The sequence below is a fragment of the Psammomys obesus genome, unplaced genomic scaffold, assembly GCF_907164565.1.
Source record: "Psammomys obesus unplaced genomic scaffold, mPsaObe1.curated_primary_1811, whole genome shotgun sequence".
In the NCBI taxonomy this organism is placed as follows: domain Eukaryota; kingdom Metazoa; phylum Chordata; class Mammalia; order Rodentia; family Muridae; genus Psammomys; species Psammomys obesus.
The window spans coordinates 92321-163927 of NW_026589922.1; the positions used below are offsets into that span (position 1 = coordinate 92321).

Consider the following 71607-nt stretch of genomic DNA (forward strand, 5'->3'; position numbering starts at 1 on the left):
AAGACATAGCCCATGGCAGTTCAGTATCCAAGTGGATTCCATAGTAATGGGAAGAGGGACTGTCTCTGACATGAATTGATTGGCCTGCTCTTTGGTCACCTCCCCCTGAGGGGGGAACAGCCTTACCAGGATAAAGAGGAAGACAATGCAGCCACTCCTGATGAGAACTGATAGACTAGGATCAGAAGGAAGGGGAGGAAGACCTCCCCTATCAGTGGACTGGGGAAGGGGCAGGGTGGAAAGGGCAAGGAAAGGTGGGATTGGGAGGGGAGAGGGGAGGGAGCTACAGGGGGATACAAAATAAATAAATTGTAATAAAATTAAAAAGAAAAAAGAATAAAGGAAAGAACAAGTCAAAAAATAAACAAACACCACAAAAGACAAAAAAATTCTTTATTTTTTTATTAATTACAGTTTATTCATTTTGTATCCCAGCTCTGTAGTCCCCTCCATTGGCCCCTCCCAATCCCACCTTTCTTTTCTCTTGTCCTCCTATGCCCCTCCTCCAGTTTACTGTTAGAAGAGGTCCTCCTCCTTCCAAAGTTATTTTCAAGGCAGCGAGTAATTTTCCTGAAACCAGAAAGCCAGAGGCTTGTGTGGCCACCCTTAGATGGAAGAGGAAACAGAGACCCAGAAAACAGAAAGGGCCTGGACCAGGACACCAGGCTAGTTTGTGACTAAAGGAGACTCCTAACACACAGGGCCTTTTTCTCACTCCATATGATCAATAAGGCTTGGCTGGCCAGGCAATGGGGTAAACGCCTCTTGCATGCAACATCAGCTGTCTATTCCTGATCTACATCCCTAGCTCATGTACTATAAGTCTTAAAACAAGAGAACATGCACACAAAGACACCCACAATCAATTTGCACAACTCAGTGGCTCACACTTCTGGCTACTCTTGGGGGAGATTTCTGTAAAAAGAGAAAATTAAATTCAGAATGTAACTCCAGAGATGGTAATGTTCCTGTGTTGAGGGTGGGACCTGAGCACTTGTTGACTTGACACTTGCCATGTGATGCTAATACTGAGTCAGGGTCTTGAACCTGTGGTCTAGGCCTTTCTTCCTCTTCTGTAGGCTGCACCCTTGAGCTTGAAAACACGTGGAGGGTACATTGCCGGCCTTCACAGGTGACGGCTATTAGTTCACGTCTTCCCAACCCACCCCAAGGACTGTCGCTAGGAAAGTGAGAGGTAATAATCACTTCCAACATCCCCACACCAAGTAGCTGAGAGAAAGGTTGAGTAGGAGAGGGGACACAGTTCTCTTAGCTGCTTCTTGCTGGTTAGGGTCCTTGGATTCTTTGGAGCCATTCCAATCCTCCTGTAGGAGATCTCCAATTTCTTGTCTCACAACAGCAGCCAGGAGCTACGGGGGGGGGGGGGGAAACAGCATCAGCCTTGCTCTTTCTCAGAGCTACTCCATACTCTCTGGGCTCTGGCATTTAGTCCTCAGATTTAAATTAACTACAGGTGGCAAAGAGATCCTCTCAGAGGCAAATAGTTTGCTGCTGTGGACTCTCTGGATCGGTTCCTCATCCCACACATAGGATTAAAACAAAAACATGTTTATAGCCACAAACACATATCTATATGACAATGCATTCAAACCACATGAAAGATTTGTGAAAGCATGACCTTCCTGCCAATTCTTCCCACTCTCTAGCTCCCCTTCCTAGAGCCCAAACATTAAAAGATGTCCACACACTGTTGTTCCTTGGAAATGCTTGCACACACAATTGTGAACTTTGATTTTCTCTCTAGCATGTGATTGCCTGCAGTCTCTATGGGGCTGTGTGATTAGGCTCACTGCTTGCATCCTGGATATGTCAAATTTCTTACCTTACTCCCCATTGTTGGACATTCAGGTTGCTTCCACACATAAGCTATTACAAACAGCATCACTATGCCCATCCTTGGATCTCTGTACTCCTTTTCCAACTGAAAAGGTCCAGGCCTTTACTTACCTTAAATAGTAGCAGCAGCTGGACACAGTTTAAGGATGTGAAAAAGAAAGCACTTGGCAGGAAAAATCAAAGGCCAGCTCTGTGTAGGCACAGCTTCAGTGCTCCATTTAAAGTGCTGCTTCCTCTAATGCCTGTCTATCAAAAGCTCAGGAGGGAGATGGAGACAGGAGAATTGAAAAGTTGAAGCCAGACTGAGCTACATAACAGAGTGCGGGACATTCTAAGCAGTGAGACACTTTCTCCAGAAACAAACCAGTAGGGTGTGTTGGGTCACACCTGTAGTCCCAGGACTTGGAGGCTGAGGCAGGAGGACTACCGTGAGTTCCAGCCCAACCTGGACTGCATAGTGAATAGAGCCTGCTGAGATACAGAGCATCTCAGGGCTTGTAACTCAGTTGGTCGGAGGCTGAGTCTGTTGCATTGCCGTCAGTTTCCACACATCGGGGTCCTGATTCTTTAGGTACAGAACCTCTGCCTTGGGGGGAATTGTGCATCATTTCTGTGAACATGGAGTGACAGGCTGATGGAAGTTGGCAATCAGAAAATGGGCATTCCTACCCATGAAAATGGCACATCATTCTGAGAACTGAGCTAGTTGTCTGTTCCTTAGACAAGAGAGTGGTGACTGAACCGTCCCAATAAAGTAAATAAAAAAGCCTTGACACAAAAGAAGCTTGTACATTTCAAACTGCTCAGGAGTTGTTTTAATATTTAACATTACTTCCTTTCAATACATTTATATATACACATCTATACAGGACACCAATCAAGTGATAGAAAACATGTATGAAATCATGACTCCCTTTGCAAACTCTTCCCATTCCATGCTGCCCACTCTGAGCCCAGACACTAAAAATTTCTGCACACAATGCTATTCCCTGACATTGTATGCACACACAGAAGCCTCCTGTGTGACTGAATCTAAACCTTGATTTTTTTTTTTTTTTTTTTTTACTATCATTTTGACTTAGGCTGTCCTATACCAGGATGATGAATCAGGCTCATGGCTTGTAGCATGGATACAGCACATTTATTCACCTAGTTTCCTGCTGACAGACATTATCATGCTGCTGACATGTGCTGTTACAGACACCACTGCTATGACCATGCTGTGTCTCCCTCCTGCCATCTGTGACATACTTATGTCATTACTGCTCAGCTGTGCTCTGACCTTGCACATAAAACTCTTCAGTGAAAAAGTAAAATTACTGAGCCACTGTAGGAAGACTGTTTGCTGCTCATGTATTCTATAACAGATTTCTGCATCAGTACCTCTGCTGGGATGGAACAAGTCCCTCATGCTAAAGTGGACCATAGAACTTGTCCAACCTCTCTGGACTTGGTACCAGTTGAGCTGAAGGAGAAGGAAGGCTCTGGTGCTGACTGTGAGGGCCTTTAAGGCCTGTCTGCTCTAGGCCTCAGTGAAGTTCTCTGCAGTCTTCACTGTTCCTTCCAACAGTGACATCAACTACCCTCCTCAGGCTGAAACTTCCTGCTACACATGCAGCAGCCTCATCACCCTGGAATTTCAGGTGAAGACTTTGAAACCTGACATTTCACACTGTTCCCACTGATTCTTTCCATCAAGGTGTCACCAGGACACTCTGGGCAGGGCGTCCAGCCTGAAGCTAATTGCTTTACAGCAGCCTGGAGAGATACAGATCTTGTCTGATATTTGCGTTGTTGCTGTTGTTCAACTTTTTATCCTGAAATTATTTGGATCTGCAGCAAAATCACTTGTCCTTGTAATTCATCCAAGTTCCCCACAATCCCAGCAGAGTATACACCATGGAGCCTTGATGAAAACAAAGAAACTGGCATGGTATGGTTACCTGAGTCTTAGTCCTTAATGGGAATCCTGGGATTGGTTCCTCAAGTTTGAATGTTTAGTTGGGTGTGGTTGCACATGAGTGAAATTCTAGCACATGAGTGAAGTTTCTGTTTTCAGCAGGGATATTGCTAATATGCTCTCAGCCTGGTCTACATAGCAAGACACACTTGTGTATCCACACAGAAATGAAAATAATGAAAAGCCAAAACCTCCATTAAACATGTTAGTATATTAGCGACTCTTCTCAAACACTCAAATGATACGCAAATATGAGCTTCAAGACAAGAAAGATGGCTCTGTGGATAGGAGTATTTCCTGCCTTTGCAGAGGACCTATGCTAGTCTCTCAGCTCATAGCATGGATCTCCAGTTCCAGAAGGTCCAAGGCTCTCTTTTGGTGTCTGTGGGCTCATCTGTACACATGGTGCACATACATATACTCAGCCCTTTCCACTCATATTAAAAAAATAAATTTGAAAAACGTTAAAAAGAAAATTATTTTTTAATAATGAAGAGCTTTAAACAAAAAGTTCTTTTATTTTGTCCAGTTTCTCTACCAGAAAATTTCTTGACTTTGAAGAGTCTTGTGACTTGCCCCCCCAGACACATTTCCATTCTACAGACACATGTGTGTAAATACGGTGCCACTGAGATATGATGGTTTTGAAAAAAAAAAAAAAAAGGTTCCTGGAAACAAGTCATGTAATATTTTTCATTTACATTTCTTGAAAAAAAAATTTCTGGTCTTTTTGAGACAAGGTTTCTCTGTGTAGCCTTGGCTGTCCTGGACTTGCTTTGTAGACCAGACTGGCCTAGAACTGGCAGAGATCCGCCTGCCTCTGTCTCCCTGAGTGCTGGGATCACAGGGATACGCCACCACATGGCTCCTGAAAATATTTGAAGTCCCACAGTTATTCTTAATAAGTGCACACTGTTAACAAGCAGAGTGGATATTTGTGATTACCCATTCCCGGAGTGGTGATTTGCAAAATACACTATCCATTATGTACAGTTGCTCCTTACGTGGGCAGTTCACTGCCCAGGAACTCGAGGGCATCTTAATTTCTGTGTGGAAAGTTTTTGTAAGATGACCATCCCGGCTGGGGATGTGGCTCACTTTAGAGCACTTGCCAAGCATGCCTGAGTCCTGAGCTGGACCTTCAGTGCAGTGGAACCCACAGGTTCCACGGGCACTCACCCAGGAACCCGGCACAAATGTAGAGATGAGGATCAGAAGTTTAAGGGATGCTTGGCTACAAAAGAGTTGAAGGCCAGCCTGCATTACAGAGTGAGACCCTGTCTCAAAATAAAAGAGGAAACACAAACAAATGACAATAACAACATCCCCAGTCAAAACTGAGATCATTAGTCAGACTCTGTTGGGTGAAGCCTAATGTTAAATCTTCTAGACCCCTCTGACTTCCCCAAATGGGTGTCTAGTAAGCGTCTTCACATTCAGTGAGATGAACTTGGCTGTGGTGGCACATGCCTTTAAACCCAGCACCAGTTGGGGAGGGCTGGGGGCAGGAGGCAGGCAGATCTCTGAGTTCCAGATTGGCCTGGTCTACATAGAGACTTTCAGGACTGTCGGGGTTACACAGAGAAAGCCCTATCTCAAACAGAACAAAACAGATGCATTCAATGAGATGTTGATGATCCAGTAGGAGTCTTAGCTCAAAACTCTGCCCTTGGTATCTTTAGATACTATACCAAGTTGGTTGGATTTGGGGAATGAGAACATCCTCCAAACTCATATTTCATTCTGGAAACCCTCTTGTTTGAACAGCATAACACCCTGTAGATACCAAATGGCAAAGAGGTCACATAGTTCCCTGTCCTAAACAATCCCCACACTCTGGGAGCCTCTATGGACAACCTAGTAAAAGTGAAAGGTGCATCTGGTTCTGGAGAAGTGTGGCATCAGCTTTTTTTAAAGATCTCATATAACCGTGCAGCCTTGGCTGGCCTGAAACTCTCTCTGTAGACTAATGCTGCCATACAGTACAGAGATCTACTGGTTTCTGCTCCCTAGCACATACCACCTCAGGTTCTTCTAAACTTTTGGAAGCAGAGTTTGTGAGTTAGATATACTTTTTGCAACTCAGTCCAAGTATGGACTGCTGGTAAACATTTATTAAAAAGATATTAGTTGAAAGTATAATAAAAGCCAGGGGTCCCTTCTGCTCTTGTTCCAGGAACTCCTGGTTTCTACGTTCTTTTTGGAGTACAGTTTATTTTCTGGTAATTGAGAGGATGGGTCCAGGTGTCAAAGTCCCTTCACTCTCCAGCTATCTCAAAAGCAGGATGGTCCCCAGGCCTAGAGTCACACCTCAAGTGCAGATCTTTGCTGCAGCTTGGGAAACAGCCCAGGGGCACGTTAGCAATGCTCCCCCTTACTTAAGCTCTCCTGTAGTCTGTTTATATTGGTGTGTAGATGCTATCTAGTAGGTGGATTGCAGAACTGGAGAGACTCAATTTTCAAATAACACAAGTAAAGGTGTGGCCAGGAGATAAGGATGGAATTCTGCCAGAGACTGTCTTTATCCCCCAGCAGCTCTGGAGGAGTCCAGCAGCAGCAGAGGACCAGGAGAGAGACTAACAAGAAGCTGTGGCTCTTTGCTGCCTGGTAAGTACAGTCTTCTGCAGGCTCATGTTGGAGAGAAGCAATGAGGACAGTGCTCCTTGGAGTTTCTGTATGGTGTGGATTTGCATATGGAATGATATGGGATTCTATGTGGGACACTGAGACAAAAATGACTCTCTGGATATTAAAGCAACCATCATCTGATAGAATTCTATGGATTCTTGGAAGGTGGATCCTTGTTTAAATGGAATAATGAACTTTCATAGATGAGTTATTAAAGTCTTCTTAGGCAAACTTTTTTTTTTTTTCCAAGACAGGGTTTTTCTGTGCAGACGAGGCTGTTCTGGACTTGCTTTGTAGACCAGGCTGGCCTTGAACACACAGAGATATGCCTTCCTGTCTCCCCAGGTGCTGGGATTACAGGCACACTTTCTTAAGCAATCTTAACATGTGATATAAGAAGAACCTATAGAAAATTATCTAGTACTCTTAGATTCAGCCATGTTCTTTAGGTCTATTTCTGTAAATAATATGTAATATTGCATAAAATATAGAAATAGAACCAAGAAGGTGAAAGCACAGCAACGATTACAGCCCCAATCATTGACTTTTGTGGTTTGCAGATTAAGAAATATTTGTAAGAAATGATTTGTATGGAGTATAAACTTGAACCATAGAACAGCTATGGAATGGCTCAATGGCAGGGAGCCTGTTTCAAGAAGGCAGCAGCGAGGCAGTGACTGTTCATGTACCTGCCCTGTCCTCAGTAGAACCCAAAAGGAAAGAATGGCTTATGCTGTGTGTTACCAAGTAGTTTTTGTTGTTGTTTGGTTTGGTTTTTATTAGTTTGGGTTGTTTTGTTTTTCTCTTTTCTTTCTTTCTATATTTTTTTTTTCTCTGTGTTACAGAGCCTTGGTTGCCCTAGGCTTGCTTTATAGACCAGTTTGGCCTTGAACTCACAGAGATTTGCCTGCTTCTGCCTCCCCAGAGATGGGATTAAAAATCTATGCCACCATGCCCAATCTAGAACACCAAGTAGTTTTATCTGATAAAAGCCATAAGGCTGATACACACATAGCCTTTAGAGCTCTAAAATTTCCCAATTAATTAAGAAACAATTTTTAAACTTCCTCATGCAAAAAACATCTCAGCAGTTTGCAGCACTGGGGCACTGATCTCTTCCAAGTACAAAGGCTATTAGTGTGAGGTCCCAGGCCTGATGCTAAGCTCATCAGAAGTGTCTTCATGACAGCCATTCCTAGCCTCAAGAGACTAGAAAAGAGTGCACCCTTTCCTCTCTGAGAGAAAGTCATGGAACCCTTTGACCAGAAGTGGAGCTAATGAAATTGTATTTTTTAAAAAATAGTATTGTTATGATTTAGCAATTAAGAAGCAAAAGTTGAAACCTAGAAGTTGGAATCTGAAGACATGTGACATCCTCCATGAACAGGTTTAAAAGCTTAGGGGTTCTGTGAGGATTAGGTGCCTATAAGTAAATATCCCAGCTTCTCTTTTTACAATGTATGTTCAAAAACCTGAACAAACATTAGTACTATTTTACTGAGGAGAAAAATCTAGCCATGGAGGGCTCTGTGAATGGAAGGTTTAGATCTGTACCCAGCGTTTTTTATTCTAGGTGTAGCTGGACATCTCTCACGAGTATGTGGCCCCACTAATTGAGTGATGCTTCACATTGAGGAACTTGAGTGAGGCTTAGAGACGAACCACTGTGGCAGTGAGCAGAAACAGCTCTGTTTGCCATCAGAAACTTGGTCTACCAAGAAAACACACTCTAACCTCTGCCTTCAGTTTTCTGTTTATTGCTTTATTTGTGCCAAGACCAGGAGTGACATTGGTGGGTATATGTGGGGGAGGACTGGGAAAGAAAAGGCTGTTATGGAGAACAGCTTTCCCTGCCAAGGGCAAACAGCCCTCCACTACTGGGAACTCACAGAGCCCTGGATAAAACCTTTGAATGTGGGTTTTCTTGGCCCAGTAGAATAGGCCCATGGGATCCACGTCACTGGGGATAAAAGATAAGTTGCCTCTGGAGTATTAAGACATGACTAGATAGCACATGCTGAGTGCCACAGCCAATGAGAGTGTCTTCTTATTTTCCTCCAGGTCAATGCCAGGATGCATCGTCAAGTCTTTATTTCAGGACTCCTACTGCTTCTCCCAGGTGAGTGAGTAGGTGAGCTGGCAGTGTTGTGGAGGTTGCATGCAACACAGAAATAATGTACTTTTTAAGATTTGTTTACCATTTGTATAGACACATGAAGAAATTACTGGCGCTCTGAAGAAATTACTTACTTGTAGGTATTTAAAAGTTGATGGCCAAAAAGTTAAAATCACAAGAGTATGTGAGGGGTGAGTACATGTACATGCATGTGATAGAAAAGTAAGGATTGGGTGACTGTGTGTAAGTTTATGGGATAAAGTTATTTCTTATCACATGTTTCTATAATTTAATTATAATGCCACGCTTTATATTTATGACCCTGAAAAAATATAAGGTAAAAATCAAGTACTGTGTGTCTCAGTATGAAATATACATTCATAAAATGAGGACTCTGTTTTCTCAGGTCATGTGCAGACTCACAGCTTAGGTCTGAGTATAGGTGATTGGTTAGTGAAAATCACAGTACATTGTGTTGTGTTCCTTGTTTGTTGGTTGGATTGTTTATTTTCTACACTGGGAATCCGTCCCAGGGCTGGCACGAATGAGGCCACCACCGCAACATTGAGCTACTCTCTCAGCCCTCACAGTTCCTTTAAAGGCCAACTTAAAAGCAATTGACAACAGATTTGCTCAGGGAAGAGTTCACCAGTTGGTTATCTGATACCAAATGGTCAGATCTGAATATACATACAGATATACAGTAACATCACAGAGATGGAGCAGGTTGTATTTATCTGTTTCAGGATACATACATACACAAATATGTATGTAACAACAATTACTGAATAAAAGAGGCCATGAATTTGAAAGAGAGCAAAAAGGACTGCATGTGAGAGTTTCAGGGGAGGATAGAAAAGGGGGAAATGAAGCAATCATAATCTGATCTAAAAAAATAAACAACTTTTAAAAATTAAATTAAAGCTGGTCTCAGGGGTGTATACTTGTAATTGCATCTTTCAGACACCTGAGGCAGGAGGATAGTAAGTGTATCCTTACTTATAGAACAAGACCTTGAATGAAAAACAAACCAGCAGGTCAGGCATAGTGGTGCCTTTAGCCACAGCAATCAGGAGGTGGTTACAGGAGGATCTCTATGAGTTCCAGGCTAACCTATTTTATATGGTGGGTTCTAGGCCTTCCAAGGCAACATAGTGAGCTCTGTCTCAAAAAGGAAGAAAATCAAACAAAAACCAAGAGAGGGAGAGAGACAGACAGACAGAGAGAAAGAGAGAGGGGAAAGGAGGGAGATAGGGGGAGGGCGATAGGGGGAGGGACTGAGAGACAGAGACAGAGAGAGGGGAGAGGCAAGAAATGGAGTGAATATCATACAGAATAGTATGTTATTTAGAGTGAAATGTTAAGCTACCAAGACTCTACAAAGGAAAATAAAATGCACAGAAGGACTAGGGCTAGGACACAATGGTAGAACACATGCTTCCCATGCCTGATGCCCCAAGTTTAATCCTCAACTGACACAAAAAGGAAAAATGGAAAAGTAAAAATACAATCATCCTAAACTGTTGGGAGCTTACTCTCTATTTCCCCTTCTTCACCACAGCCGCCTTAGCATCGTTCACAGAAGTGCGTGGAGAGGCGGGTTACCCTGTCACACTGCCGTGTTCGTATCCAGCGACTCGTATACTCTCATTCGTGTGCTGGGGTCGAGGGGGATGTGCTTCTGATAAATGTGGGCAAATGCTTTTCTGGACTGATGGTCGCCGAATCAACTACCGGGCAAACAACCGCTACCAGCTGAAGAGTCAGCTTCTTCAAGGAAATGTGTCCCTGACAATAGAGAGTGTCGCTGAGAGTGACAGTGGTGTCTACTGCTGTCGAGTGGAAACAAAGGGATGGAATGGCGTGCAGAACCTGAACATCTCACTGCAAGTTCAACCAGGTGAGCCTGCCTTGCTTCTTTGCTTATGTCTCACAAGTGACCAAGTTCTCTGTTTGCTGGTAATTTGTTCTTCTCCTAGAACAAGGAAGTTCTTATAAACATGCTGTGATTAAACCCTTGCTTTTTATTCTTTTTAATGACATAATCTCATGTATTTCAGGCTGTCCTCTGATGGCCATGCCCTCCTGGTCCCCCTGCCTCTAGCTCTCTAGTGTTGAGAACACAAGTAAGTCTCATCACACCAAGGCTTAAGTGCCATTTGAAGCACAGGATACCTTCTCTGTGCTTGAGTGAAGCTAAAGTTACCCTTTGTGCAAGACCATGAGCTAAGTCAGTGTCCAATGTCCTAACTGTACTCGGGACAGACTTGTTGGCCCATGAAATTGTGTTCACCTTTCTGCCCTGAAACACAGTAGGGAGTGTTATTTAAGATGAAGTGACTTGAATTAAAATGTATCCTCTGACTCCGAGTTAATATCGTGTAACATTAAAATACCTCTTCTCAACACAGTGAAACTGTAACAGCTCTAACCTGAAAAGCAATGCAAGGTGATGCTGCTCAGATGAGCTGGCTTCAACAGTGGTCAGCTGACCCTCTGAGCACAGGCCACTTGCATAAATGGGAAGCCCTCCTCCCTCTTTGCCTGCCTTAGGTTTTTGAAATAGATCTCAGATCATCTAAGAAAATTATTATTTTATATACATAAGTGGCCACACAGAAAAGTTTCTCTCTCAACACTTGTTCAGTGGCTACTAGTGAGAAGTTCATGGAAGCCCAGTTCTGAGAATAAAAAGTTTCTTTTTTAATGTGGACATCCTGATTTTCTTTCAGCTTTTAATTAAAATATAATAATAATAATTTGAATTATGAGGCTAAACTGTCTTCATACGCTATTTCCTAAGCCCCTTTAGTTATGGCTTACACTGACAAGAGAAGCTTGTAATAGGCTGTCTATTATAGGCTGTAAATTCAGACTGTTATTTTGTAATTGCTCAGCCCTGTACTTTGCTATTTATTCATTCATTCGTTTGTTTGTTTGTTCATTATACAAGGCCACACAGTAGAGTATGGCTGGTCTGGGTGTCCATATGTAGATCAGGCTGGCCTCAAACACACAGATCCAATTGTCTCTGCTTTTTGGGTGAGGGGTTAAAAGCCTGTGTCACCATGTCTGGTTGCATAAAAATATTAACAGTAGCCTTTAATCAACAGTAGAAGTTCTTTCATGGGTCAGTGTTTAAAAGTCCTCAAGAGGCACTCTGCCTTATCCTTAACAACCAAGTCTACATTTTCTTGTGATTTAAACACAGTGTCCCAGGACCCTCATCAGCTCCTCTCTCTCTCTCTCTCTCTCTCTCTCTCTCTCTCTGTGTGTGTGTGTGTGTGTGTGTGTGACTCATTATCTTCAAAAGTTGCCTTTGTGAGGTACTCGTATCCCCACGAGGCTTGCCTTTTGCCAGCCATTTCTTTACATCAATCCATTTAAAACAGACATTGGGTGAAATCTACAAAGACAGATGGTATTAGATAATGGTGACCTTTGACTTTTGAAAGGAAGATCCTTAGTGTGAACTGTTTCCAGGCAGAAAGAAAAAATGAAAATATATAAAAATTCAAAGCATCTGCAGCAGCAGCAGTGACATGCTTCTTTTCTGGGATATAAGAAGAAAGAAGAGTGGGGGTTCCCTTGATAAAATGTTGACATGCAAACATTGTCAAGGGAGAGCGTACAGACCCAATCAGTCATTGGAGTTGCAGTGCAGGATTATCGAGACAGTTGGTGACTGGGCCTCATACCAGAAGAAATTGGGATAAGTCCTTACCGAACCCATGTCAGCCTTCAGTTAGTGAACATTTATAGAAACAAGAAATGTTAAGACAAGGAGGAATTTGATTTTTCACATGGTCTACCACCTGCCTATGATTGATGTACTTTCCAGGAGTCTTACATTCTGACTTATTTAATTCTTTAAAGGCTTTTTTTTTTTTTTTGGTTGTTGTCATCGCTAGACTGGGGAAATGATAATTATGAGACATACAGCTTGTAATTCAGCTATTAGATCCTAGCTTGTACACCCTTTGACAAGGTATTGAAAGCTTCTCACTGCATAAATGGTTTGATATTATCGGTGAAGTGAGTTGCACTTTATTCTGTCCATGACACAATAAAAATAATATTACCAAAGCTGATAGTCTCCAGCACGGTGTTGAACCCTATGCATGCATGTCTAAGCGTTTATGCACTAGACCTCGGCTGTAAAAGTAACTTTGCTAACAGACAGGGTCAGCTTTGAATTCCAATTTTTTCCTGGCTCACCATCACACTTCCTTACTGAATCACTTACTCTTATTTGTGGAAGGTCTTATTATTTCAGTTCCCAAGTCACAAACAGAGCTTAGACTATAGATATCACCTAAATGGAGTCATTGTCTTTGGCTCCTTGCGACTGCTCCCAGAATGAGTAAATTGTAAGTGGAGAATCATGAAAATTGAGGAAGACTCTGAGCCATCCAACGTTGTTCATTCTGAGCACCAGTAATTAAGGACTTCCACGGATCTATAGTGTCTCCATTCACTGGAATGGTGCAGTGAGTGTGGACTCCCTGAAGACATGCCCCTCATTTGTTAAAATTAGAAAGAAATAGGCAGGCATTTGTCATCTTTTTTTTTAAGGCAGTTAAGGAACTTGTCGTGATATAAAGTGCTAATATATTGCAGATACTTATCAGAAAGAGAAATCAATACCAGAGCCATAGCCAGACAGAAAGAATAGAAAATAATCTTTGTAATCTTTGTTACAAAATAAGTATTTCAGAAACACCCTGACATGTGAATGGAGGTCAATGACAACTCTGCCACAGGAAATCCTAGTTCTCACTTTGTATGAGACAAGTTGGCTTGTGGGTGATATGACAGGAATTTCTAAAGCAATTCTGACCCAAGTCGAGGTGTAGTGACGTAGTAGCTAAGAACACACTATCATAGGTGTCGTGGTAATTCCAGTCACTGAGTAGAGTCATCCTGACCTTTGGAGGTGCATGTAGCTTTTGTGAAATTGCCATCCTCAGCTCATGTGCAAGTGTAAGTCAGGTGATACCTTAAATTGTCTCTCAATTAACTTTTTTGGTCCCATAAGTGTATAGATAAACCTGGGCATATGCATGTATTTTTCACATATAAACAACAACAAAAATGAGAGTTCATTTCTATGAGACCAGGACATAAAGGGTAAGATGCAAAACTTCCTGAGGAAATTTAGTGAAATTTTAAGCAGTTAGCATGATGTTCTGAGCAAGCATAATATAGGACAATGTTGTTTAACTTTCAAGCCATTGTAGAGTATGTGTAAATACGTTTAGGGTCTGCAGTGAAAATCTGCAGGCAGATCTCTGTGAGTTTGAGGCCACCCTTCTACAAAGGCAATGTAGGACAGCCAGGGTTACACGAAAAAACCCTGTCTCAGGGTGGGGGAAGAAGGAAAGAAAGAAAGAAAGAAAGAAAGAAAGAAAGAAAGAAAGAAAGAAAGAAAGGAAGGAAGGAAGGAAGGAAGGAAGGAAGGAAAGGAAGGAAGGAAGGAAAGAAAGGAAGAAAGAAAGAAGGAAAGAAGGAAAGGATTGCATTCAATTGAATTCAAAACAAGGAGCAGCAATGTCTAGGCTCTGATGATGTCAAGCTGTCTGTTGAGTTTTAGGGGTTGTGTTTGCAGGTTTGTTTTTATTTTTGAGACAGGGTCTCCTGGAGAACAGGCTGTTTTTTTAACTTGGTATGCATTTTAGAAAGTTCTTGAACCCTAGACCCTCCTGCTTTCATTTCTCAAGAATTAGAATTACAGGTGTGCAATCCCTAAGCCTAGCAACAGCAGCATACTTCTTGAACCGGTAGCTCAACTTCCTGGACCTCGTCTCGTGAAAAGAATTGAAGAAAGTTGTATATGAAGATGATTGAAAAATGTTAGCCATTACTGTCATTCAAAAATCAGGAATATGGGCAAAGCTCTGCCTTACTACTAACACAAAGGGGGTGGAGAAGAGTATGAACAGATTTACAGTTAAGGTCTTCACATGTGTGTTACCATCATCTACTACTTAAAATTTTGCTTCTCCATGAATCTCACAATAAATATGCATTAGGTGAAAAAACAATCAGGAATATGTTATGAAGCAGATGTTCACATGGGCACGATCGCTGTGATCCAAGCACTCAGAAGGTGGAGGCAGGAGGATCAGAAGTTCAAGGTCATTGTCAACCAGTGAGTTCCAGACCAGCCTAGAAGACCTTGTCAGAATGACAAACAACTTTATTTTCTTCTATATGTCCTAGAGTGTTTGTCAAGAAGTGCCTGAGAGTACCTTACCTGAGCACCTACTGAACCTGCTGTCTGTAGCTGTAGAGACAGAGCTCACAGAGCTGAGCTAACCTGTCCATGGTCTCACTGACTGAGCAGAGGAGCTAGGCTTGTGATCCAGAGCTGAGGCTCAGACACGGGCAAAGACCTGACCTCATGCTCCACTTCCTGCAGTTAGAGCATCTCCGGGGCTCTGCTTAGGGTATTAGGCTAGTGCTGAGCTATGACAGGGCCTAAGCTGAGGCCCAGCCTGTCTCATGCTTAGTCCATCTGTGGTGATCCTGGTCACCCGTACCAGGGCACAAGGGTGGAATCTGCTTCTGTATGATCACAGGGTGTTCATCAGACAGCATCCGTGAGCAGCTTCTCCTGAGTGGTTCTATAAAGATGTAGATCTTGCCTGGTATGGAGCATCCGGCTTCAATCCCAGCCATCAGGGAACAGAAGCAGGTGCATCTCTGAGTTAGAGGCCAGCCTGACGTACAGGGGAGAGTTCCAGGGTAGCTGTGGCTACAAAGTGAGAAGTGAGGCACTGTTTCAAAAAAAAAAAAAAGTAGAATCTAGAATTGCCTTTTACGAGAAAATAGGGTCTATGATAAATGGTCAGACCCAGCAGCTGTGTATATTGGGGTAAGGTCAAAGCAAGTCAACTTTAGAGCAGACCCATTGTTTTTCTCGGTAGAGGCATAGCCTACCGACTTAATGCAAATATAATCACACAAATGACGTATTCCTTAGAATGTTGACAGAGGTATACATGCGTGTATTTACTCTGAGCAAAATAGGTCATATTTGCACTGTTCTCGAATACACTTTGAACTCACACTGTCTCAGAGTTTTACTGTGCACAACTACCTCTGATTTTGAGTCCTATTGCATTTTCTAGATGAGCCACAGGCCAATAAAGGTGAGGACTATGTTAAGGTCTAGAGTTTGTTTTTTGTTCCTCTCTCTTGGTGCTTCTTCAGTTTGCTGCTGTTTCCCTAGGAAGCAATCTACCTGTGACCAAGACAAAAGGTTTCTATGCTGGAGTCTCCATTGCCTTGCTGCTTCTACTTTTTGTGAGCACAGTGGTAATTGCAAGTAAGTAATTTTAAGGTGGTTCCCAACAGTAAAATAAGTCTGGGGTATCATTGATAAATGACCACAAACCCAGAGAATTTTTGTAAAGCAAAATGTTTTACTCCTGCAGAAGGGTGCAAAGCCACTTTATATCCACTGAGCAAGCCTGCCCAGTGGGGGGGGGGGGGCTTTAACTGTAAATGACAGAATCCTAAGACTCCCTCTGAGTGCTCATAGCATGGCTTCCCATTCTTATGAGACCAGACAATGGATACAGCGTGGTTTCTAGGGAGAATGGTATCAGGGCAAAGATACTGACTGTTGGAAAACGCTGAGCCCACAACTATTCTTGCTTAATGGTGTCTTTACACATTTCATTAATGGTGGCACTTCCACTATCTTATTTAGCCCTTTGATAGAAGTCAGGATTCATTTATATTTCCCAGACCAAGGAACTATGGCACGGATTCCCACCCACTCTGACTGCCTCCAAGCAACTCCACTCGCTAAGGGGTTTAAATTATACATGTTTCCTAGTCCAAGACATGTATTATATCCCTTTCTAAATTCCAGCCTACGTGTCAGGACCTACTAAGCACTGATGTGATTTCTAACATTTTAGAAATGCTCACTAACCTTAGTTGTGAGCCACTATGTGGGCGTTAAGTATCCAACCGGGGTTCTCTGCAAGAGCAACAAGTGCTCTTAACCACTGAGTCAAGCCTCTCTTCACAGCCATCTTAAAATGTTATTCTTTTACTTTTTTGAGATTGTAATTAGGTCATTTTCTTGCTCCCCTTTTCTACTCCAAACTCTCTTATATACCACTTCTTGGTCTTTTTAAAATTGATTCCTTCTTTTTACATTAACTGTTACATGCATACACATACATGTATATGGATATATATTCCTAAAATACAACCTCCTCAGTTTGTTTATTGTTCTCTGTATGTATGTTTTCTATTTTTCAAGACACCACAAATGAAGTCATTACTGACTTGTTTCATATGACTTGGCAGAAAATGAAGAATAAGTGTATGGGATAGTTCCCTTTAATATTTAGAACTTGGATATTGATGATGATTAGTTAAGCTGGCTCTGGCAGCAAGCACCTCAGGCTGCTGATTCAGAAAGGGTCACAGCTTGTGGGTAGCCTCCAAAGGATATAGAAATTGGATAAAATATTGCAAATATGTTCCCTTTCTTGGCCCAAAGTGGTTTATTTTCCCCTGGAAGGGGGGAAGGGGTTATTGGGGGTTTTAAAGGCCTTTGACTAGAAATGGAGGGTAAGGAGTATTTGGTGGCACATGTCTCCTGACCTGACATCGTGGAGGGATCCAAAGCCAGTAGAGCACCATCTTAGTGACATCTTTAAAAGATGTCACTTGATGGAAGACACCATTAGTAGGATATTGTGTCTTAGGTTGCTTGGAGAGTCCATGTTATCTTGGCTCTCCAGCAGTCAATTTACAAATCTAGACTTCTTCATTTCTCTTAGTAAAAGAGAGTTTACCAGTGCCTCTCTAACAAGCTAGGAATGCTATGTGAGTAAAGGCACCATGAGTGAAGAGAAGATACTTCCTGTGGGGTACAGGAAGGAACCTGGTTGCCAGGGAACGGTTTAATATGTAACAGAGGTACAGCTTGATCCTCACGTGGGACCTCTAACAGCTGGAGCAGGGGCTATCTCTGCCCTGTTGCCTGCCTTTGGATCATTTTCCCCTAACTGGACCTCCTTGTTTAGCCTCAATAGAAAATGTGCCTAGTCCTACTTGACATGACAAGGCGGGTTGATATCCATGGAAGATCTCCCCTTCTCTGAGAAGAAAGAGAGGGGATATAAGGGAAAGGGGAGGAGAGGTGAGAGGGAGGGACTGGAAGGGAAGGAGAGAGAGGAATTTCAGATTGGGATGTAAAGTAAATAAATTAATTAATTAATGAAAAAAACTGAAATATCCTTGATTAGAAGAAGAAAGCAACATGAATGGTTTTTTTTATGACATGTTCAATTTTCTTTTTGACTCTTCCTGCTTCCTCTCACCCAAATCTAGAGTACATCCTAATGAAAAAGAAGCCAGAATCTCCAAGGTAAGCTGGCATGGCTTATGTCAATAGATTTTGAGCTTGGGGTCTTGTAGATTTTTCTCGTTTCTTCCTCCCCCCCTCCATTTCTCTTGCTTCCCCTCCTCCATCCTCTTCTTTTCTTCTTCTCTTCTTCCTTCACCTTCATCTTCTATGCAAGAAGATCATGCCTGGCTCCTATTGCTCACTTTGGGTTCCAAAATGTAGTTTCCTGGGCCCGTCTCTTGTTAGCATGACTTCCAGTGTTGTGTCAGCATTCTGATTTCCCACCCATTCTGTCTGAAAGGGCACAGAAGGAGCCTCTCAGCACCAACAGCTTGTAGCAAGTGCTGAATGGTAGTTTTTTTTGTTTTTTGTTTTTTGTTTTTTTTGCTTCTTAAAGCTAAATTGAATGAGTCGCTTTGATTTTCTTTTTCAGTTTCACTTAATGTTTCCTTAACTGGGTTCCTATTGAATCACAAGTTTATCAAAAGGGTAGACGCCCGCTTCACTGCTTATGTTCTCACCCAAGCTTGTATGCTAGGACCCGTGTGATAGGGCTCACAACTGCCAGAACCCCCAGCTCCAGAGGAAGAGCAGATGTCTACAGGCACACGTACACACGTACACACGTTTACACACGACACACGTGACTATGTATACAGAGCTTCAAACAAATAGTTAAAAACAACCCGTGGGCACACATGTCGTACGCATATACAATTCAAGCAAGACATGCACACAAAATAAATACATTCCAAAAAACCCGATAGAAAACATCAGAAAGCATTTATCTCTTTAGGAGCTCTCTGGCCCGTGCCGTGGGAATGGCAGGGTGGTGTGGCGGGCTGTGTGAGTGAGCACCAAAGAGAGCTAGTCTGTTTTCTTCTGTGATTCGCTCCTCCACAAGCTCAGAAGCTCGGATATCAGTCCACCCTGGTTAGCACGGGCACAGAATGAGCTCTCCGAGTGAAGCACCTCCCACAGCTGATGACCCAGCCAGCACTCAGACACCAGCAGCTATCTCCCCCAAAGAGCTTCCTTGCCCCAAAGGCTAGGCATTTTAGTGCTTGTGGCACATTTAAGTGAGCGTTATACGGGTACTCATTGAAACTGTGTCATAGACTGGATCCTTGTGAAAACGTGCTGCTTTCTTACATGTTTTTCGCCTCCATGCTTAAAGTTGGAGGATGTAGACGCTGTGCAGATTTCAAAACCCTGTCTTCTTTTAAGTAGAAATGTATTTATTGTTGTGGCTGGTAGTGTGTGTGTGTGTGTGTGTGTGTGTGTGTGTGTGTACATGTGTGTGTGTGCATGCGTGTTCAGGTTCCATGGCACCTGGGGAGGATGGAGGACAACTTTGTGGTTCTTTTCTTCTACCTTTACATGGGCTCCAGGGATCTCACTTTCGTCACTGGAGTGAGACCACTCACTCCTAACCCTTTCTAAAACATGACAGTCCAAAGCTGTAAATACATGAATATTCTCATTCTTAGCCCAGTTCCAAAGTGTGTGTCTTGGTTAGGTAACTCATTTTGATGTTAGATAGCTGTCTTTTTCGATATCACATTTTTATGCTCTATTACGTGTGTATCCTGAAGGATCCTAATATTAACTGATATTTTAAAAATAATTCTTAGTGAGTCTGATGCTTTTTGTTTTGTGTGTTTTTGTTTTTGTTTTTCAAGACAGGGTATCTCTGTGTAACCTTGGCTGTCCTGGGCTTGCTCTGTAGACAAAGCTGGCCTGGAACTCAGAGATCCACCTCCCTCTGCCTCCCAGAGTGCTGGGCTTGAAGGTGTGCACCACCACGCCCAGCTAATCTGATGTTTATTAATTTTTTTTTTTACTTTTTTTTTTAATGACTTAATAACAGGACCCAGTGTGGTGCTGTTCACTGTCACAGCTTTTGTGAATGGGGCTCCTGGGATTCTGAGTATGCACCATAAATGAAAGCTCTGCTCAGAGATGAAAGGTGGCCTCATGCTGTTCTCTACAACATCTCTCTCTCTCTCTCTCTCTCTCTCTGCAGCTTGGTGGCCTTCTGCATTTCTAAGATGAGAACTTTAAGAAATACAAAAGTCTTGCGACCACGAGCCCAAGACAACGTCAACAATATTGAAGACAGTCCTCCTGTCAAAGGTTAGGTTGAATGGAAGGCTGCAATGACATATCACACACTGGACAGCCTTTAAGCTTTCAGGACGCTTCTGTGGGGGTTCATCTGGTGTTCCTGCTTTCCAGCAGTAACGAAGAGGATGGCCCGCTAGCTGTCTCTCCTTACACTCACTGTTAAAATGATGTCCAGTCTTTCCACACTGAAGAGCCATCTCTCAAACATGAACACTCTAATATTTTGGGTTTCCTTTAGATCCATAATCTTTTTGTCTGCGAAAAACAATCATTGGTAATGCAGATAATAGACTTCCGTCCTGGTTACGAAAACCATCCAGCAGAGAGGAATAAGATTTAAAAGTAAAAATAAAATAGAACAAAAACAGGGAGGGTGAGATTTGATTCAGATGCACTTCATGTTTTTGTCTTGTTTATTTATTATACCTCAAAATGTCACTTTCCTTATCTTCTCCAAAGGGCTTTAGTCATGGAAGTGGCAGCTTTTAATTTCCTTCTAGATGGACAGAAGAGAGTCTAATGTCCCCACTGAAGGCAGGAATACTTTCTCACAGATCATGAAATATGATGTTATTATATAGTTAATCTTAGTAGATACAGATGAGTGTTTCATTCCAGGAGAGGTTACCAGGGTGAATATGAACCAGGAAGAGATCAGGGAAGAAAATAATGGACCAAGGGATTGAGTTCATTAGTGCTATTTCCATCTCACTTCTGTCTTGATGCTCACTGTTCCTATACTCACCCACTGAGCTCTGATGTAGGTGCTAGAAGGAGGCAATGAAGAAATGAAAGGGGAATGAGAAAGCAGGACCTGGGCTCACAGCTGAGAGAAGTCCTATTCCAGGTGGGACAGAGTTTGGGACTATCACTGGTTTCCTTCAGAGTTGTAATTTCTAATTCTCTTCAGACTATGTTTACATTTAAGTTTATTTTAGAAAGACAAAGGAGCTTCCTCATTGTGAATCACTGTGTCCCAATCAATAAAATATTTGATCTTGCTAAGACTGAACAAGGGCTTTTGTTGTGTTGATTATCTTCATTGCAGTTTAGTTGTTAAGAAGAGCACGTTGGCAAGAGGGTGTTCATTTCTATTTCAACCTGAGTAATCCTTGACCCCAACTCAGGGACACTCAGTCCATAGTAGTCAAGGAGAACGGGGAGCTGGATAGTGGCCCACATTCCCAGTGCTGGTCTATGGTGTTCTAGGAAATGAATATGTGTCTGATTGTGTTTGTTTGCTTACTTGTTTTTGTAAAGTCAGATAGTGGAAAGTTGCATGCTGGATTTGCAAAATAGGCTTCCCTCATCTGCTCTAAAAATGTATTGTGTTTACTACAGTGGTTTCTTTCTTGTAAATTTGCAGCAACTATACATCAAGCAGGACTTTTGCCATGAAAGCCTGATTCGTAGCTTTTCTGGAATGATTTGTCAGGATCACCCTGAGTTCTAGAGTGGTGAGGCCACAGATGGGGCCATCCACTCCCACACTCTCCTTCTCATCCCTGCCTGGTAGCTGCAGGACTCTGAGCTTGTGATGGCTGCTCTGCAGTCTTTCTAGAGAACCATGATAGACATGAAGGGGTTTGGGAATCTGTCTGTCCCATTCCCCAAACTTTCTTGTGCTCAAGAACATGATACTAGTGCACTCTGTAAAACCAAATATATGGGACTTGGTGGAAAACAGGGCACAATTAAGAACAAGCCCTGAGCTAACATTTTAACGTTGAGTAGCAACGGTGGTCTAACTTGTTCTTGTTCCCATTTCTCTCCATAGAGTTGATGTTTTCCTTTCCACACTTACCTTGGTATATAGTGGTCATTGCAATGACTTACTATTCATGAGAGTCTTTGAGGAATTGTTGGGATGGCTCGTGAACAAGAGTATATGTTGCTTTTGTAGAGAACACGAGTTCGGTCCTTAGCACCCACCATAGGAGGCTCATAACTGCCTGTGACTCTAGCTCCAGGGGATGATCCACCTCCCTTCTGGCCCTGTGGGCACCTGCACATACTGGCACACAAATACAAGTACATCTTAAATGAAATAAAAAAATTAGTAATTCTATGAAAACGGAAAACCTACAGAGTGTGAACTTTCCCCCAGTAGATTTCATAATAAGAAGAGACCAGGAGTTAGTGTTCAAAAACTATCTTAACTCTTGTTAGACTCATAAATCTCTTGTAAGACATTTTTCTTTTTTTGTTTTTTTATTCCCATTAATTTATTTATTTATTCACTTTACATCCTTATTACATCCCTCCTTTTCTCCTCCTGGTCCTATCCTCACACCCCAACACACCCCTCCCTCTCTCCTCAGAGAAAGGGACCCGTCCAATAGGTACCAACCTTCCCTGGCATATCAGGTCGTAGCAGAACTAAGTGTATCCTCATCCTCTGAGGCCAGACAAGGCAGCACAGCTAGGGGAAAGGGATCCAAATGCAGGCAACAGAGTCAGGGACAGCCTCACCCCACCCTGCTCCAGTTGTTAGCAGACCCAGATGAAGACCAAGCTGCACATCTGCTATATATGGGTAGAGGAACTAGGTCTAGTCCATGCATGTTCTTTGGTTGGTGATTCATTCTCTCTCTGTGAGCTCTCTCCCATGGGATGGGTCTCAATTTTGACCAGTCATTGGCTGGCCATTCCTTCAATCTCTGCCTCATCTTTATCCCTGCATGTCTTGTAGGCAGGACAAATTTTGTGTCAAAGGTTTTATGGGAGGAGTGTATGCCTCCCTCCACTGGGAGTCCTGCCTGGGTACAGGAGGTGGTTGCTTTAGGCTCCGTATCTCCCAAAGTTAGGAGTCTCAGCTAGGGTCATCCCCATAGACTCCTGAAAGCCTCCCTAGTCCCAAGTCTCCAGCTGGTCCCAGAGATGCCCTACCCCCAATTTCTGTTCTCTCTTCCAGCCCCCTACCCCATTCTCCCAGCATCTGATTCCCACCTCTGTACCCCTCCCCACCCAGTTGCTTTTCTCCATCCACTTCTGATGTCTATTTTTGTCACTCAGAAAGGGAAATAAAATAGATGTTTCTTTTTCTTTAAAGTGCTGTTTTCCTTTGATACAGTTTATGTTTTGTAATTTTCTTACACCATGGAGAAAATTTTTTTAATTCAGACGGTCAATGAGATAGGAGAGGAATTTAGTTAATGTGAAAAAAATCTTCATATATATTGGTTTGGTTTTTTGCTTTGCCTTGTTTTGTTTTCTTGAGACAAGATCTTGCTATGTAGCCCCTGCTGGCCTGGAACTCCATCTGTAGATCCGTCTAACCTGTAATAATCCAGGGGCAAAGACAGAAGTCTGCCTGTAAGTTCAAGACCAGCCTGGTTTACTTAGCAATTTCCATGTAGCCAGGGCTACATAGAGAGACCTTCTCTCAATATATATGTGTGTGTGTGTGTGTGTGTGTGTTGGATGAGGTAATGGGCATATATGTTGGTACCCTGGGTGAAGACTGTGCATAAGCCATAAATTATCCAAGTCCTTTCATGTTTGTTAGTCTGTGTTTCTTCTTCTGTCCAAGAGGTGACCAAAGAGACCTCTAGACTTTGTGTCTCAGAAAGTGCCCTCCTGCCTCTATAAGAATCTTGAATATTCACAGATTTTGCAGAATAAAGAAAAATATCTACTGCTATCATAATTTTATTAAAAATAGTAATTTAGTGTATGTTTTGCATAACACTTTTACAAGTATTAAATTTCAATTATGCGTGTGTTTGTGTGTGTTTGTGTGTTTGTTTTTGTGTGTCTGTGTGACTGTGAGTACACTTGGCACTGAGGGAATATGAGATAAAAAGACAACTTGGAAGAGGTAGCATTTTCTTTCTATAATGTGAGTCCTAGGGATTAAACTCAGGTCTCAGGCAAGTGTCATTATATATAGAACCATTTTTTTTCTCGCCATTACTTAAATCTTAGCTTTAAAACCTCTAATAAGAAAGTACTCTAATGACTAAGATCAAAAACTCAAGTGGCCAAACATGATGACGTGATTGTTATGAAAGGGGAACACTCTTCTTTTGCTGATGGGAGTATAAACTTGTGCAACCACTTTGGAAATCAATCTGGTGCTTTCTCAGAAAACTGGGAATAGCTCTACCTCAAGACCCAGCTATACCACTTCTTGGCATATATCCGAAAGATGCTCAAATATACAACAAGGACATTGGCTCAGCCATGCTCATTGCAGCTTTATTTATTTAATAGCAAAAAGCTGGAAACAACCCAGCTGTCTCTCAACTGAAGAATGGATAAAGAAACTGTGGCACATTTACAGTTGGAATACTACTCAGCTATTAAAAACAAAGAATCATGAAATTTGCAGGTAAATGGATGGATCTGGAAAAGATCATCCTTAGTGGGGTAACCCAGACCCAGAAAGACATATTCACTTATAAGCAGATATTAGCCATATACTACAGGAAAACCATACTAGAATCCATACACCTAAAAGAAGGTAAGAAACAAGGAGGACCCTAGGGAGGATGGTTAGTTCTCATTCAAGGGCAAATAGAATAGACACAGGAAGCATTTAAAGAGCAGGAACAGGACTGGAGCCTACCATAGACATGCTTTGATAGATTCTAACCAGCAGCGGATCGAAGCAGATGCTAAGATTCATAGCCAAACTTTGAGCAGAGCACAGGGAGTCTTATGGAAGAGTGGGAGAATAGAAGGACCTGGAAGGGACTGGAGCTCCAGAAGAAGACCAGCAGAGCCAACAATTCTGGGCCCCCCCGGGGGAGGGTTTGGGGACTGTGAAAACTGATGCATCAACCGAGGACCACTGAGGGAATATGAGATAAAAAGACAGTGGGGAAGACCCCTGTTCAGATGTAGCTGATAAGTATCTCAGTCTCCATCTGGGTCACCTAGTAAGGGAACCTGGGGTTGCCTCTGACATGAACTCTGTTGCCTGCTCCTCAATCACTTCCTCCTGGCAGGTGGAATTACCAGGCAACAGAGGGAAAGAATGCAGGTAGTCCTGAAAGAGACTTGATAGTCTGGGGTCATTTGTTAAGGGAGGAGGGCTCCCCCTTTCTGAGGACTAGGGGAGGGGGATGGAAAGGAAGAGGGAGGAAAGGTGGGACCAGAAGGAGATGAGGGAGGAGGCTATGATCGGGATGTATAGTGAATAGATTAATTTAAAAAAAAAGATCAAAAAGACATTATTCTGTTTTAGTTAAATATTAAGTAAACTTAATCTAAAGGTAGGGATCACAGCATTCTCTATTTTAGTTTCTGATTTGTGCTGGACAGTGTTGTTTATATTTTTGGCTATTGGGTTGGTAGGCCCCTTAGCAGGATGCAGACCATCAGCTTCCTCAGATTTCAGCAGCATCAGGAGGAGCCACATTCCTCATAGGGCTCAAGGTTGCAAGCTGTCCCAGGAGACAAACAAGACAGGAGAAGCTGGTCTCCGGTCACATTGATCAGGGAGGTTAATCTCATCTTATTTTTGGGTGGAGTTCTGCTCTTAAACTCTAGGAAGCTCTTTTCATTTTTCTGCAACTGGAGAGAAAAATAGTTTTAAGGCCTATCTGATCAGCCATATATCTCACAAGCTACAGCTTATGGGATTTCAGTAATAAAATGAGTCCAGGCTGCTTACTCTGGTGTTTGGTCACAATGTGTTCTCAGTATGTGTTAGCTCCTGTCGCTAATACTGTAAGTAAGGCCAGAAGACAGAGGGAGAAAATGGTTCAGTGATGCAGCCAGAGTAAACTGGGCCCTAAGTCTAGTTTTTCCTCCTAATTCTGAACTCAGTAATGTTGCACATGCACACTAACTAATTGAAAAACTAAAACTACTCTTTAAGTTATAAATAAGCCCATGCTTATTAGGAAACCCACCAGCACAGCCTCTGTGAGCCTGAGTTTCTATGTTGCTTCCTCAAGCATCTCTCCTTAACCCTGAGCCACGCCTGGGACTCCAGAACTCCATCTTCTCCTCACAGAACTCAGCATGCACAGATATTTGTCTTTATCTGGACGAACAGCTTAGGGTCTGATGGTTAGCTCAGTTTGGTACCATGGCATTTGTAGCATCCGGGAAGCCCCCAGGGCCACCCACACCTGCAGCCTTCTCTGGGAGGTGGAGAAAGGATGATCAGAAGTCTGAGGTCATCCTCAGCTACACAGTGAGGTCAAGGCCAGGGCGGGCTGCAGAAGACCACCGTCCTAGAAGGAAAGTCTTTTCAGTTTGAAGACTGTACTTGGAGATCACCACCACACTCAAGATCAAAATGTTCCCATTAGCCCAAAGCCTCACATTCTTTCATAACTGTGGTATAGTCTCATTTCTCAGAGAGCGGGGCACTGGGATTGAATGCTTCACAGCAGCCTTTCTCAAAACCACAAACAAGCAGCACACTTGGGGAGGTGACCTTTGAGGTCTGTTCTGAAAGAAGAGAATGAGTCACCTATGTCAAGGCCCAGCAGAAACATGCAGGAACAGAGAACCCCAAGTAAAGATCTGTGAGGGTGACAAAACAAAAACCATAACTAGAACAATATTCTTTAACCACCCCCCCCACACACACACACAAAGTCTGAGAGGTAAGCTGAGGCTGGGTCCTAACTTCCTGCTGGCTGCCCTGCCCAGGGTGTTCTTGTCACTCCTTGGCTGGAAAGAAGCAGCTAGAATGGTGAGGAATGTCAGGTGTCATGACCTTACGGCACCTGACATTCCACGTGGATGAGGTTGATGCACCTGTAGCCAGAATGTTCTCTCTGAGCAGGGTGGTCAATGCTGCTGTTGGATGAAATGATGAAAAATGCAGAGAACTGCTGTCACTGAGGCCGGGAGCAGACAGGCCTGATGGCCCCTCACCCTCAGCGCTAGAGCTTTGCTAAACAACAGCTTAGTAGACTTTCCTAGCTACAGTCTTCCAGGTGGGACTGGAAGACCTGAATTAAAGGGCCTTACCTGTGAGTAAGGCTTTCATGGAATAAGAGTGAGTGACTCAGTTATGAATCATGATAAGAATTTCAACACTGATAAACATGGTGTCAAACACTTTTCATCAGTAGAGACAGAGGCAAGAAGGTCTCTATGACTTCAAGGCAAGCTTGGTCTACATAATGAGTTCCATGCCAGCCAAGGTGAGATCCTGTTTCAACAAAATAAAACTCAAGTAAAACTGAAGGACCACCTGGGAATGAGAAAAAACAAAACAAAACAACAACAACAAAAACACTGATTATTTGAATTGAAGCCAGGTGCAGATAGCTCTTGAAGGGTGGGGTGAACTGTTCTGAGAAACAATCAGCTGTAAATTATCTACAACCAACTGTAAACTATAGAGCAAAAATGATCTGATTTTCAGATATAAAAACCCTTTGCTTTGCATGTTTGGGGTCATCTCCTGTCTTTGGAGGGGCAACCCTATCGCGATAGCAATAAAACCTCTTGCTTTTGCATCGAGCTGTGGACTGTGAGAATTCCTGGGAAGGGCGTGATCCTGAGTAGTGAGACTCCAGGTCTTACAAAACTACCCCAGCAGGTCATATGAACAGATAATCTGTCACTTCTTTTCTAAATCTCTGATTCTGATGAAGTCAGTAACTTATCCATGTTCTCCAAACTCAGTTCATGAGCCCATCCCTGCAAAGCACCAGAAACTAAGTATTGAAAAGCTCTGTCAATCATGAGAAATCCTTACAGTTCTATAGTGTGTGCAGCTGCCTGCAAAAAAGTGGACTTTTTCACAATCCCTGTACTCTAAAATCCCAGTTATAACCTAGAGCCTTCTGCAAAGTTGGACTGTAGTCCAGTCATTCAGAGTCCTGCTGCTTGAATGTGCCTGCAGGCCAATGAGAGGCGAGGGAGATCAATACCTTCCACCAAATTACTCTAGAAATTTTTTTTAAAAAGCTGTGACCCTTTTGCTGCCCTCAGAATCCAGTTCTACCCCGGGGATGGTTGGGTTTTAGAAAGCTTTAAGTATCTTTCTAACAGCTACCTTTCCACTTCTGTATGTAGAAGATTTGTACCTAATCTTGTCTTTGGATGTCAAGCTTTCCCTCATCTCTAACAAATTATTAATTACTATTAAGTCTAAATTCACAGATGTGGGCATTTGAAGAACAAACGTTGGGGTGTCGGCCAAAGCATATGCATACAATGCATTTCTATATTAAATTGTGTATATATGCATATGTCATCTGTGTATGGGTTTCTGCATTTAATTGCAGATGCCCCTAAAGACCAGAGGCATCAGATCCCCTGGAAGTGGAACTACAGGCATTTAGGAGCTGTCATTGTGTGTGTCTGGAGCCAACTCAGGATCTCCTTGAGAACAACGTTTGCTTATAGCTATGAATCTATCTCTTTACCTGAACATGAACATTACAAATTCCTAAAGACTTTAAATCTAATATGTAAATCATCCGTTAAGGAAAAAAAAAACCCTTCTTTTACAATATCTTGCTATACAGATAGTAAAAGATTCTTGAAGCAAAACTTTAGAAAGCATCAATTGCCCTTAAAAACAGAGTCTTATTGGTTAGCTGCTTTAGGAGTATAGATTTTAGTATGTTTATCCTATATTATATGTCTTATAACCACTTATGAGTGGGTATATTCTATGTGTGCTTCTGCTTCTGGGTTACCTCACTCAGGAAGATTTTTTCTAGTTCCCACCATTTGCCAGCAAATTTCATGACTTCTTTGTTTTTAATTGCTGAGTAGTATTCCATTGTGTAAATCTATACTCCTAAAGAAGCTAAAAATGGAAGACTCTAGGAAAGATGCTCATGCCTTATTCAGAAGGATAAATGTGATAGACATTGGAAGCAGGAGAAGACAGAGAACAGGACAGGAGCCTTGCACAGAGGGCCTCTGAAAGACTCTACCCACCACGGTATCGAAGGAGATACTGAGACTCATAGCCAAACTTTGGGCAGAGTGCCAGAATCCTTATGGAAGAAGAGAGAGATAGAAAGACCTGGAGGGGACAGGAACTTCACAAGGAGATCAACAGAGCCAAAACACCTGGGCTCAGGGGGGGCCTGTAGAGACTGATACTCCAACTAAGTACCGTGCATGGAGAGGACCTAGACCCCCTGTTCAGTGGAAGCCCATTGGCTGTTGAATTTCCAAGTGGGTTCCCTAGTAAGGGGTACAGGGACTGTCTCTGACATGAACTCAGTGGCAGGGCTGTTTGATCACCTCCCCCTGGCAGGTGCAGCCTTGCCAGGCCACAGAGAAAGATGCTGTAGCCATCCTAGATGAGACCTGATAAGCTAGGGTCAGATAAAAGGGAAGGAGGATCTCCCCTATCAGGGTACTAGGGAAAAGGCATATGGGGAGAAGAAGGGGGAATGGGACTGGGAGGAGACAAGGGAGGGGGCTGCAGTGGGGATACAATAAATATATTTATTTATAAATAAATATATAAATAAAATTAAATTTTAAAATGCAAATTTGCTCACATTTCTCTCATATCCCTATAATTATACTTAAAATCTCAAAAAAAAAAAAAAAAAAGACAGAACATCTATCTCTTGTGACCCATTGACTAGCTAGAAAGAAGACTTTTTGAGACAGGGTTTCTCTGTATAATCCTAGGTGTCCTGGAACTCGCTCTGTAGACCAGACTGGCCTCAAACACATAGAGATCTGCCTTCCTTTGCTTCCTCAGTGCTGGGATTAAAGGTGAATCTCACCACTGACAGCAGACAGAAGACTTTTAAACACTGACCTGTGAGAGAATTTCTAAGCTTGATAACAGCTCACCATCAATAATTCCATGCAGCTAGGCATGATGACACAGGTTTTTGTTCCCATTAGTCAGAAGGCAGAGGTAGCTGGGTCTATGAGTTTGTGGACAGTCTGATCTACTTGTGGAGATCATGGCCATCCATGCTACACAGTGAGATTCAACCGTCAAAATAAATAGATAAATAAAAGACTAACAAACTGCAAAGACTGAACAATTACAAAATGATGTTCTGAATTAAAAAAAAAAATAGAGACAAGTTAGTATTGATTTCTATTGTTACTGTTAGCCCTTAGCAAATGAGATTAGGATATATCACCAGAAGAAAGTCCAGCCTCATTTTATTTTTATTTCATAAAAGTCCAGACTCCTTTTATGAAAAGGATGTCCGCATCCTCTCCATAAAGGAAAAAAGGAAACTGCAATGATTTAAGATCTGGAGCTTCCATGAACTTTTCACTAGTAACCACTCAATAGGTTTCAGATGAGAAACTCTTTCCCATGTGTCCATTTTGCATGTAAAAGAACAACTGTGGCATGATGTGAGGACTGTTTCCAAACCCCAAGGCAGGCAGGGAGTAGAACTCGCTACTTATACACTTGGCCTGTGCTCAGAGGGTCAGCTGACCACTTTGAAACCAGCTCATGTACACAGCAGCACCCTGCATTGCCTGCTTTTCAGGTTAGAGCTGTTACAGTTTTAGTGTTGAGAAAAGGTGGCGGAAGCAGGTGGATCTCTGATTTGAGGCCAGCCTGGTCTACAAAGGGAGTTCCAGGACAGCCAGGGCTATTCAGAGATACCACATCAAACAAACAAACAAACAATGGCTGTTTTATTGTTGCAAGACATTAACTTAAAGACGGAGTGTACCCTTAATTCACTTTAGCTTAAATAACACTCCCCACTGTTTCAGGGCATAAACATGAACACAGTTTCATGGGCCAACAAGTACAGTTAGGACATAGATGCTGACTTAGCTCATGGTCTTGCAGTAAGCGTGATTTTAGCTTCACTCAAGCACAGAGAAGGTATTCTGTGTCTCCAAAGGGCACTTAAGCCTGGGTGTGATGGGACTTACTTGTGTTCTCAGCACTAGAGAGCTAGAGGCAGGAGGACCAGGAGTGCATGGCCATCAGAGGACAGCCTGAGATACATGAGATTATGTCATTAAAAAGAATAAAAAGCAAGGGTTTAATCACAGCACGTTTATAAGAACTTCCTTCTTCTAGGAGAAGAACAAATTACCAGCAAACAGGACTCGGCTCACTTGTGAGACATAAGCAAAGAAGCAAGGCAGGCTCACCTGGTTGAACTTGCAGTGAGAAGTTCAGGCTCTGCACACCATCCTGTCCCTTCGTTTCCACTCCACAGCAGTAGACACCACTGTCACTCTCAACGACACTCTCTATTGTCAAGGACGCATTTCCTTGAAGAAGCTGACTCTTCAGCTGGTAGCAGTTGTTTGTCCGATAGTAGATTTTGTGTCCATCAGTCCGGATAAGTGTTTGTCCACACGTATCAGAAGCACATTCCCCTCGGCCCCAGCACATGGATGACATTCCATCAGACACTGGATATGTGCATGGCAGTGTGACAGGGTGACCCACCACTCCATGCACTTGTGGGAAAGAATCCACAGCAGCTGTGGGTACAAAGGTGGAATTTTTCCTTACTGGTTCTTCTGGGGATTAAACCTGATACATCATGCCTGGGAGACATGAGGTTTATCAACTCTTCTCATTGTTCTTTGTAGAGTTTTGATACATTAGCATTTTTACTATAAACAATTTTCTGTAAGTGTGTTCTTCTTCAATGTGAATATGTAATGGATATGTGTGTGGAGAAAACAATTTTCTGTAGTTTATTATGTTCACACTGTACCTTTATAATTTTTGTATTTATTATTTCCCTTTCTTTTTTTCTTCTTGAAACAAAGCTCACTATGTAGTTCTCACAGTCTAGCCACACTAGGCTAGCCAGATCTCATAGAGGTCCACCTAATTCTGACTGCTAGGATCAAAGGCATAAACCACTATGCACCATGTTCGTTTTTAGGCAGGACCTTGCTCTGTAGCACAGGCTGGCCTACACTTACTATCCTCCAGCTCAGACTCCTGAGAAATGGGAATACAATACAAGCATGTCCACTGACACTAGCTCAAATTTATAATTAAAAAAAAATAATTAAAATTGCTCTTTAAATGCTGTGCATGATAATGGGAACCTCAAAACTACAACTCTGAAGACGAAGGCAGGAAACTAGTGAACTAAAGACCAACCTGGGCTTGTGAGGCCCTGTCTCAACCCACTCCAACCCTCCCCTCAATGTTATAGAAAATGAAATCACTCTTTACTTAACTCTCCTATACCAAGAGCAGAACCCAAGTTTTTTGTTTGTTTTTGTTTGGTTTGGGTTTTGTTTGTTTGTTTTTATAGCTTTTTTGGTTTAAAGGCAGAGCATTACTAACTCCAACATCAATTTTCAGAGCAGCGTTTGTTTGTTTATATGGCTGTTGTTGTTTGACATAAGCTCTCACTGTGTAACCGTGGCTGGTTTCGGTGTTTAGAACTCTGTATGTAGAACAGGCTGCCTGAATTCATGGAGATCTGCCTGACTCTCCCTCCTACTGTTGGGATTAAACTGTGCACCACCAGGCCAAGCCCAGGATGGGTTTTATAAAACCATCAGGAAGGAGCTGAAGCTTTAGGGTCAGTTCTTTAAAAATTAAACAAAAGAAAACAAAAATAAAATTTGAATGATGACCCCTTCTTACATGTTGAAGCGAACAACACTAATTTACAAAGTCAAAATAGTAAATCAAGGATTAAAATATGCAACTTTTAAACCTAAAAAAAAAAAAATAACTTTCATGTGTATCTGGTGAGACAATGAGTTAAAATCCCTGTTACCAAGCTGGAGAATGGTTCAGTGGTTAAGAGCACTGTCTGCTCTTTCAGAGGTCCTGACTTCAATTCCTAGCAACCACCCGGTGGTTCACAGAGGGATCTGATGCCCTCTTCTGGCATGCAGGTGTACATGCAGATAAAGCACTCATATATGTAAAATAACTAACTAACTAACTAACTAACTAAATAAATAAATAAATAAATAAAATCCTTGCTACCAGCTTCTTCCAAGTAGTGGAATCTGAGGGCTGAAGATGCAGCCAAGCATACCATGCTCACCTAGGCCATGCCAGTGCCTGGCGGGATCCCAGCACAGGAACAAACAAATAAGCAAACAGCACAAGACGGTGAACTGTGAGAGTCACTGACTAGTCACCTACACTCAGGCCAAGGCTGCGTGTTTGGGACATGGTCTGAGAAAGCATGTTGCTTGTTCTATAAAATGAGTGTGTAATGGGTGTATGTTTCTCACTGCGACACTTATTACTTGATTTTTCCAAAATATGTTTTAGGTTCATAACTACCATACATATTGTCATAATAAAATTATAGAAGTGTATGATAAGAATTTATGATCTTCTACAATCCCGCTTCCTAGACATTAGGTTGTGAGATTTGGAATGCGCATGAGATGTAGGGGCTCACACCTGTAATGTTCGCCTTTGAGAGGTACTGAGGTTGTTTTCAGCTGTCTCTCAGGTGAGGAAGCAGCCAAAGCTATCTTGGACCCTGAATCAAAAAATTAATATGCAATTCACTATTTACTTCTATATCATAGAATGCTTTTGGTTAGTATTTTTAAATTAAATAATTAAAAATGAATTTATTTCATGGCATACAGGCCAAGCAAAGCTTAGGTTGCCCTTTCATGTCCTTTCTTCAGCCCTTATGAATTGACTATAACATGCATGCCCATGTGTTACTTGAATATTTTTACATGCATGTATATATATTCATTCACTCCTGATGGGACATTCTTGTGGGTCTTATATTTTAGCTATAAATTTTGAAATTCATGTAGACTGAGAAATTTCTTTGGGGCTCCAGTTTCATCCTGGTTCTTTGCTTACTAGGTAACCTGTAATTCAGACCCCAGGATATGTTTCTGAACTTACGTCCTCTGGGCATGCTGTAGTTCGTCTCTCACTTACCTGGGAGAAGGAGTATGAGGCCTGAAATGAGGACTTGAGAGGGCATCATGTTTGTTGACCTGAAGGACAATGAGGAGACACTCTGAAAGGCCGTGACACCCTCAACACTGTATCCGAGAACGTCTCTCACCCTGACTGTATCAAACACATAGGCCGTTCTGCTGGGGTTCCCTGTCCTGCTAAACACACTTCTATCCTGAATTCCCTGCATGTAACCGTTGATTTCACTCCTGGTCTTCGCACAAATAAGATGGTAAACAGAGGAAAATTGAAGACAGAGAGAAAAATGTGTTCCCTTAGAAGAATGCTAAGCAAGGGCCAGCCTTCTATTGGTGGAATACCTGCCCTCAACTTGACTCTTCTTTCTCAGTGGTTAGTCCCTTAGCCTCAGTCAAGTTCATTTTTGGCAAGATGGGCTGAGAAGAATGTGAAGGATTGTGCCTAGGCACCTTGTCCCATCCTTGTCAAAGACAAGGTTTTTTAAAGTTTTCATTTTAGTTCCACTGTTACCTCTAAGAGACCGAGGATGAGACAGTATGAACAAACACTACTCTCACTAGAACATTGAAGTTGGGCTGCTGCAAGGGCGCACTGGTTAAGAGTGCCTACTGCTCTAACGAAACCTGAGAGAGGTTCCCAGCACCCATGTTGGGAGGCTCACAACCTCTATCACAGGACATGCACAAGAACCAAACATTCCTCAGACTCCTGTGCTTACACACACATACACATCACCCCACACAGACACGCACAGATAGACACAGTTAAAAACTGTAAATATAAATCCTAACAATGATAATATGCTTATAAGTTTGATATCATAGATTTATAAAAAATGACAAGGTATCTAACTTACTACAGAAAATAGTAATATAATACTAAAATTTTACTCATTTCATATATTTGGTTACATTCATACATATGTATGAATCTAGCTGTCATCAATAGATCAAAAATGCAGCTTTTGAGACCGTAAGAAAATGTGGTTTGTTTATTGAATATTACATGCATGTACATATATAGAAAATTATATTTGTTTAAAAACAGAAAATATATAATTTAATTTAATTTAATTTCACCCTGCATGAAAGGACACATGAACAGAGCAGGAAAACAACAAAGAACGCATACAGCAAGCTAAGGAAGCTTTGGTGCCATGGCTGGAGGGGATGTGGGTACGGTTCTACTCAGGGCTATCAGTTTTAAATGGACTTTCTAATTCTATCACAGAGAAGGTGGTATTTGAGCAATGCTGAAGAAGGGTTAGCCAACCAGAAAGAAAAGAAAGGGGAGAAAAAAGAGGGAGGGAAAGATCCTGATGCAGGAGAGTGCCTATGGCCAGGGAGAGGGCAGGGCAGCTGGGACAGTGAGGGACAGCAATGCACAAGAAAAGGGGGGCCAGCAACATGGCACAGGAGCCACTCTTCTTTTCCTGAGGACACATAGAATCATTGCTTGGGTGTGGAGGTACCAGCACCTGGTACCCTCTGAGGCCTGCTGTGACTGCGAGGCTGACAAGCAAGGACACCTGAGCAGCTGTCCCAGGAATTCAGTGTGGAAGAGAAATCAGAAGGCAGTGTGATCAATGAAACCAAAACGCTCATGGCTGTGGCTCAGGAGGCAGAGCAAACTGAGCTTCCTGCAGGCTGGGTCCCTAGGAGGACAAGTAACTCAGGCCTGAGCCATGAATGAGGGGAGGAGCTATCAGCAGGGAAGGGAAGAGCTCCTCCCCACCACAGGGAATGGAGGAGGATATACTGTGTTTGAAACCTGTTAGTCTGAGACATCTTTGTGGCTCAAAGCTGGCCTTGAATCCCAGATCCTATGCCTCCATTTCCCAAGGCTTGTGACTGAAAATATTTGCTAGCATGTTAAGCTTTCTTTCTTTTTAAATGATACATCTACCAGTATGAGAGCTGGGAATATGAGCTGGTAGACAGCTTGCCTAGTGTGCAAAAACTTCTTTTCAATCATCCACATCAGATAAACCAGGAATGGTGGTGTCTGCCTGTAATTCAAGAACTCTGGTAGTGGAAGATCACAAGTTCAAGGTCATCTTTAGGTACTTACCAATATGGAGTCCAGCCAGAGATACAAGAAGACATATCAAAATAAAATGAAAATATAAAATGTTGTGATTTGTGCACATCATTTCAGCAATCAGGCTAAGAAAGGGACATTCCAGTAAGATCCAGGCCAGCCTGGGATACAAAGTAAGACTACAGCTCAAAAACTAAACAGAAATCTCGAAACAGTGTGTGTATGTGTGATCTGAAGATTATTGAAGCTAGGCACTGAATTCACCATCTTTGACTGAGATCTGCTCAAAATTGGCTGTTACTACAAAATTTGCTAGAGTGGAGACTTGCATTCTGGAATGTTCTTCACTGCTAAAAGATTTTTTTCACAAGTAACCTTTCATTGCAGTGACCCCTCTTTGCCAGTGATAACAGAAAATAAATTGGAAACAGACATTGACAAGTTACCCTGTTGTTACTACTGACATTATTGCCCATATATTTTTCCACTGGGTCCCACAAACATTGTTTCACAGAATGTCACTGGTCATCATGTTCTCAAGTTAAAAAATAAAACATTGGAAATTATAGATGGGGAAAACAGACAGATTCCCAGATCCCTTCATGTCTATCCAGGGTCTCTAGGAAGACTGCAGAACAGAGAGGGCAAAACAATCTCGAAGGCCTGCAGCCATCAGGCAGGGATGAGAAAGGAGGCAGGATGAGAGTGTGGAAGTGGATGGCCCCATCTAGTGGTCTCCCCACTCTACAACTCTGGTTTATTTTGACAATCATTGTAGAAAATCTACAAATCAGGTTGTCATGGATGTGTAATTGCTTCATATTTAAGAAAAAGAAAACTGTAGTAAAAACAACACATTTTTAGAGCATATGAGAGAAGCTCATTTGGTTGCTATGGGCTGAGTGTCCCTGAGCTGGGGTCAGGGATTACTCAGGTTGAAATAGAAATGAACATTGTCTTGCCAATCTGCTCTTCTCAACAACCAAACTGTACTGAAGACATCAACACAACAGCCTTTGTTAACTCTTAGCAAGACCAAATATTTCATTGAATGGGACAAACTGATTCATTGTCAGGAAGCTGCTTTGTCTTTCTGAAATAAATTTATATATAAACATGGTGTGAAGACAATTAGAAATTTAGAACTCTGAAGGAAACCAATGACAGTCCCAAACTCTGTCCCACCTGGAATAGGACTTCTCTCAGCTGAGAGCCCGCGTCCTGCTTTCTCATTCCCCTTTCATTTCTGCATTGCGTCCTTCTAGCACCTACTTCAGAGCTCAGTGGGTGAGTATAGGAACAGTGAGCATCAAGACAGATTACCTCCCTCTAAATCTCCTGCACTTTTGGGGCTCCCTCACACAGCCCACCACTAGAACCTGTCACCCCCATCTTACTTGCCTGAAAGGGCCTGTCAAATAGCTCATATGCTCTTTATCAGTTTTTGGTAGACTAGGTACTCAAAAGAAAGACAACACTGAATAAAACAAGAGTGTGTCAAAGCATCTGCCTATAAGAGATTAGAGTTCTGGGGGCTAGAGAGATGGCTCAGAGATTAAGAGCACTGGATGCTCTTCCAAGGGTCCTGAGTTCAATTCCCAGCAACCACACGTAATTCATAACCATCTGTAATGAGATCTGATGTTCAGATGTACATGCAGACAGAACAATATATATATATAATATATATAATATATATACCTATATAATATATATTATATATAATCAGTATATATATATTATATATATATATAATCAGTAAATAAATCTTTAGAAAAAAAGATTAAAGTTCTAGTTCTGATGTTAAGAGATCTTCTGTTCCTATCCCACGATAAACGTAGATGACTACAGAATGCAGAAAATATATCTGAGAAGTGAGGATATCAAGGAAGGGACTCATTAAACTACATTTTGAGATTCAAGGAGAAGAATGGGAGCTGAGCACTGTGAAACACAGCTGTAATCCCAGAACTAAAGAGCTGGCCTAGACTACATAGAAAGTTCCAGGCCAGTCTGAGCCACATATTGAGACCCTGTCTCAAATCATCCAAAAAAAATCATTAAATCAATCAGGAAAGAATGATTTACTCGCAAAGGAGAAAACAGAGTGAAAATCTCAAGACAGTGCAAAAAGGCACAATCCATAGCAGCTTACCCTAGAGACTCCGACTTCTTTGTCATAATCACATACTCTAAATTTGGGATGTGAGGCGGTGAGAGAAATTGAAAGGAAAATTGAACATGTCATCAAAAACACTCATGATATTTTCTTCTAATCAAGGATATTGTTTCTGTTTTTAATTGAACAACCCCCTGGTAGCTTTGGGTAATGTCTTCTTGCACCACAGGGAGGATCTTCTTGATCATTGTTTGGTACATTCACCCACCTAGCCTAATTCACTAGAGTGACACCGGCAGACTATTGTTCAGAGAAAGAAACAAACAAGTCTAGATTTCTCTCATGGGCTGCCAGAGAACAAGTCCTTGAGGGGAGAATAAACCACATTGATATTTACTCAAGTTCTAAGTACTTCTCCCTATTAGACACAATCTGATAGGTATCCCAGGATGCTACAGACTTGTAGGATGCTGAGATTATAGGTACATGTCACTAGAGCCACCTTAAATAGTCATTCATTTGGATGAACATGTAATTAATTAATTAAATAATTAGAGGAAAACATCTTGAAATCTGACAGGCCTATTCTTGTTTTCCATTTTCTGCCTTGTTCTGTGAATCAGGTCAATACAGAGCTCAAGGGCAGTGACTTGAAGTGTCAGTGGCTGAAGTTCCTACACAGGGAATGAGCTACACAGCCAGGAGAACCTCCTGCAATTGCACAAACCCTCCTGGAGAGGGCTGTGCAGGCCTGAGTGCCACCTTCAAATAGTCTGTCCCAGCGTTACTTAGGTGACTTTCCTACCAACTTTAGACTTCCTCTTCTACTAAATGTGTTCCAAAAATTTTGACAGTATCATCATGGAAAACAAACTAGATCCCAAAGGTAGGAGAGAAGAGAACTCATCATAAGGTCTACAGAAGTCGTAAAGTCTCAAAGTCTCAAGCCTCTACAAAATCTCTTCTGTCATTGTATTTAATTTCTTTTAAAGAGGATGTTAATAATGTTTCCCTTTTGATGGCATTTACTGAAAGACAAAGGATGAGCTTAAGAAACAACAGTGTTGTCTAGTACTCATCTTGTTCTTGGGTGCCCAACCAACACTTGCAAGTCATCCTCAGCTAACTCGCAGGTTCAGTGCCAGCCTGGACTACATGAGATCAAGTTGCATTAAAACAAAAAGCAAAACAAAACAAAAGCACTAAAAAAAATTATGGGATTATCTAAAAAACTTGACTAGTATATAAACTCTCTGGTTTACAGAACAACTTCTTTGGAGATATAGTAACAATGGTTTAAGATCACGGAGCTCTCACCAGTAGCAGAAGTTGCCTGCGGTGCTTTGTAGGTTCTAACACAACCCTTGGGGCATGGATATGAAAATCATGTGAACTTGCTTAAAGGCAGTTGGGGGGGACTGAGAACCCTGGCTCTCCTTCCTTGGAGACAGTCAGGAAATTACTTACTGGTGATAACCATGGTGCTCAGAAGCAGCAGCAGCACCAGGGCAGCAATGGAGATGCCAACATAGAAGCCCTTAGTCATGTTCCTTCTAAACTTTTGTGCAGAGATCGCTTCCTAAAGAAATAGTAAATAAAACAACAGTAGTAATAAACAGATGTAAAACAAAGGGACACCATTTCGAGTAACAGAAAACACATGCTGGACTTTAAACCTAGACCTTCCCCGTATTGGCTTGTGGATGATCTGGAATATGAAGTAAGACACAAGAAGATGAGGTGAAAATCACGGTGGAACTCGAAACATATAAATTAAAAGTGTCTTTGATGTTTATGGAAAGGTCTTCTATGTTGCTCAAGGCGATTACATGTGTGTACACCTCAAAATTCTAACCACATGCTTAATGTGGGTTTATACATCATGTTTGCAATGACTGCTTTCATAGCCAGTAAGATATTACCTAAATGCATCATTTTATGAAATTAAAAGAGATTCTAGGTTACTTTAATCAGGATGATGTTTTCTAGTTTTATCCATTTGCCTGCAAAATTTCATGATTTCCTTGTTTCTAATAGCTGGGTAGAATTCCATTGTGTAAATGTGCCACAATTTCTGTATCCATTCCTCAATTGAGGGACATCTATGTTGTTTACAGGTTCTGGCTGTTATTAATAAAGCTGCTATGAACATACTTGAGCTTATGTCCTCCTGAGTGAGGTAACTCAGAACCAGAAGACGTGTATGATATGTACTAACTTAGAATTGGATATTAGCTATATAAGATAGGATAACCATATTAAAATCCATAGACCTAAAGAAGATAAATAACAAGGAGGAAAGTATGGAGGATGTTTAATTCTCATTCAAAAGGGCAAAAGTATAGACACAAGAAGTGGTTGAAGAGAGAGAACAGGATGGGAGCCTACCATAGATGTCCTCTGAAAGACTCCACCCAGCAGGGGATCAAAGCAGATGCTGAGACCCACAGCCAAACTTTGGGCAGAGCACTAGGAGTCTTATGAAAGAGTGGGGAGACAGAAGGACCCAGAGGGGACAAGAGCTCCACAAGGAGACCAACAGAGCCTAAAACTCTGCACCCAGGAGGGCCTGCAGAGAGTGATGCACCAAATAAGGACCATGCATGGAGAGGACCTAGATCCCTGCTCAGATATAGTCAATAGGCAGCTCAGTCTTCATGTGGGTTCCTTAATAAGGGGAGCAGGGGTTATCACTGACATGGAGTCTGTTACTCGATCTTTGATCACTTCCTCCTGGTGAGCCAGGGCACATCAGAAGAGGATCCAGGCAGTCCTGATGAAACATGATAGGCTAGGGTCAAATGGTAGGGGAGGAGGACTCCCCCTTTTTGTGGTCTAGAGGAGGGTGATGGGGGGAAGAGGGAAGGAGAGTGGGACCAGGAGGAGATGAGGGAGAGGTCTACAACTGGGATATAAAATAAATAAATCATAAAAAAAATTACAATGTAGAAAAACAGAAAAATGTAGCTCATCTCTAATTTAACTCGCTCTCTGTGTGTGATCTGGTTTTTTACCACAGAGCCTACTTGTCTTGTGACTGCAATTCAAGATTCCACATCTTTATAAAAATCCAATGTCCAATGGTCATCACTGAGAAAATGCTCACACAAGTAACATCATACAGGCTGGGCAGGTTATATTTATGATTTTAGGAAAACACACATATAACAATTAAAGAAATGCAGAGCATAAATAAGAAAGAAAATGAGGGAGATATATGGAAGGGTTTGGAGCAGGAGGAGAAAATGGGAAATTATGGAATTATATTTAGTAACCTACTAAAAAAATACCAAACAGTCTGTTCATGCATGTAGCCTGATTAACACCCCGTGATCACACAGAAGCAGACTCCACCCTAGTGTCCTGGTGCAGGTGACCAGGGGTCACCACAGTTGGACTAAGCATGAGACAGGCTAGACATCAGCTTAGGCCCTGTCATAGCTCAGCACTAGCCTATTACCATAAGCAGAGCCCAGGAGATGCTCTAACTGCAGGAAGTGGAGCATGAGGTCAGATCTTTGCCCGTGTCTGAGCCTCAGCTCTGGATCACAAGCCCAGCTCCTCTGCGCTGCTCAGTCAATGAGACCATGGACAGGTTAGCTCAGCTCTGTGAGCTCTGTCTCTACAGCTACAGACAGCAGGTTCAGTAGGTAAGGTACTCTCAGGTACTTCTTGACGAACACTGTGAAAATATAGAGGAAAATACATAATTATTTGGTATTCTGACAGCGTCTTCTCTATCCTAGGCTGACCTGGAACTCACTAGTTGACAATGATGTTGAACCTCTGCTCCACCTGCCTCCACCTCCTGAGTGCTTGGATCACAGGGCTGTCCACCATGCCCATGTGAACATCTACTTCACAACATTTTCCTGATTATGGATGGCAGCAATGCCCATCCTTTCTCATTCATCTTCCCAAATTCTGTTGTCTTTTTACGAGGTAGATTTCAGGAAGTTGATCTACTGATTCAAGACATGTGCCGCTGTTGTTAGGCATGGGGTGCACACCTTAATTTCAGAACCTGAGCGGTAAAAGCAGGAGGGCTGGGAGTTCAAGACTCTTCCCAGGTACATTTCAAAGCCAGATGAGCTACATGGGATTCTGTCTCAAATGCGTAAATAAACAAATATCTGAAATCAATACTGTGTGTTGCTGTGCATTGTTCTTAATTCATCTACGGACAGTTTGACAACTTTAGAGGTCAAAATCCACTACTGATTTTGAATGTAACTCTCCTCCTTGCTGTGAACCATGACTATTTTACGGGTGACTGAGGGCAAGAACAATCTTGGTATGCAGTACTGGTTTGTACTATACCCAACCAGAAGCCCGGTGCATAATGGTTTCTAATATTTAACTAGTATACACAGAGTCTTCCCATATCTTCCGGACCACTGGCTGCTAGTATCAAATAAGTCATTACTTTTCTTAGTATCAGACTGGGCAAGGTGACACAGGCCTGTAACCCCAGTCCTCAGTAGGCTGAGACAGTGAGATTGGAAGTTCTAGGACAGCCTGAACTATGAAATAAGTTGATGTCTCCAAGGAAGAGGTAGATCTGGTGGGATCCACACCTATAATTTCAGTACTTGGAAAGCAGAGGCAGCAGGATCAGGAGTTCAGGGTTATCCTCAGCTATGCAGGAAGTTCATGGTCAGTTGGACTACATGAGACCCTGTCTCAAAAAACAAACAAAAGAAACTTACTATCACAGTTTATGTCTTATGTTCTGGCTGTCAATAGGTAAGGTATAAGGCCATTTACCCCTATATAGATATCTCCACTTTGTTTTGAATGTTTTCTTTTGTTGTTGTCGGTGGTGGGTTGTTTTTGGCAGTTTAAACCCAAGGCCTTGCATGTACCAGTAAGGGCTCTGCTACTATCAATTATCAAATAATTCTCACAATTCCATAGATGAGCTTTTACATACCTCAACCCCTATTTCTCCTGTACTATAACACATACTTAAAAAAATCCTTGTTTCTTCCTAGAGCCAAGAGGGAAAAAAAAAAAAACTATTGATAAATTTATTTCCACTTTTTGTAGAGAGAGAACTCTGGCAAGAATCCTGCAAGTGAGGATAAACATACTAAAATCTGTACACCTAAAGAAGCAGAGCAAGAAGAAGGACCCTGGGTAAGAAGATCAGTCCTCATCCAGAAAGGCAGAGAGGACAGACATCTGAAGAGGGAGAAGACAGGCAAGAGGACAGGAGTCTACCACAGAGGGCCATTGAAAGCAAGTTACTAAAGCAGATGCTGAGACTCATAGCCAAACTTTGGGCAGAGTGCAGGGAATCTTATGAAAGAAGGGGGAGATAGGAAGGCCTGAAGGGGACAGGAGCTCCACAAGGAGAGCTACAGATAAAAAAAAAAAATCTGGGCATAGGAGTTTTTTTCTGAGACTTGATACTCCAAACAAGGACCATGCATGGAGATAATCTAGAACCCCTGCACAGATGTAGCTCATGGCAGCTCAGTCTCCAAGTGGGTTCCCTAGTAATTTGGACAGGGACTGTCTCTGGAATGAACTCAGTGGCTGGCTCTTTGATCACCTCCCCCTGAGTAGAAAGCAGCCTTATCAGACCACAGAGGATGACAATGCATCCAGTCTGATGAGATCTGATAAGCTAGGGTCAGATAGAAGGGGAGGAGTACCTTCCCTATCAGTGGATTTGGAGAGGGGCATGGGAGGAGAGGAGGAAGGGAGGATGGGATAGGGAGTGGATGAGGGAGGGACTATAGCTGGAATACAAAGTGAATAAACTGTAATTTATAAAAAATAATAATAAATTTAAAAAAGAATCTTGCAAGTGGACTGCCTTAGATTTTTCTAAAGCATGGTATACAGAAAGTCTAGGGAAAGTCATACAAAGTTCAGAATGTCTAAGACCATAACACCTCATGTGTAGGTTTGTTCATGGAAAAAAACAATCACCAGTGTGCTCTACAGAGAGAGGTCAGTGGTAGAAAAATAAATAGTAGGGGTTCCTAAAGGAGCTTGAATTCAAACATTCTTTGTAAACATCAAGCTATTTGTTTTAATTTCTTTATTTTTATATATTTATGAATTTATTTATCTACAGTTTTTGAGATAGAATCTTACTATGGTGCCCAAGTTGCCTAGTGGTCCAGGCTGGCCTCCAAGTTCTTGTCTTGTCTTAACTCCTGAGTTCTATGAATAAGGAATCTTTACCACTATATCTCTTTCTTTTCTTCTTCTTTTTTTTTTTTTGACACAAATGCCTGTGAACTAAATTGTACAGAAAAAATCTTTAAGCACTGATTGTTTCCTGAAAGATATACAAGTGAACATGGCTAATAATTTAGGGAAGGATATACTTACACTGTTATAATCCCAAGAGTCTTCTGAGGATGTCACAGTGTTATTCCAATCTGCTCAACCAGAAGAAAATTTAATTATAAATACAAGAATTTAGTTTTTCTTTTTTAAACTACATTTGTAAATATCATCCAAAAGACCAGGGTGTCTTATACCTTGTGAGGGTTAGGACTTAATGGCAGAGAGTCACTGAGCAGTAAGTTTGGAACACCTAGATATTCAAAGTATTTTTGAAATATCTATTTTGTAACAAGAAATATATTGTTTTCATTATTTCTGTGTGTCTATGAATGAAACACAGAATCCTCTTTCTGGTGAGTATCTGGCATTCACTTAACTGCATTTACAAATGAAGAAGCAGACATCCAATAAATTCACATTTCTAATTTTAGCAAATTACAGATGTCTCTGGAGGCAAAAGGCACACACAGTGCCCAGACAATGAGTGGAAATATTGCAGGTCTACTGAAGTCCCCAACAGCTTCCAAAGCTGGCATTTCCCAGCATAAATACAGTTGGACAACTTGACACTCCTCAGTTACTGTGTTTACGTTTTACCCAGCGTGAGAGCCCTTCCAAGGAGCCAAAGGCAATGACTAGGTTTAGGCTCTATGTAGAGGAATTTTTATTTAGAACATGACTACTCTGGCAAGAGATCATATCCAAAGACCTTCTAGGTTTGTGTAATACAGCTGGAATACAAACATGCCTTTAATCCAGAAGACAGAGGCTAGTACATTTGATTTCAAGGCTAGCCTGGTTTAGAGCAAATTTCAGATAAAGAGAAGCTTAGGTCCAGGTGTGGTGGTACAAACAATGAAGGTAAAGATAGTTTGTAAAGGAAAGCACTTATGTTTGAAATTGATATCTAATTGAGTGGTAGGAAAAGTGGTCAATCAGAGAAAGGTTTGACAGAATAACCCAATTCTCACGAGAAAAGAGACAAAATGGAAGTTTTTTAAGGTGCAATGCAGATAGATAAAGGAGGTAGTTTTATTGGGGGAGTTTCATAGATAGAGGTTGAAGGCAGAATGAGCCAGAGGATGAGAAGGAGCCAGAAGATTAGAACAGATTACTGGAGTTATTTTGAGGCCAAGAGCAGCAATTCTGGGGCCAAGAGAAAAGCCAGATTGAATGAGTTAGCTGGGACAGGAGTTTGAGCCAGAATAACTGAGTTGAACAAGAAAGATTGAGCTTATCAATCAGTAAGGTTCACAGGTTGAAAACATTCTAGGCCTAGATTAGATTGTGTAGAGGCTAGACACTTCCGGGACTAGCCTAGGTTAGCAGACAGAGGCAGTGAGCCTCTGAGACGACTGAAACAGGCAAATAAAAGTTCCTTTTACAACTGTGTTTGTGAATTAGGACTTTGAGTAAAACCTTCCAGGAATAAGAGTAAGTGATCCAGTAAGGAGAAGCTGAATCCAACAAAATATGAATTCAATGCTGATGTTCATTAACCAAGTAACCTTCAAACTCACTGTCCTGCACATAAGCACTTAGGAATGCATGCTTGAGCACTGAACACTGTGTTCTGAACACTGAACACTGGTGATGTTACTATTGTGATGTGATAAAGGAGCAGTGAGGAGGAGGGTGAATACTGTGGAATTCACTTTAGGAATACAATACCTTAGATGGCTGAGAGATTAAGAGCACTGTCTGTTCTTCCAGAAATCCTGGGTTCAATTCCCAGAAATCACATGGTGGCTCACAGCCATCTATAATGTGATCTGACGCCCTCTTCTGGGCATGCAGGTGTACATGCAGATAGAGCATCCATATACATAAAAACAAACAAATAAATATTAAAAAAGAAAAAGAAATATCAAACCCTAATGACAGAAATTCAACAAGTGTCAAAATAAATGAGCCTAGTATTGGTGGATAAATTGAAAGATGTTTGTCTCCAAAGAATTATAGCGTTTCCCCAATCTAGCAGTGATATAAGTTGCCATGAAATAATGCAGTGAGATGATTTGTAAGATTCTTGCAGGCACAGCTGTCAAAATCATGTGGAGGGGACCATGTGATTATCCAAGTCCCTTTCAGTCCTAATACTTCTTACTTTTGCAAAATGTTCACCAGTGGAGAGCTGACATGGGCATAGTAGGGAATTAGCCTGGGAGCCTCAAGCTGCAAACCAAAATGTCAACCCTCTCAACACCACCAGTGTGACATATCTGCTCAGTGTCCACTCCACTCTGAAAACTGCTTCTCTGAACAGTTAGGCGACAGGACATTACGGAGATTAATTCCACTCCCCACGCCCATCTTCCTCTCACCAGGGAAGACAGCTGTTCCTGCTGCTGCTGCTGCCGCTGCTGCTGTGTGTTTAAACTGTTATTTTTGTTTTTCTGCCAGAAAACAGTTCACACTAAGGATTTCCCTTTCAAAATCCAATGTCACCATTGTTTACTCCTCTGAACTATGTGAGATCTCTGCACGTGACTTTAAATTAACCTAAGTCCAGGAATGCCTGGGAAAAGGTAGGCCACATGGGATGAGGAGACCACAGTTAAGCAGCAACTGAGAATATTGTGTCACACAGGCACATGCAGAGTCCTTCAAAGCCTGAGCTTGTTTGGATATAACTCAAGCATACACTAGCCAGCTCTGAACCACAAAGGTCACCATGTGCCATTCTCAAAACTTAACACTCTTACTGCCTTAGAGCTAGCTGGGAAAGATGGCAGAGTTCAGCCTCATCTTAGTCCATCAAGTGAAGACATGTCACCATTATAGCTTAAAGACAGGAGGTAGAATAGGACCTACCCAGAGTGTGGACAGTGAGGCCTTCTGTTAGTGAGTGAAAATTAGGGTGTCATAGTTGAAAGTGGGTGGGTGCCTCTGTTGGTATACTCAACCCACCCTAGTCCATTCTGGTTGCTATAACAAGATAGCACAGAGTGAATAAACTATAAACAAATGAAATGCATTGGTCACAGTTTTAAAAGCTGGGAGTCCCAGATCTAGGCACAAAATGACTGGATAGCTACTGAATGCTCCTTTGTTTATATATAGAACTGTCTGTGTGTCCCCAAATAAAGGAACATGCAATTCAGCCTAATTAGCCCTCTTTTAAGAGTTCTAGCATGGACCTCTTACTCTTATAACCCAATGGCCTTCCATATGCCTCCAGCTCTTAATCTTCTGGATTGAGAATTAAGTATTAAGAAAGGAAATTATGAAGACAGAAACATTGAGATCGGAGTGCAACCTCAGCTGGCCCATATGAACACTTGATTGACAAGGCAAAAGAGGAGACTCTTGGCTATACTGAAAGAAATAAGAGTAACAACCAAGTTAGTATAGACAACAGAGGGCTGGCTTCGCTGTTTTAAGGCCCAAAGTGTCAAGCAGAGTGATGACCTCCTGATTTGGTTTGTAAAAAAGACACATGAACATAGTTTTTCCTAAGTCATAGCAGCTGGCTGTTCCAGTTCTCCAGAGCCCAGGCACTGGGAGTAATAGTGGTGGCATAACTGCCATCATATCTATCAATCAAACCTTTTGCAAACATGACCAATGCACTTTATCCCATTTCATAGCCATAGCATTACATAAAATTTATTATAATAAAATAACATTACACTTGAAAAAGAACAGTGGCATAATGTTCATTGACCAAATAATGGAACAGATTCAAGAGAGTGACATTCCTGTAAGTCACTTAGCCAAGATAGTGATGGAAGAGGATAGAAAGACAGGAATAATCAGTGGGCTACAGACAGGTAGTGTAAAACATGGTGAATAAAAGTGTTCCATTGTCCCAGGATGGATGGAGGGTGGCAGTATTACTTATTCTGTCAACAGAGTTGAGAAATTTCAACAAACACTGATAGAAGGCAGAATTTCCTACTGAGGCAATCTGTGTTATTCACAAACATCTCAAACCAAGTTGACATAGGCAATAAACAAATCACACTTGTTGAAAGAAGAATGTATAACTTCCTATTTCCAGCACTTTTTTTCCTTCCAGGTAGACAGGAAAGTAGGAAGGAGATGATGAGGGTCCTTGGACAGCTGAAGAGGAAGATCAGTGTGTTTCAACCATGAGAAAATGTAGACTTGGTTGTTAAAGAACAAAACAGACACCGAGTCACTGATTGGTCAAACTGTGGCTTTGTAAGCACTGACCTGTTAGCAAATTTCTAAGCTTTGTAAAAGTTTAAACTAATTATATGAAATTAATAATTTTTATGCTATGATGCCATTCCTATCCACCTTCTGTCTGGCGCTTGCAGTTTAACTCCAAAAAGTGCCTTCCCAAGGTACAACCTCAGCCTCTAATTTGTTACTATTGCTGGTTTGGAGTTCTGCGGACAGAACCTAAGGCTTCAAGCATGCTAGACAAATTTCTATGCATTCTTTTTGGCATTCTTTTTAAAGATTTCTCTCTCTCTCTCTCTCTCTCTCTCTCTCTCTCTCGTGTGTGTGTGTGTGTGTGTCTGTGTGTGTGTGTGTGTGTGTTGTGTGTGTGTGCTGTGTATTTTCATGAATGTGGGTTTATTCTCATGTTGGTAGATACCCATGGAGGACCAAGTCATTCAACTTCAACCAGGTAGAAAATATAATTTCAGAACTGTGAAACGGCATTCAGAACCTTATTGTCTCTTCTCCCAATGCTGCCTTTAACATCATTCTTTGCACACTCTATGACCAGCTTCTTCTGGCTTCTCTATGTTCCCTTCCAGGAATAATTTTGCAAGTCAGCTATTTGCTCCATCAGAATGGATTTCACCATAACAAGGTGTGGTGGCTCATTCCTATAATCCTAATGCTGGGAAGCTAAGGCATGGGCAAGAAATCCCAGGTCATTCTGATTTACAAAGCAAGGCCCAGTCTCAAAAAAGAAAAAAAATCAGTCAGTGAATAAGCAGGGAGCCAGAAAAAAATGGTTCAATAGGTGGAAGCATTTGACTTGCAAGCCTGACCACCACTTAGTACCCTAGAATTCACATAAAAGTATAAAGAGAAACCAACTCACATTTGCCCTCTGACAAACCCATCAAGGTATGGTATGCCATACAGACATCATTCATACATATCCACAATAAAAAATCAATCAATCAAATTTAACATAAGAATAAATGAATAGGGCTAGAGAGATGGCTCAGAGGTTAGGAGAACTATCTGTTCTTCAAAAGGTTCTGAGTTCAATTCCCAGCACCCACATGGTGTCTCATAACCATCTATAATAAGATCTGGTATCCTCTTCTAGCCTAATAAAGGCAGAATATTGTATAAAATAATAAATAAAATAAATCTTTTAAAAAATGAATAGATGAATGAATAAAGAACTCTGGAAGCCGAGAGCCTACAGAATAATGATTTAATTTAAAAAATAGAAACAGTTTACTATTAATTTCTGTTGTCAAAATAAGTAAGGCCTTAGTAAATAGAGATTAAGGAGCAAAAGCCAGGAACTCCTCATGAACCTATTCTTTTAGTCATACAAGAAAATAAGAATATCTACAATCACGAGCAAAACAAGAAAAAAAGTAAAACGTGTTGGTGGTGGCTCACACCTTTAAGACAGAGGCAGGCAGATCTATGTGAGTTGGAGGGCAGCCTGGTCTACAAAGACAAATTCCAGGACAAACATGGCTTCACAGAAAAACCTTACCTTAATAAAATAAAGTTGTTGGGAGTTGGTCTGGTGCTATGTATTCTGATGCTAATTACTGGCCCTCAAGATCTAGTTGCTGCCCAGACAAGCATATTCTTATGTACACCTGTTCTTGTCAAAGAAATTATTTCTGTTTGACCAATGAAAGACTTACTTGGGCAGGGCAAAAGGAAGGTAGGCATGGCTAAGGTCTAAGGGCTTTGGGGACAGAAGGATCACAAGGGAAAGGTGGAATGAGGAAGGAAGGAGAAGGCCTCGATGGGCTAGTGTAGAGAGAAGCACATGGCTGGATCAGTGTAAATGGAGGAAATTGATCCGGATGAAGAACACTAGCAAGTATTTTGAGATTATGGATGGGAGGTATATCAGATAGAAAAAAAGAAAGAAAGAAAATGTAATGAGTCATGAGTCCAGATTTGCGGTTTTCATGAGCTTCTTACTGTTAGAACATGGGTTTGCACCTTTAGGTTAGATCCAACAGATCAAGCCCCACCTCCTTACTCCTCCCTGAGACACAGTAAAGATCTCTGTTATGTGCCCTAACAGCAGCCCCTGATTTATGGACCTAAACAACTTCTGACTGCTCCACGCTCTGTCGTTTATGCTATGGTGAACTAAATCACATGGTAGCAAACTCTCATCTATAAAAGATTATGAAAATCAGACTTTCCCTTTGCTCTGGCAATCGGTCTCAGACTCCTCAGGAGGACTGCTGAGAAGATCATTTTAAAGGCTCCTCTCTGAAGAAATTCTCTCTGTCTGCCCTGTTGTTCCAGTCATAGCAGCTATCGCTCTCTATTCCTCCCTATCTCACTCTTTCACATTCCTGCTTCTAATGAAGCTCCTCTCCAGGTTTTACGAAGAAGCTTCCCCTTTCCTGTAAGCCTCTTCATATCCCCATCAAGATATGAACATCATATATTGTGTTGTTTCTGTCTAATATTCTCCCTCCCAACTTGAGCTCTGATCATGGCCTTGAAGCGTCTTCATTCTAACAAAGCTCACTAGAGGGAAGTGTGTATCAGGGTCTCTTACAGACTCACCACTGCTGCCCATCTGTCATTACACTAAGGAATGACCAGTGAACAGGCATTGGAGGGAACCTCTTTCCTATCAGGACATTTCCAGTTTCTAAACAACTGTTTTTGTAATATGATTTGAGACCTATTTCAAAAATCTCAGGCAAGGCAGGGCAGAGGGTAGAGCTCCCCACCTATATACGTGGCCTGTGCACAGAGGGTCAGCTGACCATTGTTGGAGCCGCTCACGTGTGCAGCAGCAACTTCGTTGCTTTCAGGTCAGAGCTGCTACAGTTTTACAATATTGAGAATGGCCCTAAGATATAATGTCCTAAGATAGAATCACAGAAAAGAGGCACTTCTTAAAGTCAAATACATTCATCTTAAATAAAGCTCCCCACTGTGTTTCAGGATGGAAGGTGCATGCAGTTTCATGAACAAACAAGACTGTCCCAAGTACAGTTGGAACATGGATGCTGACTTAGCTCATGGTTTTGAATTAATGTCAATTTTGGGACCTCATCCAAGCAAATAAGGTTGTTCTGCTACTCAAAAGAGAATATTTAAGGATGGGTTTGATAGCATATGTCTGTATTCTCAGGACATGAGATTAAGTCTTTTTTAACCATTTAAAAGAAAGCGTTTAATGACAATCATGTTCGTAAGGACCTTCTGATTCATTATTACAAGAAAAGACCAAACTATTAGCAAACCCAGGACTCCATTTTCTTGCAAGAGATAAATAAAGAAAATGAAGAAAGCTTACCTGGTTTAACTTCCAACGATACAGTCACTTTCGTATTGGTGAACAATCCTAATATCTCCACTCGACAACAGTACAGGCCACTGTCACTCTGAGCAGCGTCCTCCATCGCCAAGGACGTGTTGTCTCTCCAATAATGCCCCTTTAGCTGATACTGACTGCTCCTCTCATAGGTGACACTGTGTCTATTAGTCTTGATAAGTGTGTTTGCACAATGAAAAAATGGGCATTCCCCTCTGCCCCAGCATGTGGTTGTGAGTCCATGAACTGTCGAGTAAGTACATGGAAGTATGACAGGGTGGCCCACCATCCTCTTCACTACTACATAAGTTTCCACAGCGCCTGTGATGTTAAAAAGGAAGAGAGGAAGAGATGGAGAATTAATATCTTACATTGTCCTAAAATTTTGTTTGTTTTTTTTTTTTTTTTCTTTTCAGAAAATTAAAGGGGCATAGGACTCAAGTGGAACTGAACTTAGGGTATTATGAGAGACTAGCCCTTCCTCATCATTGGTGTTTTGGTGTGTGTGCGGTGTGTGTGTGTGTGTGTGTGTGTGTGTACACACGCAGGCGCACTGGTGTGGGGGTATAAGCACATGCAGGGAATGACAACTTAAACTTTGTTGTTATTATTTTGTTTTGTGAGCCAGGGTCTCACCTTGTAGCCTTTGCTGTCCTGCAATTTTCTGCATAAGCCAGGCTGACTTCAAACTCCCACAGTTCTGCTGCCTCTACCTCCCAAATCCTGTGAGTAAAGGCCCAGCTTTAAAGCTTGAATTTGAAGACTGTAGACACTTTCTCCTAGCGTATTCTTCCTTAGTGTGATTATTTAATGGATACATTTGTGAGCAAAACAACTCACTCTGTGGCATGATATTCACACTGCTTCTTTTCTTTTTTTTCTCTCTTTTTTTTTCTTCTTCTTCACTGTGTGTGTTTCTTTTGGACACAGGGTCTTGCTATATACCTCATCTGGCTTAAAATTATGATCTTCACACTCCTGAGTCCTGAGTGCTGGGTGGTAAACATGGGCGACTGAGAGCAGCTCAAATATTATTTTTGTACATTTAAAACATTTATCTGGAGAGAGGGCTCAGTGCTTAATAGCACTGACTTCTCTTCCAGAGGACCTGAGTTCAATTCCCAGCACCCACATGGGAGTTCACAACTGTCTGTCACTCTAAGATCTGACACCCAAAGACATACACATAGGCAAAACACTAATGCACATAAAATTAAATTAATTATGAAAAAATCTATTTATTTCAGAAACTGGGCACATGGGCAACATTTTTATACTCAGAACTCCCTTGTATTCTCAAAACCTAGGAGGTAGAGGAAGGAAAATGAAAAATCCAAGGCCAGATTCAGCTAACTAATGAGTTCAGGGGAGGCCTAAGCTTTGGTGACCCTGTCTCAAACCATCCCTTCTGCCCCACAGTGCTGTAGACTACTAAAGCACTAACTTTTACCATGTCTCCTAATCAACGAGCAGAAGCCAAGACATTACTTATGACATTGTTGGCTTCAAGGCAAAACTTGAGTACCTTCAAAGTGAATTGTCATAAATGATTTTAGAACATCATTGGGAGGGGCTAAGGCTTACTCTTGACTTTTTGATTAGCTTCTTACAAAACAAAACAAGGCTAGGCAGTGGTGGCACAGGTCTTTAATCCCAGCACTGGGGAGGCAGAGGCAGACAGACCTTTGTGAGTTCAAGGACAGCCTGGTCTATAAAGAGAGTCCAGGACAGCCAGGGCTACATGAGAAATCCTGTCTCAAAAAAAAACCAAAGGTGGCAGCAATAGGGGATGGGGGTGATTAACTTAAAACCAAACCAAAACAAAACAAAAAAACGATAGGCAGTAATCTCTTCTTATAAGTTCATGGCATTTCAGAAGTTGAACAAGACCCCCTTGTAAAGAAAGACAACACAGTCAGAGAATCTGCAACCAATAACTTGATGCAATTTTAAAAACTGAAGTAATTTCATAAGATTCCCTGCACTCTGCCCAAAGTTTGGCTATGAGTCTCAGTCTCTGCTTTGATACCCTGTTGGGTAGAGTCTTTCAGAGCCCTCTGTGGTAAGGTCCTGTCCTGTTCCCTGTTTTCTCCCTCTTCCGATGTGATAGAAAGACACGGAGGGGGCAGGAGCTCCACAAGGAGAGCAACAGAACCAAAAAATATAGGCACAGGGGTCTTTTCTGAGACTGATACTCCAAACAAGGACCATGCACGGAGATAACCTAGAACCCCTGCACAGATGTAGCCTATGGCAGGCAGCTCAGTGTCCAAGAGGGTTCCCTAGTAATGGGAACAGGGACTGTCTCTGACATGAACTCAGGGGCTAGCTCTTTGATCACCTCCCTCCAAGAGGGAGCAGCCTTACCAGGCTACAGAGGAAGACAATGCAGCCAATCCTGATGAGACCTGATAGGCTAGGGTCAGATGGAAGGAGAGGAGTACCTCCCCTATCAGTGGACTGGGGGAGGGGCACAGGAGAAGAAGAGGGAGGAAGGGTGGGATTGGGAGGGAACAAAGGAGGGGCTATAGCTGCGATACAAAGTGAATAAACTGTAAATTAATATAAAAATAAATAATTTTTAAAAACTGAAGTAATTAAACATAATTCTTATGGAAATGATGGAATAAATTTCCTAATACAAATAGCTCAATGATACAGTGCTAGCTAGCCTATGCCAGGCCCTGTGTTAGATCCATAGCACAGGAAACAAACAAATAATCAAGAAAAGCACAAAACAACAAACTGTGAAATTCACTAATAAATCACCCATACGCAGGCCTAGGCTGTGATTTGAGAATTCTTGTTCCTTATATAAAAGAAGTATATTTCTTACTGTGACACTCATTACTTGATTTTGACAAATTCCTTTCTCAAATAAAATACATGCCATTTTAATTAAGTCATAGAAATATATTTTATTTCTCACCAATGATCTCAGATCCTGGGAGATAGAGGCAGAAGGATCAAAAGATTGATGTGATCCTCAGCTACCTATAGAGTCTGAGGCCAGCCTGGATTAACTTAGCACCTGTCTCAAATACAATTGTTTTATTCCTCCATTCTCCCCTTGTATAGAATGTCCTGAATTAGAATATTTTTAAGTTATGTAATTAAAAATAGTTTAAATAAGCAAAAAGGCACAAAAAGTGGGATGGGGTCTGACTAGCCATCATGCATGAAAAGCACTATTTCTGATTTTTTTAAAATTAAGCTTTGACTATCACATACATGCATGTATTCTCACCCATACTTGTCCAACACATGCAGGCATGTGTACTCATCCTTGCTCGTCCATCGCATGTATGCACATGTTTCACTTTCTGCCTCACATGTTCCTGTGGGTCATGTTTATTTAGCTATCTGTTTTGAAGTTCATACAGGTCACACAAGTTTCTTTGGAGCTACAATCTATCATGGTTCTCTGCTCACTACATAGCCCATAATCAAAAAAGCTCAAGGATTGTCATCTCTTCTGCCTCCGCAGCATGCCCCAGCTCATCTACTCACTTACCTAAAAGAAGGAGCATGAGGCCTAAAATGAAGACTTGAGGATGCATCATGACGCTGACCTGAAGGTCAGTAATAAGACACTTGGGTTAGCTGTGGCTCTCAGCACCTCATAACTGAGCAGGTCTAGAAAAGCATTGAGTAAGGGTGCAAACCTCCCATTCACAGAATGCGTCCATGCATAGATATCCCCTGAGGTAAAACAGCACTAATGTTTGCTCAGCTTTATGGAGAATGTGCTGTGAAGGAAGAGCTAGCTAGGCTATTTAATCACAGGCACCAAATCCTCATGGAAACTATATGGCAGCTTCTTTTAAGCTCACTTATGAAGGATGTTACATGTCTTGTGACTCTAACTTCTAGATTTCAGCTTTTGCTTCTTAATTGCTAAACCATAAAACTATGAGTAGGCCTGTCTACTACTTCATTAACTCCCCTTCTGGCCAGAAGATTCTCTGACTTTCTCTCAGAAAGGAATGTAACCTGTTACCAGTCTTAAAGATGGCAATAGCTTTCCTGAAGCCTCCCTGAGCTCAGCATTCATGCCTGGGGACCCACGCTATTTGCACCAACAGTATCTGCATTTAGAAGAGATCAGAGAACTAATGTTACAAACTGGTGGCCAAACACTGAGAATTTTAATGGACATTAGCCAACTGTAGAACATATAAAACCCACATGAGACACCACTATTTTGCTTTTTCACTAATAAAAATAGTTGGCAGAACATGACACCAACCTTTCTGTCCCTTTAGAGTTCTACTGAGGAAGGTTCGTGTATTCCCTGCCTCACACAGTTGGCTACCTTGCACAGCTCACTGTCACTGAGCCATCTCAGAGGGTGTCCTTTGGCCTACTCGCTTATAAAATGGAGGGAACAGACAGTGATGGCTAATAGTCTTCCATTTTCCCAAAGGTAACCTCCAAATTCTGGGAATTCAACTAAGTAACTAGTGAGATCTACCAAGGAGTAAACACCTTATTGGATGCTAGAAATCCTTTTATTCTTCTCTTTCCATGGAAACCTCCATAGGGTGTGAAACACGGATCCTTGACTTTAATTTCTGGGACTGTCAAAGTTCATATTCAAACTGGAAGAACAGGTCTCGAATCCCAGCTTCTCAGGAAGGCAAGGCTGGAGGATCATGAGCTTAAGAGTTAGAGGTCAGTGGCAGAGAGATGCTGGTTTTCATTTCTTGTAAGCACAAAGATGAGTTTGTGCTTACAAGTTTATTATTTATGAACAAATAAACAAACAAACAAATAAATAGATAAGAGCCAAGAATGGTGGCACATGCCTTCAGTCTTAGTACCAGGAGGCAGAATCATGCAAGATCTCTGTCTGTATATTCCAGGTAAGCTGGGTCTTCCAGGCCAGTCAGAACCACATAGTAAGAACATGTCTCAGTAAAAATAAATAATAATAATAATAATAAATAAGTTGTAAAAGAAAAGGAATTTCACATAAATTTTTCTATTGTGGAATGTCATTCAGGGAGAATTGATATTCCAAAGCCATGGTCACTCAAATTTCTATTATAATAAACTATTTTATTACCATCTTAAAGATAAATTCATATTTTTATATATCCAGAGTTTGATAAAACACACGTGTGCACACACACACACACAGAAAGAGGCAGGTAGGGTTGGATAATAAAGAGGTTTGGGTTTTTAATTTTTATCAAACTCTCAAGCAAAGGGGCAAGCCTCTAATTTACCCTTTAGCAAAGGTGGGCTTGAGTCATCCTACCGTCTCTGTCTCTTGGGGAACTGGAATTTCAAGAGTTAGAATTGCATGTGTTTGCCAACATGCTGGGTTTTGTTTTCTTAAAGATAAAATGAGCAGTACAGAAGCCGAGGGGTGTACTTCAGCTGGCAGACAGATTGCCTAGAGAGCAGGAAGCAGAGGCAGGCGGATCACTGTGAGTTCAGTTTGAGGCAAGCCTAGACTATAAAGTGAGTTCAGGACAGCCAAGGCTACCTAGAGGAACCCTGACTGGTAAAACCAGGGAAAAAAGTGCTAAACAACCTATTTTATAGAAATGCACTTTTGCAAAAACGTGAGACAACATGAGACAACGGCACTGTATACATGCATTTGTCTAGAGGGGAACTGTTATGAGCAAAAGCCAACAGAGTGTTCATAGTATTCTGTCCAGTACAGAAGCAGGCTGAAACAAGAGAGCATTAGATTGAAGTTACATATATTTTATCTTTTTATTATCATTTGAGTGTTTTCAAAGACTCACTAATATATGTATTATATACATACATACATGTAAAGGACTCTTTTGTTTGCTTTTAAATTTGTTTAAGACTTTCTCTCTCTCTTTGTGTGTGTGTATGTGGGTGTGTACATGTATGTATACCACATGTATGCATTTCCATGGAGGCCAGAAGAGGGCATTGAATCCCCTGGAGCTAAAGTTACAAGCCATTGCAACCCCACTGTATAGATGCTGGGAATTTCAGGTCCAATGGAAGAGCAACAAGCACTGCAAAAACATCTCTTCATCTACAAAGTTAAATGTTTTAAATATAAATTGGGGGGGGGGGGGCAGCACGAACCCACAGCCTAGAACCATGAACTGAATAAGAGGACGAAACCAGCCGAGCACCAGCGTTATCACTGTCTGCTTCCTGACTGTGCATGCCAAACAAGCAGCTGTCTCACACTGCTGCCTCCACTGTCCCCGGCATGATGGGTTGTATCCTCTACTGTGGCCAAAATAACCCTTCCTTCCTTAGAAGAGTTAACAGAAAATACGCTTTTTTTAAAATAGAAAAAAAAAAAAAAAAGCAAGTCTCCAAATTATGTATTGTTACAAAGATGAAAGTACTTTTATTAAAGTGGCTTTGTTTTTCTTAGCTTAATAACAGCACCATTTCATTTTCCTTTCTGTCTTGCCTTGTTTTTTTTTTCTTCTTTCTTTCCTTCCTTCTTTTAGTAAGGCAGACTGTTCTAGAGGGTCATCACCAAGCATGTGGAAGGATAGGAGAACAAGAATGCAAATGCTGCACTAAGAAACATTTTTTCCTCTACTGGGTAATACATTAGGTCACCATGGGTCTGGGTCACATGTGCCAGTTTGTGAAATCGCCAGTCCTGCTTATGGGACACCTCTTCCACTGCGCCATCCTTACGTAGCAAGAGTCACATAAATGTCGTAGATCTAAGTTAAGCAAACATAATGCTAGAGATTTCTATTTCCAGAGCAGGAGAAAAACAAATGACAGGGTCAAGAACTCCTCCCCAGCTTCCTTCAGAACACACAGCAGCGGGTCTGCTCTGTGCTCACTGTGTCTTGCTGCAATCCTTTACTCGGCTGGTGAGCTTGCCTCTTGCGTCCTGACTTCCTTCAAAGAAAATCCTTGAATCTTTTTCCTTCTTTAAACTGTTTTATATTTTATTTCTTTTCATGTGAATGGAGACTTTGCACGCCTATAAATGCCTGTGCACCACATGCATGTCTAGTGCTTGAGGAGGCCAGAACAGGAGTCAGTCAGATGCACAGGAAATGGAGCCCCAGGCACTTGTGAGCCACCGTGTGGGCACTAGGACTTGAACCCAGGTCCTCTGGCAGAGCAGCCAGCACTCCTAACCATTGAAACATCTCTCCAGCTCCTCCTTCATGGGATTGCAATAGAGCAGACATTTGTTCCTTCTTCTAGTCACAGCGTACATACTGATTTTGACCAGCTCTGGGTCAAGCAGTATGTAGGCTCCTAAGGTACAGAATATTAGAGTTTACTCTCTAGGTAAGAATTTGATTGGGGGGCTAAAAAGATGGCTCAGCAGATAAGAGCACTGTCAGCTCCTCCAGACATCCTGAGTTCAATTCCCAGCAATCATATGGTAGCTTGCAACCATCTATACTGGAATCCAATACCCTCTTCAGATAGAACACTCATACATTAAATAAATATATAAATCTCTAAAAAAAGGTGTTTGATTGGGATGAACTATCCAAGAAATTAAGTGAATGGGGATTAGACAGTTGTTTCTAGACAACAAATTTAAGCTGGAGACTGAAAAGTATGTGGCTCGCCATCAGAGAGAAGTGTCCTAAGAAAGGGAACAGCCATGGAATATGTGCAGGGACCAGGAGAAGTCAGGCTATCCTAGAGCAGACAGAAAACCAGTATGGCTGAAAGAGAGAGAACAAGGAGGGGCTGGCAAAGGCAGGAGAGAGGTGTCTCTCCAGTTAGTGGCTGAAGGACTCAACAGCAGAGCAGGTGACAACTGATAATCATGGAAAGCCAGAACACTTAAGCTACCACCTGAGGAGAATGGACAGTTAGGAGAGCAAGAGTGGAGTAGAGGCCCCCACTGATTCCTAGAAGGGGAAGGGAGGAGAGAGGAGAGGTGAATGAGCATAAAAATCACTGAGATTCCAGCAGGAAACTCATTAGAATGGTTTGGCCTGTAGGGCTTGCTTAACCTGGTTGGTCTTTGCTTTGTTTGTTTGGTCTCCAGGTCTGCTCCTCATGCTCCAGCCTCCTGACTGCTTGACTGAGGGTGTGCACCTCATACCAGCTGAACAGGATTCCTCAGGCAAAGTTAAAAAGTGAAACTGTTGAAATAAAAATATAATTTCCTAGGATCTGAATATGTGACTCAGTAGAGGGTTTGCCTAGCATGGACCAAGGCTGGGGTCCCACACCCAGCGTGGTGGAGCTCACCTGCAAGGCCAGCACTCGAAGCTGGAGGTGAAAGAACAAGTTCAAGGGTAAGCACTGCCTTTGTAGAGAGTTTGAGGCCAGCCTGAGGTGAGAACCTGGGGAAAAAAAAAAAGTTTTAGTTTGGTTGGTTTTTTTTTTTTGTTGTTGTTGTTGTTTTTAAATTATTGCCTTGAAACAGAGAATGTACATCTGGCTCTTATCTCAGTTTGCTTTCTGTTGCTGTGGTAACCACAGTGGTTTGGGGTGAATGGGTTTACTTGTTTTCCTGAACATCCTGATCACAGCCTGTCACTGAGGGGAACTGGGCAGCAGCTCTTCAGGGGCAGAAGGAGGAAAGACATGGAGGGAGGCAGCTTACTGGCTTGCTCAGCCTGCTTGTTTAGACAACAGAACACCTGACCAGCCTGGCTCCCTCCTATGTGGACTGGGCCCTTCCATATCAATCATGAGTCAAGGAAACGCCCAGAACCACGCCCACAGGCCAATCCTCAGTGACCTGGGAAGAGGCTAATTTGTGCTATTGACTAAAACTAACCAGCACTGGCATACATTTACTGATAATATATTTTTAAGTATGTAATTGTTTTGTAGTCTTAGTACCCCAAATCAGATCATACTCTGGCACGCCAACCTTACACTTAGAACTCTACATTTTCACAGACTATAAATGCCCACTTTTCTTAAAGGAATATTCCTTGCGGCCATATTTGAAATATAATTTTAAAAGTACGCATACATTTGTTTCACCTAACACTACATATTTTTCTGTGATAAATGAATGAACAAATAGTGTAATAAATAAGTAAATAAAGTGTAAATAAAGTATGTTAACCAAGGGGAGAAAGGAAGTTACAACATGCAATCATTTAGGGGTAGGTAGAGAAACAATACCTGATGGGAGCTGTCCTGTGGGTACAAGAGTTTCATTGCAACATATTCACTGGGAAGAAGCAGCTGGACACCGTGACATTTCAGATTTCATAGTCTTTATCTAAAATTCCATAAGGCTGTTCCATGCGTAGCAGGTAGTTTTAGCCTGAGGAGGGTGGTTGATGCCACTGTTTGTAGGAACAGTGAAAACTGCAGAGAACTTCACTGAGGCCTGGAGCAGACAGGCTTTAAAGTCCCTCACAGTCAACACCGGAGCCTTCCTTCTCCTTCAGCTCAGCCAGCACCAGGTCCAGAGAGGTTGGACAAGAACTAATGGTCAACTTTGGCCTTGAGGGAAGTCTGGAGGAGGCAGATGTTTGTGAGTTTGAAGCTAGCCTTGTCTAAATAAAAAATAAGTTAACCTAGTGTACCTAGACAGAGAGCTTGACATAGAAAGACCCTAGCAGAGAGAGAGAGAGAAGGGAGAGGTGGGAGGGTATGTTGATCAAAGAGGCCAGCCTGCTCTAGGTAAGTTTCAGACCAACCATGTTGATAGTGAGGCCCTGAAATGAATAAAACAAGCAAACAAACAAAAATTTTAAAAGAGCAAACAGGTTCAAATAACAAAATGTAGAAATTACAATTTATCAATTTGCAGCAGATTGTAAGAATGAGGTATAAAGCTATAATGAAGTCGTTAAAGCTGTCACAACCTCAATGATCTTATTAAAACAACGCTTCAGCCTACAGAGTGCTGGAGGGATTAAAGGTGTCCACCATCATGCATGACTCCTTGCTTGTTTGGTTTTTTTTTAATTATAATTTACTGGCTCACATTTAGAAACATAGCTTATTAAAACTCACTGATTAGTCAGGATTTTCTAAAGGGACAAAACTTACAGAATATACACACATATTTGCATACATATTTTTATATATGTGTTATGTGAGTTTATTAGAATGGCTTACAGGCTGTGATCTAGCTAGTCCAACAATGTCTATCTACCAATGGAGGGCCCAAGAATCAAGTAGTTGTGTAGTTGAAGATGCTGGATGCCTAAGCTGGTCTTCATTATATGTTGGAATCTCGAAGAAGTAGGCTTCATTGCCAGTGAAGGAATGAACTTGCTAGGGAGACTTACTTGGTTTTGATGCAAAGGTTTGCTCTATATCCTAGGCTGGCTTGTAATTTGCTATGTAGACCTGGTTGCCCTCAAATTTTTACTCCTTGTTCCTCTGCCTTCAAAGGTCAGGCATTTCAGGCATGTACCACCACACCCGATTCCATTTGTTTTCCACCTTTGCCACTGAAGATTCCCATCCTCTCCACAAGCCAACCGTGGTATTGCTTTGTGCTTCTAGACCAGCGCTGTCCAGTACAAATACAATGGGTGCAATATCAGTGCTTTTGAATTTTTTACCATCCACTGTTTTTTGTTTTGTTTTGTTTGAGACAGGGTCTCACTATGTAGCTCTGGCTGGCCTCAAAAATCACTTTGTAGAGCAGGCTGACCTAGAACTCTCAGAGATCTACCTGCCTCTAATCTGCAAATGCTACACCAGCAATTTACTCTCAGATGTTTGGTTACTTTCTTGGGATCAGCTCTGACACAGTCAAACCCTCCACAGCTCAGTCAGTGCAGCTCAGCTGTGCACTGAACGTGCTCTTACAGCAATTCAGCATCGGGCAGGTGTGGGGGGGAGATGTGGGTCAAGTACAAGGAAACTGTTTCCTACATGCTTGTTCTAATGATGGATTTCTGCATCAGTTTTTTTTTTTTTGTTGTTGTTGTTGTTGTTTTTAAATGTGGGTGGTGATGGAAATGGAGGGAATGTGACTAGAGAATCTCGACCTCTGGTTCTTCCTGCCTTTCGTGTTCATATATGTGAACCACCATGCAGGGCTGGAACTATTTCTAACCCTTTCCTTCCTTCCTTCCTCCCTTCCTTCCATCTTTCCTTCATTTATTTTTAGATAGGGTCTTACTATGTCAAACTCTCTAGGTATACAAGGTTGTCTATATAGATTAGGCTAGTTCAAACTTACAAATATCTGCCTCCTCCTGATTTCCCAATTTCCTCAGGCCCAAAGTGACCATTAGTTCTTGTCTAACCTCTTTGGACCTGGTGCTGAATGAGCTGAGGGAGAAGGAAGGCTCCAGTACTGACTGTGAGGGGCTTTAAGGCCTGTCTGCTCCAGGCCTCAGTGAAGTTCTCTGCAGTCTTCACTGTTCCTTCCAACAGTGACATCAACCACCCTCCTCAGGCCAAAACTTCCCTTTACACATGCAGCAGCCTCAGCACCCCGGAATTTCAGGTAAAGACTTTGAAATCTGACTGTTCTAGCTGCTTCTTCCCCATCAAGCAGTCACAAGGACACTCTGGGCAGGGACCCAGCCTGAAGTAAGACACCTTTACAGCAGCCTGGGAAGATACAGATCTTGCTGGATTGTTTATTTTCCTTGTTGCTCTTCAAGATTTTATCCTGAAATCATTTGGATCTGAGGCAACATCGAATGTCCCTGTAATCCATCTATTTTCCTCTAATGTCTACATGGAACCTTGATCAAAATGAAGAAACTGGTGTTAGACAAAGAAAGAACCACATCCCTTACTGAAAGTCTTGGGATTATTTCCTCAAGTTTGAATGATTTAGCTGTGTGTGGTTGCTCACGACTATAATTCAAGCACATGAGTGAAGTTCCAGCACTTGGCAGGAAGATTGCTGGTGTGATGTCAGCCTGGTCTACACAGCAAGACCCTGTTTCTGAAAACCAAGCGTTGCTACGTTGTTTAGTGGTAGAATGCTTGTCTAGCATGTACAGGGCCTGTATTTTAATCTCCAGCACTTTAAAAAAAATGAAAAAAGAGAATCAAAAATATATAGTACAAGGTCTGAATGGATGGCTCAGCAGTTAAGATTACCTGATGCTCTTCCAGAGAACCTGAATTTGCTGCCCAGTACCCCTGTTAGACATCCAACAATTGTCTCTAACTCCAGCTTCAAGGGATTCCATCTTTTTCTGGCTTCTGTGGGTGTGGGTCTTAGGATTGTGCGGCGAGTGTGCACGTAAGTGCATACACACACACACACACACACACACACCAGAGACAGAGAGAGCAGCTTAAATATGTATACATAAACAAGAGAAATAAGATAGGACTATGGGACTCTATACTGAACTATTAAAAAAAAATACAAGCTGGACATGGTGGCACACGCCTTTAATCCTAGCACTTAGGAGGCAGTGGCAGGCTCATGTCTGTGAGTTTGAGTCCACCCTGGTCTACAAAGAGAGTTCCAGGACAGCCAGGGCTATTACACAGAGAAACCCTGTCTCAAAAAAAAAAAAAAAAAAAAAAAAAAAAAAAAAAAAAAAAAAAAAAAAGAAAGAAGAAAAGAAAAGAAAAGAAAAAGAAAAAAAAACGAATAAAAGGAAATACAGCAAAAAGATAAGAACTGTGTAGCCTGATGTGGTGGTGCACGCCTGTAATCCTGGCACTCTGGGAGGCAGAGGTGGGTGGATCTCTCTGAGTTCGAGTTCGAGGCTAGCCTATTCTACAAAGCAAGTACAGGACAGCCAAGGCTACACAGAGAAACCCTGTTTCAAAACAAACAAAACAAAGATAAGCATTATGTTTCATACTTCAAATCTAGTAATCTAGGCAGAAAAGTCATAGTAAGGTCAGCCTTGCCTACATTGAAAGTTCTAGGCTAGCCCAGGCTACAGGAGACTTTGTTCAAAACAAACAAACAAACAAACGAACGAACAACAATAAACTCCAGCCAACCAAACAAAATGCAGCAGAATTTAAGTTTACACCGGTATTTTCCGACCCTCTGTGCCACCACCACTGATTCTGTCCTTTAAATTTATCATTCCCACTGCTAGGAGCCATCTGTGTAAGGGCTTTGTCCTTCTAGACTGGCGCCATGCTGTGCTAATACAATGAGTTTTCAATTTATTAAAAAAAAAAAAACTATCAGAATTTATATGCTGTGAAGGTATAAAGTTGCATGTGTGTTGGAATATGGTCAAAAGAGTGACATGTATTGAACAATACCTTGGGGAACAGAACGGTGAGAGGCTCCAGGAGGAAAGTCAGAGGGCCTTTCACCTTTCATTTTGTTTCCTGGATTGTTTTCAGATGTGATTTCAGCCTCCTGTGTTACACATTCACATTCAGATGATAAGACATATTCATTCTTGTTGGATGTCAGATGACAGCTATAGAATCCAGTCTGATCAGTGTACCCTGAATCTGGGTACGGCTGCCTGCTTTTCCAGTTATAATCTATAGTACAGGCCAGGCAATTGTGTTTAGATTTTTTGTTTTGTTTTTGCAAGACTGGGTTTCTCTGTGTAGCTTTGGTTGTCCTGTATTCACGCTGTAGACCAGTATGTGTATATTTAGTATGTGCTTACTGGCTTTTATTTACATGTTTTTTTGTGATCATGATTTTATGAACTCAAACAACTTTCTTTGGATCGCTGCTTTCTTTGTTACATTCCTGTATAAAAGCGAGTGACACTGAAATAAGGTATCTACAGCCTCAGACTGTCGTCTGCTCCTCTTTCCGGTCCTCAGATCCCAGGCCCAGCAGACAAGAGCTGCACAGAAAAATGAAAACTGACAGATGTGTCAGAGAGAGAGTGATCTTATTCAGGATGCTAAGATTACAAAACAATAGCATATATATATTTTTCAAATTTATTTTTAATTTATATGTTTACTTTATATCCTGATTGTAGCCCCTTCCCCTTGTCTTAAGAAATGAGGAGCCCCCAATGCCACCCCAGCGCTTCAAGTTCCATCAAGACTGAGCTGCTTCTCACCCACTGAGGCCAGGCAAGGTAGCCTGGTTAGGGCGAAGTGATTGAAAGCAGGCAACGAAATCCATGTCAGGGTGTTCAGGAATGCAAGAAAACCCATTCAGCCCCAAACTGCTTTTGACCACTGTGGTTACCACAGCAACAGAAAGCAAACTAGGATAAGAGCCAGATGTACATTCTCTGTTTCAAGGCAATAATTAAAAACAAACAAAACAAACAAACAAAAACAAAAAACCCAATTTTTTTTTTTTTTTTTGAGACAGGCTTTTAGCTCAGGCTGGCCTCAAACTCTCTCCATAGGCAGCATTGAGCCTTGAACTTGTTCTTTCACCTCCAAGTTCTGAGTGCTGGCCTTGCAGGTGTGCACCACCATGCTGGGTGTGGGACCCTGGCCTTGGTCCATGCTAGGCAAACCTTCTACTGAATCACATCCTCAGTAGATGTGACTGACTATATTTTATATTTTTATTTCGGCAATTTCACTTTTTAACTTTGGCTGAGGAATCCCGTTCAGCTGGTGTGAGGTGCACACCCTCGGTCAAGCAGTCAGGAGGCTGGAGCATGAGGAGCAGACGTGGAGACCAAACAAAGACCAACCAGGTTAAGCAAGCCCTAGAAGCAAGCCATTCTCATGAGTTTTCTGCAGGACTACAAGAGATTTTTATGCTCATTTACCTCTCTGCTCCCATCTCTCTCCCTTTTCTAGGAATCAGTGTTCCACCTGGGGGCCTCTATGCCACTCTTGTTCTCCCAATAGTCCATTCTCCTCAGGTGGTAGCTTAAGCGTTTTGGCTTTCTAGGATTATCAGTTGTCACCTGCTCTGCTGATGAGTCCTTTCAGCCACTGCCTGGAGGCACAGCCTCTTTCCTGCCATTGTCAGCCCCTCCCGTCCTCTCTGTTTCAGCCACACTGGCTTCCTGTCTGCTTCTAGGATAGCCTGACTTCCACTGGTCCCTGAACCTATGTCTGCTTCTTTTCTTAGGATACTTCTCTGATGGCGATCAGAGCTGCCACATACTTCTCAGTCTCCAGTTTACATTTGCTGTCTAGAAACAGCTGTCTCATCCCCATTCAGGTTATTTCTTGGATACTTTATCCCAATCAAACTCTTACCTAGAGAGCTGAACTATAGGAGCCTACACAATGCTTGACTCAAAATTGGTGCAAGCTCAGTATGTGTGCTGGGACTGGAAGAATGAATAAATGTCTGCTGTACTGCAGGCCCGTAAAGGTGAAGGAAGGGTTGGAGAGATCTGCATGATTCTGTCTCCTAAGTGCTGGGATTAAAGGTGTGTTCCACCATGCTTGAACCTAAGTTTTTCTTTACCTGAAACTTGCTCTATACCAGGCTGGCCTTGAACTCAGAGATCTGCTTGCCTGTCTCCTGGGATAAAAGGCGTGTCTATATTCCAGCAGGATCACACAGACCTAACAGATCTTTGAATGTGATCTCTTGTCAGAGCAGCCATATTCTGAAGTAAACTTCCTCTACATTGACATAAAAAAAACAAGCCAATACACACCTCCAGAAACATGCATGTAAATATGTTGTCATTATCTCATGTTTTAGCAAAAACAAGCTCTTATGAAACAGATTGTTTTGCACATTTTTAGAAATTATATTTGTGGGAGATATTTTCAAGTCACACAGTTCCAATAATGTTGACATTCTTAGCTAGGCTGTGGTGGTAAACTTCTTTAATCCCAGAACTCTGGAGACAGGTAGATCTCTGAGTTCCAGGATAGTCAGGACAGAAAATGCTGTGTCAAAAAATAATATAAATAAAATAAAAAAAACATTTGACATTCTCTGTGAGTACACTTTATTAATAACCAGAGTCAGCATTGCTTAAAGTCACAGCCCCTGACTAGGAACTTGGCAAAACATAGCACACATTTTCTATAGCTGCTCCTGGCCAGGGCAGTTCAGCTTGGTCTCCAGGGACTGGGGGACATCTTGATTTGATGTAGACAGTTCTTTGTAATACAACCATTCTGGCTGAGGATGTAGCTCCATTTTGGTGTTCTTGCCAAGAACACATGGAGCTGTGGGTTGGATCCTTAGCACAGCAGAAATTCATGGGTGATGGCACATAGCTGTGATACCAGCACAAGGGCAGGCAAAAGGCTGGGAAGCTCGAAGTCATCCTGGGCTACACAGGAGTTTCAACTAGCCTACATCACATCGTAGGTGCTACATTTCAAACGCTTTATTCGGGGGTTCCTTAAAGCCTGTAGCTCCCTTCCAACCCCAGGTAGGAGAAAAATATTTTGGAAGAGAAAAAGGACATAGACTTCTTTACTTTTTTCTGTCTGGGTAGGGTCTTAGGATTCTTTTGGGGGAAATACCAATGCTAGTCATCAGGATATCCAGAAGTACAGGTAACCAGCAAACCAACAAATGCAGCAAGTGGTCCTCTCTACCTCCTCCAAGCCGCCGCCATTTCTTCCACTGGGCTATCATGTTTATATCCCTCAAAGTCCTCAGAATTTAACTAACTCCAGTTGGCAAAGATTACGCCCCGCAGAAAGGCAATCATCAGCTGTGGACAAACTAAAAACCCACACTTGGGATTACAACAAAAACATGTTTCCATAAGTGAATTTTTAAAGAAATCAAAACTTCCGTTACACATCTCACCTTTTGTTTTTTAAAAAATGACATTTTCTCTAAGATTTATAAACTATATGCAATGAGAATAATTATGAGAATTATCGGGCAAGAATTATATTTACAATGTCCAGTCCATTCTTATATGGCAGTCTTTGGAGAAAGTCTTCCAGTCTCCATCCTATCTTCTGAGTCCTAACTTCTGCACCTAAATCACTGTCTTATCATATTTGTATCTATCAACCTAAAACCATTTATCTAGACCTTTTTAGACATAAACCATTGAAAGTTTAATTATAGTAAAACTATGACCCTCTAGTCTTCAATCCCATCAGAGATTTGAGCAATAATATTACCTAAGTATGTAGGAAGCCTAGAACAGACTCCAGAACTATAGAAATGACAGAGACAGTTACCTGCTTAGGCAGTCAACAGAGGTTTCTCTGTGTTGTGGGGCATCCAATCTTTAGCCTACATGCCCAAAATATTTGAAAAGCTTTTCTGTGAAGCAGGAAATTTGAAGGACTGGCCTACCTCGTCTCTGCAAAGTTGGACAGTCAATTTCCCAGTGTCCTGCTTGTCAACAATTTGGACACCAGCCTGCTATCAGCAGTTGAAGGACAGTGTAAATGCTAGGTTTTTTTAAATGCTATTTTACTTGAGGGTTCCCAAAGCCTATACCTCAATTCCAACACTCCAGCCCAGGTAGGAGAAAAAGAAGGTTGTAAGGGAAAGGGACATAGCCCTCTTTACTTCGTCCTGCTGGGTAGGGTCAAAAGATTCTTTGTGGAGGCAATACCAATATCCATCATCAGGATATCCAGGAATCCAGCTATCCAGCAAGCCAGCAAGCCAGCAAGCCAGCAAGCCAGCAAGCCAGCAAGCCAGCAAGCCAGCAAGCCAGCAAGAGTAGCAAGCTGTCCTCCTCTGACTCTTTGAGGCTGCCATCCCGTCTTCCTGTGGAGTATCATATTTATACCCCTCAAAGTCCTCAGAATTCAATTAATTTCAACTGGCAAAGAGCCTGCATGAGGCAAATAGCCTGCTGCTGTGGACAGTTTGAATCAGTCCCATATCCCACACCTGGGATTAAAACAAAAACATGTTTACATCCACAATATTTCCTCCTTTCTTTTTTTAATGGCCTTTTCTTATTGTATATGACAATACAATATTATTGTATATACAATACAATTCTTATTGTATATAACAATACAACAACTTATATACAATAAGAATTATGAGAATTATCATAATTATGTCCAGTCCATTCTTATTTGGCATTCTTAGAAAAAGTACCCACTATCTATCCTATCCTGGTGAGTCCTAAATTCTGCATCTAAATCAATTTCTTATCATAACTTGTATCTATTAACCTAAAAATATCTATCTAGACCTTAAAACATCTTTTTAAACATAAACCATTGTCTTACACTTAATAGTAGTAAAACTGATTATCTAGTCTCCAACCCCATCAGGGACCTTAGAAGGAAATAATATTATCTATTATGTAGGAAGCATAGAACAAACAGCTTCCAGAATGACAGAAAGGACAGGGACAGTTGACTCCTGAACAGTGGCTGGAGGGAGGTCTCTCAGTTTTGTTGGGGTATCCGTCCAATGTTCAGTCTACTGGCCCAGAACATCTAACAGCCTTTTCTGTGAAGCAGGAATTTTGAAGGACTGACCACTTAGTCTATATGAAGTTGAACAGTCAATTTTTCAGTGTTCTACTTGTTCACAGTTTGCTCAGACAGGCTGCTATCAGTACTTGGAGGACAGGTTATTTGTTTGTTTGTTCTGGTAGTTTGTTTGTTTGTTTGTTTGTTTGTTTTGTTCTCCAGTGGCTATCTGGTCACTTTTTTTTTTCTTTGATGCCCATCATCTTCTTTGAAGTAAACTGAAGGCACTGCCAGGAACAGTTGTGTCTCTCTGTCAGAAAAGTCTTTTAATATTAAAATATATTTAAATGCCATATTCTGTGGATCTCTGAAGTGCCTGAAGACTATTTTTAATCTATCTATCTATCTATCTATCTATCTATCTATCTATCTATCTATCCATCCATCTATAATATCTATCATCTATAGAACAAAATTGCTTGTTTCTAGCTATGGACTATCTACTTAACCTTGAAAACATAAATAAGAGATTAAATAAATCTTATTTCAGTACTTAATTAAACTAGTGTCTAACGAAACTACAAGTAACATTATTTATAGGTAGCTAACTACTTTGCATCTCCAATCACCTTGAACAGTTTGAAATAGTTAGCTTCCATAAGACTAGAATTTTATCGCACATCTGCAAATGAATTTCATATGTACAATAAGTTAAGCAAATTTGATCAAAATAACCTTAAATTTCTATTAATATACAAAAAATGAGTTGCATATGTACAATACATTAAGAAAAAGTTGAACAATCTTAAATTTCTATCAATATACAATAATCCGTACCAATACATAATATTTGACACAAGTAAATTTAGTAATCTATCTTTTATTCTATAATCCTATGCCCCCCTCTTTTTTTTCATTCCATTTTTCCCTCCTCTTTTCTAACACTAGATAAGAGAAAAAGATAGGAGAAAAAGAAAGGATAAAGGGGGAAAAGAAAGAGAGCCCTGATTTTAACCTTTACTTTGTTTTCTTCTTTACTGTGACCAATCCATAACTTACCAAACCTCCAGCAACACCCACCCAACCTCTTGGAAATGTGGATGTCATGTTCTTTTTTAAAATATTTTTTATTTATTACAATTTATTCACTTTGTATCCCAGCTGTAGCCCCCTCCCTCCTTCTTCTCCTTCCATGCCCCTTCCCCAGTCCACTTATAGGGGAGGTCCTCCTCCCCTTCCATCTGACCCTAGCCTCTCAGGTCTCATCAGAACTGGCTGCATTGTCTTCCTCTGTGGCTTCCTCTGTGTAAGGCTATCTCCCCCCCCCTCACCCCAAGGGAGTGATCAAAGAGCTAGACACTGAGTTCATTTCAGAGACAGCCCCTGTTCTCCTTACTAGGATACCCACTTGAAGACTGAGCTGGCATGGGCTACATCTGTGTTGGGGTTCCAGGTTATCTCCATGAATGGTCCTTGGTTGGAGTATCAGTCTCAGAAAAGAGTCCTGTGCCCAGATGTTTTGGTTCTGTTCCTCTCCTATTGTGGAGCTCCTATTCTCTCCAGGTCTTTCTATGTACCCCTTCTTTCATAAGATTCCCTGCATTATGCCCAAAGTTTGTCTATGAGTCTCAGCCTCTGCTTTGATACCCTGGGAAGAGTCTTTCAGAGGTCCTCTGTGGC

General features: G+C 41.7%; 3 protein-coding genes across 3 annotated transcripts; 1 reads left to right on the top strand and 2 right to left on the bottom strand.

Moving 5' to 3' along the window:
* The first annotated feature begins 6314 nt into the window (after positions 1-6314).
* On the top strand, positions 6315-20160 carry LOC129675490 (hepatitis A virus cellular receptor 1 homolog). The gene is made up of 6 exons (XM_055605476.1): positions 6315-6424; positions 8507-8568; positions 10123-10461; positions 15796-15891; positions 17922-17958; positions 19964-20160. Exons 1-6 carry the CDS (start codon positions 6315-6317, stop codon positions 20076-20078), a joined length of 759 nt encoding a protein of 252 aa, XP_055461451.1. The 3' UTR covers positions 20079-20160.
* A 37-nt stretch (positions 20161-20197) lies between these two features.
* LOC129675491 (hepatitis A virus cellular receptor 1 homolog) lies at positions 20198-33902 on the bottom strand. The gene is made up of 3 exons (XM_055605477.1): positions 33854-33902; positions 31099-31437; positions 20198-20319 (listed from the first exon to the last, which is right to left on the bottom strand). Exons 1-3 carry the CDS (start codon positions 33900-33902, stop codon positions 20198-20200), a joined length of 510 nt encoding a protein of 169 aa, XP_055461452.1.
* Positions 33903-38044: 4142 nt separating this feature from the next.
* Positions 38045-55355, bottom strand: LOC129675493 (hepatitis A virus cellular receptor 1 homolog). Its single transcript, XM_055605478.1, has 5 exons — positions 55307-55355; positions 51775-52113; positions 44361-44410; positions 39480-39591; positions 38045-38085 (listed from the first exon to the last, which is right to left on the bottom strand). The coding sequence occupies exons 1-5, from the start codon at positions 55353-55355 to the stop codon at positions 38045-38047; spliced, it is 591 nt and encodes a 196-aa protein (XP_055461453.1).
* Positions 55356-71607: the final 16252 nt, after the last annotated feature.

What these genes read in the sequence shown, in the direction of transcription:
- LOC129675491 (XM_055605477.1), bottom strand. Translation starts at nt 33,902, where the DNA reads ATGATGCCCTCTCAAGTCCTCATTTCAGGCCTCATACTCCTTCTCCCA. An exon ending in CCTCATACTCCTTCTCCCAG is followed by an intron (nt 31,438 to 33,853) that starts GTAAGTGAGAGA and finishes TTGTACCCACAG; the next exon opens with CTGCTGTGGATTCTTTCCCA. An exon ending in CTCACTGCAAGTTCAACCAG is followed by an intron (nt 20,320 to 31,098) that starts GTGAGCCTGCCT and finishes TGTTTTTCGCAG; the next exon opens with ACAAAAAGATTATGGATCTA.
- LOC129675490 (XM_055605476.1), top strand. Translation starts at nt 6,315, where the DNA reads ATGGAATTCTGCCAGAGACTGTCTTTATCCCCCAGCAGCTCTGGAGGA. An exon ending in CTGTGGCTCTTTGCTGCCTG is followed by an intron (nt 6,425 to 8,506) that starts GTAAGTACAGTC and finishes ATTTTCCTCCAG; the next exon opens with GTCAATGCCAGGATGCATCG. An exon ending in CTCACTGCAAGTTCAACCAG is followed by an intron (nt 10,462 to 15,795) that starts GTGAGCCTGCCT and finishes CTGTTTCCCTAG; the next exon opens with GAAGCAATCTACCTGTGACC.
- LOC129675493 (XM_055605478.1), bottom strand. Translation starts at nt 55,355, where the DNA reads ATGATGCATCCTCAAGTCTTCATTTTAGGCCTCATGCTCCTTCTTTTA. An exon ending in ATCGTTGGAAGTTAAACCAG is followed by an intron (nt 44,411 to 51,774) that starts GTAAGCTTTCTT and finishes CTGGTTGAGCAG; the next exon opens with ATTGGAATAACACTGTGACA. An exon ending in GAGCACCATGGTTATCACCA is followed by an intron (nt 38,086 to 39,479) that starts GTAAGTAATTTC and finishes TCCCAAATTTAG; the next exon opens with AGTATGTGATTATGACAAAG.